At 35.7% G+C, this 72,089-nt stretch overlaps 3 protein-coding genes and 1 long non-coding RNA gene across 5 annotated transcripts; 2 read left to right on the forward strand and 2 right to left on the reverse strand.

Moving 5' to 3' along the window:
• The first annotated feature begins 10,115 nt into the window (after positions 1 to 10,115).
• Positions 10,116 to 11,870, forward strand: LOC113292690. Its single transcript, XR_003331822.1, has 3 exons — positions 10,116 to 10,767; positions 11,378 to 11,421; positions 11,531 to 11,870. It is a non-coding gene; the product is annotated as an uncharacterized LOC113292690 (long non-coding RNA).
• Positions 11,871 to 19,826: 7,956 nt separating this feature from the next.
• LOC113297388 (probable ADP-ribosylation factor GTPase-activating protein AGD8) lies at positions 19,827 to 23,206 on the forward strand. Its single transcript, XM_026545835.1, has 7 exons — positions 19,827 to 20,062; positions 20,208 to 20,326; positions 21,209 to 21,647; positions 21,750 to 22,007; positions 22,227 to 22,349; positions 22,612 to 22,713; positions 22,815 to 23,206. Exons 1-7 carry the CDS (start codon positions 19,994 to 19,996, stop codon positions 22,920 to 22,922), a joined length of 1,218 nt encoding a protein of 405 aa, XP_026401620.1. The 5' UTR covers positions 19,827 to 19,993; the 3' UTR covers positions 22,923 to 23,206.
• Positions 23,207 to 23,886: 680 nt separating this feature from the next.
• Positions 23,887 to 28,014, reverse strand: LOC113297389 (ubiquitin carboxyl-terminal hydrolase 21-like). 2 transcript variants are annotated; one of them, XM_026545837.1, is made up of 7 exons: positions 27,078 to 28,014; positions 26,882 to 26,992; positions 26,486 to 26,658; positions 25,609 to 25,947; positions 25,352 to 25,474; positions 24,566 to 25,163; positions 23,887 to 24,435 (listed from the first exon to the last, which is right to left on the reverse strand). In XM_026545837.1, exons 1-7 carry the CDS (start codon positions 27,700 to 27,702, stop codon positions 24,143 to 24,145), a joined length of 2,262 nt encoding a protein of 753 aa, XP_026401622.1. In that variant the 5' UTR covers positions 27,703 to 28,014; the 3' UTR covers positions 23,887 to 24,142. The 2 variants fall into 2 exon arrangements, with proteins under 2 accessions (XP_026401622.1, XP_026401621.1); XM_026545836.1 differs by having other exon boundaries at positions 25,352 to 25,477.
• Positions 28,015 to 28,492: 478 nt separating this feature from the next.
• LOC113297390 (molybdopterin biosynthesis protein CNX1-like) lies at positions 28,493 to 34,085 on the reverse strand. The gene is made up of 13 exons (XM_026545838.1): positions 33,831 to 34,085; positions 33,482 to 33,608; positions 33,244 to 33,374; positions 32,566 to 32,667; positions 32,400 to 32,483; positions 31,802 to 32,029; positions 31,370 to 31,560; positions 31,081 to 31,185; positions 30,558 to 30,866; positions 29,934 to 30,091; positions 29,712 to 29,818; positions 29,197 to 29,253; positions 28,493 to 28,894 (listed from the first exon to the last, which is right to left on the reverse strand). The coding sequence occupies exons 1-13, from the start codon at positions 34,029 to 34,031 to the stop codon at positions 28,679 to 28,681; spliced, it is 2,016 nt and encodes a 671-aa protein (XP_026401623.1). The 5' UTR covers positions 34,032 to 34,085; the 3' UTR covers positions 28,493 to 28,678.
• Between the last annotated feature and the right edge of the window lie 38,004 nt (positions 34,086 to 72,089).

Genomic DNA, 72,089 nt, shown 5'->3' on the forward strand with positions numbered 1-72,089 from the left:
CTGAGCATTCATTGCTTATCTTTTATCTCGGAATCGTGTGTTTGCAAAGCGTTTCGCTTTGATCAAGTTTATCTTCACCTAGTGACGAAAGTCATGAAAAGTTTCAATCACTTTGAGAATTGCTCTGACGTGAATCGGTCTGTGAATAACGGCTACATAGCGTCCTCTGAGAATGTCTCAATGATTGAAATGAGAGTTTAGATTACATAACCATGTATTCCTTGAACTGAATTTTCGAACTTTGTTGATCAAGAGAAATTAGGAGGATTGTGGAATTGGCTTGCCAAGTCCGTGAACTGTCGGAAGTTCTTGACCGAGAATTTCTGCTGGATTTTCCAAAACTCGTTTGTGTGCTAAGTCCGCGAACTCAGTATGCGAACTGGCGGAAGTTCTTTTTCCGAGAATTTCTGCTGAGTTTGGAAAACTCAACCGATTCGCTTAAGTCCGCGAACTTGTTTGTGAACTTAAGAGGTTATGATCTAAAGATGTGCTCTGAACATGAAACATTAAATTACTAAGGAATGCTTTATGCAAACCGTGGCTATAATTTCATGAGCCGATTCAATCGAATCGAATCATCTTTGTTTCAATTGTGTCTTGTGTAGTTACATAAGATCTCATAGCAATTGAACAACTCTTTAACTAGTTCATTTGAGTCAATTGAACTAGTTACGGTGAAGAAGAACAAGGTTGATATGAAATGCTCATATGGTTAACCATTTTGGGTTACTGTGTTGAACCAACATACACGTACACGTTTGGGCATGGTTTTCACAAACCCAGTAAACGTCTACCCAAGTGTGTGTGATAAGCTAAGTTTTCGATCTAGCGGTTGAGTAATATTAGCTTGAATCTAAATCAGGTTTTCATCTAACGGTGAATAAGGATTGCTTTGTACCTAAGGAAAAACCCTGATTTGAAGGTTATATAAAGGAGACATCTAGCATTGTGCAAAACTAATCCGCACACGCCTGTGTGCTACTAGTGCGCCCGCTAGAGTCGATCTCCATTAACCTTTGATTTTCTTCTCTAAAATCAGGTTAACGACTTAAAGACTTCATTGGGATTGTGAAGACAGACCGGTACTACTTTATCGTAGTTGTGTGATCTGATCTTGCATCTTCTATCGTACGAGTACAATCGATTGATTGGCTTGAGATCGTGAGAGTTCTCCGATAGGCAAGATAAAGAAGTCACAAACATCTTCGTCTCACTGTTTGTAATTCCTCGACAAACCGCCTGTGTAGTCAGGAAGGATTGTAGAGAGGTGATTGATTAATCTAGGTTGTTCTTCGGGAATATAAGACCGGATTATCAATTGGTTCATGTTCACCTTGATTATATATCTTAAGACGAAACAAAACCTAGGGTTTATCTGTGGGAGAAAAATTTATCCTTTGACAGACTTTTCTGTGTGAGACAGGTCTGTTTATTATCAAGTATGTGATTTTGGGTAACAGCAACTCTTGGTTGTGGGTTGGATCAGCTAAGGGAATCAAGTGTGTAGTATCTTGCTGGGATCAGAGGCGTAGGAGTACAACTGTACCTTGGATCGGTGGGAGACTGATTGGGGTTCAACTATAGTCCAGTCCGAAGTTAGTTTACAGTAGGCTAGTGTCTGTAGCGGATACAGTGTGTATTCAATCTGGACTAGGTCCCGGGGTTTTTCTGCATTTGCGGTTTCCTCGTTAACAAAATTTCTGGTGTCTGTGTTATTTCTTTTCCGCATTATATTTTATATAACTGAAATAATACAGGTTTTGCGTTCGTGATCATCACTTGGAAATCCAACCTTTGGTTGTTGATTGATATTGATTGATCCTTGGACATTGGTCTTTGTTACCGTCCAAGTATTCCTTGTATTTGATAAAGACTCGCTATTGTTTTTAGCTTGAGTAAAAATCAAATCAAGAGAGAGATATTAACTCCTTGAGATAATTTTATCTAGATTGAGTCTGACTGTCTAGTTGATTCTCTAGCAAAGTATTTCGGAGTTAGTCCATACAGATTGCTAAGCGAAATATTGGGTGGTGTTGTTAGACCCCCGCTTTTTCAAATACAATACGAGGTTTATTGCTTAACCATTAAACTTTGTAGATAAGACATCGCCATAATCATTTGAATGCTATTGTGATTATGTATGTGTATGAGGTGAGATTTCACCCTAGGGAACAATGTTTACATGTGTTCTAAGGAAGTGAGTTCATAAACTTATTTTGTGAACCGAAAAGGAAATTTCCAGGTGCTATTGGTTTTGTTATTCATTGCATATCTTATGAACAACCAATATGTGTGATAAAGTAGAACCACTCACAACTTGTTGTGTTTTTGGTAGAACTATTCACAAAGGCCTGACTTTTGTATTGGTATAACTTTTATTAGTAAAACCGATCTTAAATAATCACCTTGGTATGATCGGATTATGTCTTCCTTGGGGAAAGGGAACCGATCCTTGTAAGGGAAAGGGAACCGATCCTTGTAAGGGAAAGGGAACCGATCCTTGTAAGGGAAAGGGGAACCGATCCTAGTATGGGAAAGGGAACCGATCCTTGTAAGGTAAAGGGAATCGATCCTTGTAAGGGAAAGGGGAACCGATCCTAGTATGGGAAAGGGGGAACCGATCCTTGTAAGGGGTGCAGTACATCAAGGGGAACCGATCCTTGTATGGGGTGCAGCAAGGTTTACAGCAGAAAGGGGAACCGATCCTGTGAACATGTGCAACACATATAAGTTAGATATCATATATATGTATGGAACCGATCCTAGTACCTAGTCAACCGAATCTTTTGGGAAGCTAGTGTGACTATGCGTAGTACTCACATGGAGGTGGAACCGAAACTTGTTTTGGTAGAACTGTAAACCCATTATTGTGATTTAATGTTGGTTTGATCAATCACATAGTTCTTGAAAGTCAGATGAACCAATTCTAAACTTGTTTGGAAGTGTGGCAAATCGGTTTCAAGGTTGTAAGTGTGAAATAGAACTTACAAAGTTAAGATGTCGACAAACTTTGAACACGTGCTGAGAATATTTATTTCTATAATTGTTCAAAGATATTCCTTAACGGCTAAGGGAAGAGAATCCCAGGATCGAAACACAAATAAGTTAAGAATCTTTTAATTAAGGTTATTAATTTCATTTATATGGAAATTACAGAATTAGTAATGTGCATTTACTAATTATATTTTCCAAGAGATTTCGATTTTTATTTTTGGACAGAGCATTTCCAGGAATTATGAAAACCGAATCTGTGCATTTATGAATATCTTGAGAATATTTTCGGTTTTGGAAATTCCTTGGTGTCCAAACTTCCTTGTCTATAAATACACGAAGTTTGCCTTTCTAGCAAACTAATCCTTCGTAACAACAGACTTCCTCTTTTGTCTTTGTTACTGGTGTAGCCGCCTATCGGAGAGGAGAGTAATCTAATTAGGTGAAATCTCTTACGGCCGCTCGTTTTAAAGTCTTCTTTGGGATTGAGAAGCTCTAGCGCGACCTGTTGGTGGGAAACTAGATAATTGCGGTTTATCTTTGTTTTCGATTGATTTGATTGACTAACGGTGGTTGAAATCTGATTGCACCTAGTTTGTTTATTCTTGAGAATCTTCTCTTCTGATATAAGATTCACTCAAACTAGTTCAGAGTTTGGACAGGGATCTTTAGACTGTTGTTAGTTCTAAAGACAATCTTGTGATAATCCATTGTTAACAGACTCCGTTCTGTGCGTGATTGATCACAAGAGATTCAAGTGATTGTGTGCAGGTTTTTATTGAAGATTTAAGAAGATTTGAAGACAAAAAAGATATTGAAGATATGACTTGGGTTTTATAATCTTTTGTGTGCACAATACTTGTTTCGGTAAAAGAGGATCCAATTAATAATCAATTTATCCTTGTGGTAGATTGGATTGATTAATTGAGTAGATCGGCATCAACACGGTTCTTCGGATTAAAGGTGTTGTTGGCTTAATCTTAAACGATTACCTTAGGGTGATTGAACATAAGATAGATCTAGACCCAACGAAGGAGTTTATGTTAAGATAAACGGAAGAGCCTTTGTCCGACTCATATCACTTGGTTGAATAGAGTTGATACCAAACAGATTTCTTGTTCCTTTACTGTTTTGAATACGAACCAAAGGGATTGTTCCAAGTACGTGACTTATTCATAGGTCGGAGGCGTGGGAATACAGACGGAACTAAGTGAACTATAGGGTTAGTTACTTGGTCTCAACTATACGAAGTTAGGTGTAATTTTGTGTAGCGGCTTAATACTAAGAGTATTCAATTCTGGATTAGGTCTCAGGGTTTTCTGCATTTGTGGTTTCCTCGTTAACAAAATCTTGCTGTGTCATTTACTTTTATTTTCCGCATTATAATTGTCTTATTATAATTAAAGTAAATTACACAAACGTTAATTCCTATTTACTTGATAAGCAATCCTATTGTGTTTGGTTAAGTCCGAACCTTTGTATCAAGTAAACATACTTCGTTGTTGTATTGTCTCGATCTCGTATCCATAAACGATCACACGAAGTGTGAACCGATTAGTTGTATTGTCTCGACTCAGTCCATAGACAATCACTTTCGGAGAAAGGACTTATAGGTAGGAAAAATTTTAGCTTGAGGTATATTTGGGTACCCTCGCCTTTTCATACTGGAAATGGATTGCACGTTCAACAAAGCAGTAGCTAATCAAACCACCACTGCAAACAATGGGTAATTCGAGAAAGCAAGGTTTACAAGATGGAATGTAAATTTTTCACTGGACGAGCATAAATTTTTCATCAGTGTTTCCTCAATCCATCAAATTCCAATGAGACGAGCACCATGTCCTACTGAGGATTGAGAAAGAAATTCACTAATGACTACTGATGGACTTCCCCAAAGGTCTTTCATCTCTGTCAACTCCAAGGAATGTATCTCTCTCAAATCTGAATGCGCTGGGTGGCTGTCTAAGTCCTCGATAATAAAGTATGATCGAAATCTTGTCGTTTATTCTGTCAGATGTTGATCCAAAGTCTACTGATGTCCCATTTACTCCTGAATTGGAATTGACATCTTCAAAGTTTTGAAGCTCTCACGACATGAAGGCCTTGGGCATATTTCGACCTGTTTAGACTGCAGCTTCATTGGTTCTCGACGCCACTTGGGAAGTCAGTAATCTTTTCTCTATACCAAATCGTAACATCAGCAGATGTACTTTGTCAGCAGGAGAATCACTAGCCGGTACATAAGTCAAGAAAATATCACGCCATATACTCCTGATAATACCACTCTGCACCAAGGAGTTATGGATGCAGTCAAGACTGGTTTCACGTTATCACAGTCTCCTTTTCATTAATCATTACTGGCTCCGGAGTTATTAACGATGGGAGGAAGAACTGTTACTTAATCTCACTGTTACTAGCTTCAAACTTAACTACCATTTCACGTATGACATTGTGCGTCGCTGGAGATGTTGTCAACCTTTGGCGTGAATGTTGACGATACTTGGAAGGATCACTGATGTTTTCCCGATTTTTATTACTTCATGCTTCCCAGTTGTCCTCTCCCTTGAAGATTTATATATGCAGACTTGTCATGGGTCTCACTTTAAACTCTCGAAAGAAAAATAAGATACAAGCTTGAATGATCAAATATCATGCACCAGACGTGCATACATGTTGTTGTTGGTGAAGACTAATAGTACATGAACCCATCGATTGGATGATGCTCCAACTGCTCTCAGCCGTATCGTTGCTGCCAAGATCCGTTATTGGCATTGATCACATCAATCGCTATCTTATCTTATCAATCTCCAATATCACAGAAGAAGATTAATAAATGGAGACGAAATATTATTCTAAAGAGAACTCACCTCGGTAACATACACAGATGTTCGGTGTTGGGTGACCTACTGGGCTTCTCTATTACGTGACATTGCTAGCTGCTTGAAGAGGCTGTCCTGATGTGGTCATCCTTTTTCTGCTCTTAAAAATGAGAAGTACAACTATGTGAGAACAAGCATGCGTCGATAAACCATGTTACTTGTGAACAGACTCTCCTGGCGTGTTTGGTACTACCTCCATCTTGTGGATTGATGATTGACAGATGCTTCATCAGTACGATCGTCAAAAATAGTTCAGGACGACTGCTGCTTTCCGGGTAATATCTAACAACTCTGACTATAAATTTTATTTTCGTCAGTCACCATCTAATTCTTACCCCACGACAATGTCACTGTTACGTGATAAGCAAGGGACTTAATGTTGATGGTGATTTTTAGTTTAAGCTAAAACCGTAAAAGTATGTCTACCTGATCCGGCATCAGAAGTAGTATACCTTGATATGTCTGTATTCCGCGAGGAATTTGAAGAATATATCAAATATGATGAGTGCATATGCCTCTCTTCATATTGTATTGATACTCAAGCTCCTAGATGAATTGTTCACTAGTATAGAGCCTAATGAGTATTTAAGCTCCTAGCTGCATTATTCACTAATACCGGAGCATGCTGAGTATTTATTCGTTGATGGTGGTATTTAGTTCAGGACTAAAACCGTAAAACCCTGAATTTACGTACTCTTGTTCTCAAAGAAGTAAGAGATATTCAAAGCTGACGAGCGCTTACGTCACTCTGATTACAATATGTACCAAGCAATTCGATGTATTCCTATGCAAAATTTAGTTAGAATAATGTTGATTGCAGAATCACAAATATTCTGTAAATTTTGCCGAGCTCCTGACTGCATTATTCATTCATGCAGGGTGTGTTGAGCGTTTATCTTATGTTGTGTCCCCGACTGAACTCTTATATAACTGACATTAAATTTGTGTTCGTTCTTAGCTGAAAGCATGAGTTTTCTTAATGTTCAGATTAAGATATACATAAAAGGCACTGTCAGTCGTGCCACCGAGAAAGGTGCTACTTGTAAAAGTAGCCAAAAATTAGTAATTTTGTTCCAACGCGTAAAATTCACTAAAATTGATTAATTTTGTGGCAGCTCGCAAAAAATCAATTTCGACATAATTTTATGTCAGCTTACAAAATTAGGTTTTCGCCCTAAAACGGAGCCTACACAAATTCTCGATCCGTATCGGTGGAGATCAAACCTACGCAAACTAGGAAATTAAGCTATCATAGCTAGTAGGAGTTGAATCCTACCCAAAAACGGAAACAAAGAAGAAAAAGGAAAAATGCGGCAGAATTGGGAAGAAACAAAGGAGACATGACCGTGCAACTTGGCCGGTCGGTTTGCCCTAGCTGGAGCCCCTCCTCTCCGACCCGCCACGCCCCATGTTGGTGTCCGCCAGTCCCTATTTTCCACCAACCAATCAGATTGCTCCAAAGTTGTAACCAGCGCTTTTAAAAGTGGAAATAAGTTGGTCGACGTACTTACAATCCTTAAGAAATTACATCTTGGCCGTCCAAGACATCCACAAATTGATCGCGACCACACAACTTGGTAAGCTCCGTTAGCTAACCCTAGATCTTGCAAACATGACCGAACAAGTCCCACATACTCACGGGTGGGACCGTTTTTATTCCGATCAATCGGAACTCCCTTAGCATGTAGGCAACGCGCATGATTGCTATTCAAAGTAGGCTATTCGCCTGACCTAATTTATGTTAGCGGAAGCACATAACTCCCGCAAAACGATCTCGGTCGTCTAACTTCGTCAACCGAATCGACCGGCCTAGATGTAACTTTGGGCGACTAACAAGGTGCCGACATGCTCACCGACGGCCCACCTTTGGCTTCGACCAATCGTATTGCTCGCAACCTGCAAGCAACACCCCAAACCGATCACCCAAAGTGGGTTGGTCACACGGCTTTAAAAGCCCCGAGTCCGACCAATGACAGTATGTAACTGCCTCAAAGTGATCTCGGCCACCCAACTTCGCCAGCGGAATCGATCGGCCCAGATCCGATTTCGAGGAGCCAATGAGATGCCGTCGTGATCGCCGGCATCCCCTCTTCCATGAGGACCAATTGGCCTGTCCTCAGCCTACCCATACGACTCCTAGCGGTTACCCAAAGTTGGTTAGCCACGCTACTCATAAGAGTCTTAAATAAACTAACGGTAATCATCAACTACCACAAAATTATTTCAACCATCTAAGTTTGATAGATGATTTGACCGGCTTAGATCCAATCTTAGGCGACCAACGGGACGTCATGATTGTTGTCAGCTACTACTCTTCTTTATGAGCCGGTCGTACCATCTATAGTTGATATATTCGACTGCCAACCATTCGACCTGAGATGGTTGGTTGGCGCTCCTGACAGCGGCACTTCGTATATATCGATTTAATTTGAGATGCTTGCTTAAAAGCGACGCTTTACATGCATCGATTGTAAACGATATTTCTTAAATTTCGATTTAATAGATAATTTAATATTTAATTATTTATTTAACCTAAAAGCAACGTATACTATTTTTGAGTGTTAACTCATACCAAGTCTGGTTTACACGACTTTCCCTATCACACATGACCACCTACTGCCTAGCTTGTGCGTGATTGGTCGAAATTATCAGGTCTTGTCAGCAAGACCCACTCAGCAATTACTATGAAGGGCTTGTTTTATTCTTCATGTAACTTGCTCCATATTTCCACAAAAATACTCGAGACATCAAACATGTCACAAACTGGGGGATACTCATAGGGTATTGGTATGGCGGTTTACAGTGTGCGGCGTGCAACACGCCCATTATGAGAAAGTGTCAGGAAAGCTGGACGGTTGATAGCAGTAAAGGAGTAGTGGGTGTAAAGCTGACCGGTCTTCCCTTCATGACGGGGACATGGTTCTCACCACTTTTACACGATCCCCACTTCTCCACTACTTAACTACCTCCACTTCCTACGAGATCAGGGCGTTCAATTATGACTTGTATAAATATACTTTCAACCTATTTTAACCAACAACAGTGTCATCAACACAAGTATTCGGAAACACCCAGAACCTATAGCTTTCATTCTTCTAGCAGTTCTACGTTCTAATAGCAAGTTATAAACAACCACACCTTACAGAGACTATCACTCTGATCTCAACACCTTCTCCGCTTCCCTCCCTAAGATCAACCATTATCCCTTCCTTTGTGACTGAATTGAATCTGGAACTGCCATTTCTTGGTTTAGGACAGAGTCTTGCAAATTAATCTCTCAAATCTAAAGTACTCTTCTGCAGTACATTTTGTTTCGGGTTTGAATTCGTTTCACATCAACACACCCAGTTTACCATTTTCAGCAGAATCAGTTTTTACCCTACTACAGCATTACAACAACATGTACAGTAAAACTCGATAAATTAATAGTCGTATGACTATTAAATTCCATCAATTTAGCGAAGTATTAATTTATTAATAAGTTATTATTTTATCGAGACGTACCAAATTTAAATTTAAATTCTAAAACAAGTGCGTAGTATCCAATATCTAGAGATTTTATTTTCAACTCAAATTATTTTCTAATTATTCATATATGTGCATAAATATATACACATATATATACTTTAATGTTAAAATTAGAATAAGTTGAAGAAAACACACTAAAATTATTTTGAAACTTCTCAAAGGAAATAGAAAAAATTAGAGATGAATATACAAAAAACAAAGAACGTGAATTCCTATTTTAATATGCGCCATAATCTAGTGTTGTTACACCGATTATTAATTTATATATTAGTTGGGCCACATTGTAATTTTTAATTTGTTTATTATCTTATAAATTTAGTGGGGTTATTAATTTAGTACACTAACTGAAGTCGGACTGGCATATAATATTATCTTAACGAAGTTATTAATTTGTCGTGAGTTGATTTAACGAAGTTCTACTATAATTGGAAATATCATGCATTTTGAAAATTGGCATGACAAACAGATGCTTTCTATTTTTAGGTATAGAAGACGCGTATTAACAAGGATGGATCATATTAACACATATCAATATTTTTCAGAATTAAAAATGTCGAAGGGGATTGATGTTTTGTAAGGAAGAGTAAAATTGGAATTTGAGATATTTGTCCACTTATTTTTAGGGAAAAAAGTCGTTCGAAAATCTAAAATAGGACGAGCTTGACATGTTTTTAGCACAAACCGTTTTTTAAAAAAAAAAAAAGAAGAACAAAAAAAACAAACAAAATAACTATCCAGCACAAACCAAAACATGGTTACACAAGTTTATCACATCTATTTTCACCTATAGAGATAAATTTCCATCCGATTCTCCTTCCATTCTCTCTCTGTTCCCATCCCCACCTCTCTCTCTCTTTCTCATTCCTCTTCTCCTTCAAATGTAAATATCTCTCAACCCACCTTGATCAACCTCATTTTCTTTCACGAGTTTTGTTTTTCATAATTCTTTTGAATTAAATAATTAATTTGATTGTAGTTTGGTTTATACAAAGATCATGAGTAAGTGTTTGAGTAGCCAATTATCCAAAAGGGTCGATGGAGAACCTGATTGTGGATTAAAATTATGTTGCATTGGGGTCGACCGTAGCTGGTCTGGAAATCTTACACCGCCACCATATGAACAAATTGGGAATGGGTCGTCTGTGCCTACAAGTAAAGGCCGACGAGGTCATCGTCGAAGAATTCATAGTACAGGTATTCTTGCATTTGAAGGAAGAAATGGAGAATCAGGAGAACCTAGGTTGATGAGGAGCTGTGGTATGAGAAGGGATTGGAGCTTTGAGAATTTAAGACAGATTATGGAGGAAGCATAACCAAAATTTGGAGAAAGGGAGAGAGATTGACGATTGTTTGTGTGAGAGGCAAAAGGGTATTAATTTTTCTTTCTCATATTTTTAAATTTCTTTTTATGTTAAAATCTGAATATTTTATTGTTAATTTCTTGTTTATAATTTTTTATCAATTGAATTTCTTGATTTCATGTTTCATGGTGTTCTGTGAATTTATTGCACAAATATAGCGGTGCTAATTTATTTATCATCGTACTTTTTGTTTGTCTAAATGAAATGGCTATACAGTAGAACTTTTATATGAGGAATGCTCCATAAATCTCCATATAAGAATAAAAAATTTCTTGTTATGATTTGAGCCAGTTATATTTGAAAATAAACTTCATATGGAATAAGTCATATTTTGCTTCGGTCCCATTTTAAGGAAGTTACCTCCATATAAGAATAACTGATATTATATTATAAATAACACTATATTTCTTTTCATGCATTACGGTTTAAGATGAACAGATTCTTGTAATCATGATTCAAGATCCTTTTCCTTCTAAGTGGGTTTAATGCTTTGTTTTACACAACTCAACAAATTTTTTTGTATCTTGGCTGAGTTTGTGCGAATCATGTTATATATAAAGCTTCTTATATCCCTATTTGTAAAACTAACAAAATTTAATTAGTATTTTTATTACCCAGGTACATTATGATGATTCTTATGCGTATGTATGGATTTTTCTTAGGTATATATATAACAAATTATTTTCGATGTTTTCAAGGTAGACCTACATATAAGAATAACCTCCATATGCGAAAAAATTTCTATAATCCCTACGATATTCTTATGTGTAGGTTTTCAAATACTGGAATGATGGAAATATTCTTAGGTAATAAGGATTATGAGGCTTACATCAACATTCCAGGATTTATATATACTAGAAATAACCCATGCCATAACGGCACGGCATGAGGTTAACAGAAAGTTCTAATAAATATCTAGAGATAGCTCGTGCCGTAACGACACTGCTTTAATATGATATATGTCTGGTGTAATTTTTTTTTTCGGGCTTTAAATCGTGCTCCTTTGCAAGATAGTTTTTTATTTTGTTTTAAGCGAAAATAATGTTTATAAGTACATTGTAAAGTTATTCATATACATTATCCAAAAACGAACACAAAATCATCTAACTAATAGTGTGTGTGCATATCTCACTTATGAGTTATGAATAAAAATAAACAAATAAATCTTATTTCCCATTAGATTCATCATGCCACCACTAAATCCAATTAATGCATGTATGATATATTATGATTTCATTTAATGTTTCTTTGAATATCTTGAGTTAAGAGGTGATGAAATAATTAAAGATTAATAAATTTTGATTCATAATGAGAGGGGTTACAGAAACGACAACCGTCGGATGTCTTTCACTGGGATGAGAATAGGATGGTTGGATGCAACGTTTGTCTCTCAAAATGTTATCTGACCGACCAAGCTCAAAAATCCATTATATTTTGAATTATATGTATATTATCTTTTTTTCGAAAAAGAGTATAGACCTTATTCATATATTAAAAGGATTTTCCCTACCTATGTTGAGGTAGAGATTAGTGTTTGTTATAGTATTCGTAGCAAATTAAGAATTTAAATTGTTCAACCATATTCTTAGATTTTCATCATTCCAGTGCTTGTTAATAGTATTCTGGTTACAAAAAGATGAAATGTAAGTTGCCTCAATAACAATATACCTATTTTTTCTTTTAAGACAAAACCATTTACTGTAAAGTTTATACAAGTACTAGGTCGAACCCCAAAATCCTTAATAATATAGTATCTTTTTTTTCCGAGTTCTGGAGTACATTCCTATAAGTAGCCTTAGAATAGCTTCTGAATCAGTTTGAAAAATAATGTTGAATACACTCCATTGAGTTGTCCATCTGAAAGTAGCATCTGCTCCATTTTCTTCTAGATCTTCTCTTGTAGTACATTTTCTTCTAGATCTTCTCTTGTAGTGCAATCAACATAGGTTCTCTTTTCTTCACTTTCTCCAGCAAAAGTTTTTAAAATTAATTCAATTCCATAAGTCGTAATGGGATTTGACATAGAGACAGTTATGTAAATTCGTATTGCCATATAAGCTTTCTCAGTAGACGGGTCTATTGTGGTTATTTTTAGCTCTTCATCATTTGTAGGATTATAGTAGATATTTTGTATGATGTTATAATCAAGGGCATATACTTTTCTATAACTTTTTATGTATCTAACTATGTCACTTGTTGTTTTTGCACTATTTTGGTTTATTTTACGAAAGACTAGGTTACATATTGCTTTCCAGACATGCCAAGTTATTATTTTACAAAATACGGGCCATCCAATTGCACTTATATATCTATTTTGGTTATTAAACCAAGTATTCAACCAGTCATGGAAGTCCATCATTCCAGTTGTTACATTTTGAAGGTCAAAATTCAGATGCATCCACACCTAGTGAAAAAATACACTGCATAAATAAATGAGTTAAGGTTTCATTACCAGTACCATATAGCAGGCAAATAATATTTATGTCTGGCAGAATTGTTTTTACTCTCATACTATTTGGAAGAAAATTGGTAACATTGGTTTCTCGAATGGCGTATTGGAAAATCAGAGCTTGGCCGGAGGGTCATAACCCCACCATTTGAAGCAAAAAAATTCGGGTCCGCCACATGAAGTATCGACCAAATGAATCATAACATTTATATCTGATTTTACTCTAGAATGTCAATAAAATTCCTCTGCTATCCAAGGTATACTATAAAACCTTTGCAGCATCTTAATCAATGAAAAATGTCTTAACGTCTTTTGAGCAACTAGCATAAGTTTCCTCTCATGATTAAATAGCTTCTTATACCTAGGATCTTGACAAACATGACACTTCACCGATGATGCATAATCCTTCCAGTATAAAATGCAATTATTTATGCATGCATCACAGGTTAGATAATTCATCCCCAAATCTTGGATCATCTTAATTTTTCACATCAGGATACTGATATGGCAGTGGGTTTTCTTCAAGAAGAAATTCCTTGATAAATTATAAGAGTGCAGTGACACCATTGTCTGCAAATCCACATTGGGTCTTTATGTTAAGTTTTGTAGCAGCATACAACGGTGTTTTTCCTTTAGGACATGAAGGGTATAAAGGTTCTCTAGCGCGCTCATATAAAAGGTCTTTTTTTCTTGATGTTGCTGGTGTCGGCATCATTGTGAACCCACTGTATGGCCCAATATTCTCATCTATATTAGGATCAACATTCTCAGCAACATCTCCTATATTCTTAGCTTCATTTCATGCATTCTCGGCTATATTTCTTATATTCTCATCTACCTTGCCTACTTTCTGTACTGCTAACCTTTCACCATGAAAACGCTACGTTTCACAAGTTGAAAAAATACCATTTGAACAAATAATATTCAATTTCACTAAGTGGATTCAATCCTAACTGTTATAGTATTGCTCGGTTGAACCAGCCAAGCATTGGTATGTCAAGTTTGGTTGTCATATTTTTAGTTCCAAAACTTGAGTCGCTTGATTATGTTACTAGAGTCAACTTCTTCGGGTTAGACTAGGGAATATATAAATGTAGAGACAAACTCGTGTTACTCTGAAGAACTTGAAGACGTATCAACGTCAACGAACACGTCATCCTTGTGTTCGAGGTTAGTGATACAAGATTTGACTTATTTTCATTTTTATCTACGTTTCTTTAAAGTCGTTTATACTGAAACATAACATGCGAAGTCATATATATATATATATATATATATATATATATATATATATATATTTATGAATATGAATCTATAGTATTAGTGACTTAATCATTACGTTGATCAAAGTGGCAAATAAGAATATACAAGTTGTATTACAACTTTGATATATTGAAATACGAAGTATTTATCTTTTGAACTTCATATACGCGACGTAACATTATCTCTATAATTCTTTACTAGATTGTGTGATGAAATTCGAGTTGATTTGATGCCTAGAAAACTTTGTTTAACTACATGAGTTTAAGGAAACATAATTTCGAAACTTGTTTCGTAGTTAGAATGAATCAAAGGTATTTTTTGATCCGATTTCTATTGGGGATCTTTAGCAGGATCGATCCTCTACTTGTGGATCTCTAGCAGGACTGATCCCTACCTTGAGGATCACTTCCAGGACTGATCCCTAATAGCAATTATTTCCGGGTTTTATACACGCTTTAGAGGTTTACATGGAATTCGAAATATGAATTTCTATTTTGGAAAGTTCATATCTCGACATAATGAGTAATCTGAATATGTGATAAAATCTTATTTATGTTGTGTTCAAATATATTCCTTGATATTCAAGGTGAGATCCAAAACCTAAATATTTGAGAATTTTTTATTAGGTTTTCAAATTTATATGTCTTTGCTTTCCCGGTAAGTAAAGCATATTGTATAATATATTAGTAAAGTATACTTGTATTCTAGCTAATATTGAGTTGACATCCATGAGAGATTTAGCTATACTGGTTGGATATTAGTTGGAATTGGACAAAAACGAAACTTGGTATTTATTGCATATCTTTTGATATTTTAGGTTATGGAAATTCCTTGGTGTCCAAACTACCTTGGTCTATAAATAGTGAAGTTTGTTCTTCTTACAAACCTATCCTGGTACATGCACTTCATTTTGTATTCAGTATGACCGAATGTTAGTATTATTCGTAATACTATCTTGGAGAGGAAAGTAACCTAATTAAGCGAAATATCTTATTCCCTCTCTTTAAAGACTTTGGAGAGATCAAGAAGCATCTAGAAGTGTCATTGCTGGAAAATTAGAAACGTATTTTTATTTTTTTATTATTGATTTGATTTGATTGATCAATGATAGTTGAACCATAATAATCACTAGTTTGTTTATTTCGTGATTTTTCCCTTCTAATATAAGGTCACTCGAACAAGATCAAGGATCGAAAAATTCCATATCAATTCATAGATCTGAAGATAAGATTGTGATCTTGTGAACAGACTCTGTTTTGTACGTGATTGATCATAAGAGGATCAAGTTATTTGTGCAGGTACATTAAAGACCGAAGATTTGAAGACAAGAAGATTTCTGATTGTTTTCTGGTCTTTGAGATATACTTCGTGCACACTTGATTGGATGGGATCCAAGATATCTTGTTTATCTTGATAGAATCTTATAGATTATCGTAGAGATCGATGATATATCATTTGGTGGTTCTCCTCGTGATCTGAATCTGATATGTTGTAAACTAAGATTTGATTATCTTGATAATGTAGATCTTAGTTGATATAAACAGAAATAAAAGAGTTTATATTATTTAAAAGGAAGAGCCATTGTATATCTCAACAAACAGATCTGATTCAGTTCTTGAGATAAATTGAGAAGTTACCGAATACAGATTAATCCTTTATTGTTATGGAATACGATCCAAAGAAGTTGAGTGGTATAAGTCTTCACAGCGGGTGGAGCAACTTAAGATAGTTGACTCTTTTTAAGGATTCACGTGCATTGACTAGATTGGTAGTATAAACTGGATTGGTAGTATGAATGTTTGACTCTTTTTATCAAACATTCATGATCTGTAGGGATACTGGAGGAACTAGGTAACTTGGATTTAGTTTACTTGGTCTTAACTATACGAAGTTGGTAGTAGTCTTTATATATCGACTTAATTCTAAGAGTACTCAAAACTGGACTAGGTCCCGGGGTTTTTCTGCATTTGCGGTTTCCTCATTAACAAAATCTTGTGTCGTGTTATTTACTTTACTTTCGCATTATTTAGCATGTCTTTATAATTAAAGTAAATACACATGTACATTAATCCAACACTTGGGTTTTGATCCTAATAGTTAGGCTCGGTTTCAGATACATATTCTATATACCCAGTGTCGTCTTGTTGAAAAGTAATCTCCTTGACAGTATTTGTATGAATTAAATTCCACAAGTTGTGTCTTGAATAGGTTAATATCGAAAATATTGTGGTGTACTTGGTACCCTCGTCATTTCAATTGGTACCAGAGCAGGCAAACTCGGTTAACATACCACCAAGATTTAATGATACCAACCATCTGTGGTGGAAATATGCAACGAAATCCTTTCTTCAATCACGCGACTTTAATACTTGGATTTTAGTTGTTGATGGATACAATCCTCTAAAAGTGGAAAACTCGGAAACTGAGTTTAAAATCTTATCCACGTACTCTAGTGAAGAAAAGCTCTCACCAAGCAGAATTCAGATGGTTTGAATGTTATAATACACGCAGTAAACCGAAATCTTCAGCATCATATCTCCACGTGTCAAACTTCAAAGGATAGTTGGGATAATCTTAAGACTGTATTCGAGGTAACACATCATAAAATAAAGTTATACTTCGAACTTTCACTTATGATTGTGAAAACCTTCGTATGGATGACAGCGATACGTTTGAGGAATTTCACTTCAAACTTTCTGAGATTGTGAATGCATCTTTCTCATCGGGAAAAATTATTTTTAAAAAGGATATTGTACGCAAGATTCTAAAATCATTACTGTCTAGATATGAGTCTAATAAACATGTCATCACGAAAGCCAATGATCTTTTAACACTTTCTCGAATCTCCCTTATTGGAAAGTTAAAGATATTTAATCATGAAGTCCAGCTAAAACACAAGAATGTCATATTTGAAGCATCAAACAATACTAACCTATCTTAGGAAAAAGTTAGTAAAATTTAGGTTGAGGTACGTTGCGAAGAAGATGAATGACTTGTTGAAAATATGCTTGATTCAACAATAACACTTCTTGCATAATGTGTTAATGACCTTCTAATAAAGAGGATAGACAAGCAGGTCCTTAATAAATCATCATCTAGACAACCTTTTTCTTCAAACAAGAAAGAAGTTGTACCCAAAGATGATGAGCAAATTCATTGCTTCAAATTTCGTGGTTTTGGACACCTGGCTAGAAATTGTTCTAGCAAAAGAACCTATAAAGTAAACAAAGCATATCACATTACTCTTTATGATATACCTGAGGATAAAACCTATGAGGGATCATCAGGTTGTGATGCATTCATTGTCGAAGCTAGCAACAGTCACTCGGAGGAGTCCGACCAATTGTTGAAAGACTGTCTAGCCAATCTTGATGTTGTCAACAAAGAAAATCAAAAATTGAAAAGGGAACTTGATAACTTAAGAAAACCATTGTCTAATAAGACTTAAGAGGAAAAAAATAAACATGATAAACTCTCCAACACAATTGTTCTAAAGATAGAGAGATTGACATCTTAAAAGGCGACTTGCGACGTTTCTCAGGAAGTTCCAGCAAAGTTTCGACTATGCTTTTTAGACAAAAGTCTTTAGAGAATATGTGTGGGATTGGGTATTATGAAAACACTTGTACCCGAAACAATATGTTTGTCCTTACAAAATCTGCTCTGTCGTAAAAATAAAGATGAACCGATAGTTGTTGCATCTACTTAAAAAGATTCAGATTTCATGATATGTCATTATCTTGCTCTAATTGCATTTGATAACTCTATTGTTGGTTGGACGCCCAAATTGTGTGGAGTTGGGCTTCTTGTTCCGCTTTCATTGCTTCCTTTCTTGACCGTGTTTCCTTAACATACTCCAAAATATTTGCACCGTGTTGATAGATCTTCTCTTCTTCCATCTTAATCAAAGAACTTCCTTCATCACCTTCCCTGAAAATACCTTGCTCACGATCCTTCTTCATCCTAGCTTCCATTTTGGCTTTTTTAGTCCCTATAAGCCTCGTCTGATACTTGTAATCCCAACGAGTCTCTCTGTTAGGCAGTACTTCTATCCCATCTTCGACTGTACAAAGTTATGGTGGTTGTCAAACATCGCACTATTTTGTGCGGCAGTAAGTTGATAATAAAATCCAGGGACTTTGTCTCTCAACATTTCATAACAAGCATCATATTTGAATGGTAAACCTGTTTGATTTTGAAATTCTTCTCGAGCCTCTCATGACTGAAATATTATGTTAAAAAGAATAAGTTAATTACTATTATCACCAAAGAAAAAATCTTAATAAAATGGTAGAACTTACCAAATCTTCGTGTGAAGCACCGCTTTTAGTTTGCCGATATATGGCGTTAGGAATTGACATGAATTCTCTCACATCTTTTTTGATTGTTTTCATCTCTGTTTTTAAGGCACCGGGATCCCTTCCATTAGGATTGTCGTTTCTATCGACGAAAGTTTCATGAATAGGTTTCCAAAAAGAGTGGTTTTTTGTTGCGCACCAACAATTTCGTCACAACCACATAAATGTATGCATCACTAAGATCGTTTCCTTCTCTTTGAACAAAATTATTAATCATTTTGAATCAAACTAAAACATCAGAACTTGAGTAGTAGAAGATTAAGAAAAAATCAAAGAAGTATAGTAGAAGAGAGATAAGAAATCAATCAAAACTCAATTGATTGGGACAAGATTGAATTGAGAACTACAGTTCCCTTATAAAAAGGATTTTTCTCATATTTTTGAAAAAAATCCGTTGGGATCCGTGGGTGGATAAAATAGAGCCGTTGAGAATGATGGATGGTTATGATCGGGTGTGAAAGGAATGTAACAAAAAAAAAGGTCAAACAAAAAAATCTACGGAACGGCAACTCAGTTTTCGTGTAAAACACAAAGGACACTGAGTATCCGTTTCAATGGAAAACGGAACTCGGTTTCCATAAAATAAAAGAGCACACGCAAACTGAATTTCCATGTGATTTGCCTTCACTACAAGGCACATCATATGTAATCAACTTTAAAGTGTAACTAAGAGATATCGTTACATTTAAACGACACGGAAGACCATAATGATTGAAATTCGCTGCAATTTAACCGCTACACGTTAATTCCTATGTGTAATCGTCTACCAAAGTGCCATAGCGAAGTGAAATCGTCTACCAAAGTGCTTGGCCTAATACCAAGCTTGAAAGCCCAACAAGTTAACCGCTACACGTTAATTCCTATGTGTAATAGATGCTCGCATAAAATAGACGGCACGTAACTAATACTTGCCGGCAGCGTATGTCAGCACCAGGATACCTGACAAGCACACGCCAAAGGACCAACAACCAAGGTTATTTGCGTAAATCATTAACATTTGAAGAAGAAGAAGGTTGCAGAAGTCGAGAGATAATCGCGGTTTCATTAAACTAAAGTAATATTTATTTTTCCCACCCGAGTTGGAAGAAGAAGTTGAAGTTGTGGTTTTCAAAAACCCTTTCTCTCTTTCTAAAGCGAGACCCTAAGATTTCCAGAACTTCAATCATGGCGTCCGAGGGTTTTCATGATAAAACTGTTATTTTCAGAAAATTGAAAAGCAAATCAGATAACAAGGTTTGAATTTTTTTTTTAATATATGTTTTTTATTTCTGCTTGAAATGATCTAATTTTATTATAGTTATAGATCAGATCTAAGGAGGAATTTATGTTAAATTTGCGAAATAGTGTGATTTAGATGATGAGTTGTGTTTATTTACAGATGTGTTTTGATTGTAATGCAAAGAATCCAACATGGGCATCTGTTACGTATGGGATCTTTCTTTGCATTGACTGTTCTGCTGTTCATCGTAGTCTTGGTGTTCATATCAGCTTTGTTAGGTAAATCATCTTAATTGAATCCTACATATGGGGTGTGATTTTATTATTATTATTTTTAAAGAATTTGTATGTTGCATGTTTGGGAAAGGATTATTAGATATTAATCAATTAGATTTAATTGATTTCCTTTGAGCTAGAGACGTTTAGACCCAAATGTTGTTTCCTTTTCTGTCTCTGTAGTGGCTTTAATTCAAAATAGTGGCATTGATGGTTTAGCTTGTAGACTTGTATTAAACAATTTTCTGCAGACCCATGCATGCTCGTCCTATGCTTGGACTATAGCATTAAAGCTAGACTGTACACAGGAATTGAGACATCTTTCTAATGATGAGTTCTTATCACATAGTTAAAAAGAAATTAGATTTTCAGGCCTACCCATTGTTGCTATTCCATTTTTAATCAGGTAAATGATGGTATTATTGCTGGTGTCTTGCTAATAAGTTACTATTGTTGAATTTGCACCTCTACATAACCTCGCTTGAGTCAACAATATAATTTATTGACACAAAATATTAACAATAGGTGTATAAGATTTACCACCAAATTGAACATTGGTGTCCCCACTTCAATGGGCAGATCTTTATGCTAGTTATTGAAAATATTGTATTAATACTGGCATAGAGGATAAAGTCATATAAGAGGCGAGTTTCCATTGAAACAGACATAAGGACCGAGGAGAATAGCTGCTGAACTCCCGTCTTTTTGGCTTTTAACCATAAACCACCTTCCACAATTGAACTTGGCCAGCTTTTATTTTCGATCAAACTTTCAGATAATATGTATAGTCTCCTCTTCTACCATTTGATAATATCAATGTTCTACTGGGAACTTCTTTCTGTTTTGTAATGCTTGGAAGTAAGATGCTTCTTTTTTTTCGCCCAGATCCACAAATCTAGATTCATGGACCCCGGAGCAGTTGAAAATGATGATATTTGGTGGAAACAATCGCGCACAAGCTTTCTTCAAGCAACATGGATGGACTGATGGGGGCAAAATTGAGGCGAAGTACACATCAAGAGCTGCTGATTTATATAGGCAAAATCTTTCAAAGGAAGTTGCGAAAAGCTCTGCTGAAGAGGCTGGTCTACCCTCGTCACCTGTTGCTTCCCAGTCTCCAAAATTTTCAAATTTGCTTCCTGATGCAAAGGCTACAGAAATTTCAAAGGAAAGCTCATGTGAAAGGAAGGAAACTCCTGAGATCCCTGCCTCATCTAAAGCTCCTACTCATTCTGTAGTTGCAAGTTCTATTAAAAAGCCCTTAGGAGCTAAACGGACGGTGAATAAGTCATCCGGGCTTGGTGTTCGAAAACTTACCACAATGGTAGGGAAAATTTTCATGCATGGAGCATCAAGAAAACCTTTACGGAGTTATTTGGTTCGCACCTGCACTTTTTGTATCTAAATTCTGTGTTTGTTTATGCAGCCAAGTGAGAGTCTTTATGACCAGAAGCCAGAGGAACCAGCTCCTGTTCTTGCTTCCCCAGCTGGTACTACAACATCTGGCTCATCTTTCTCTTCCCGCTTTGAATATGTTGAAAACATCTCATCTCCGGGGATCAGTTCCGGAGGTAGACAAATGAGTGGGCATGTTTCCCCACCAAAATCATCTAGCTTCTTCGATGACTTTGTTATGGATAGTGCATTTCAGAAGAAAGCGACGTCTAGTTCTTCAAAAGTGCAGGTACATGGTACTGTCTGATGCATCGAATTTTAAAGTTATAAAAACTACTTCCATTCATACCTCTAATCATTGAAGTACAATATGTATACCTGCAATAACACTGCCGAAATTTGAGATGTGATGCCACTACAATATTGTAGTAGTTTTGCTTTTACCATGTATCTGTCATGCAAACATGGACTTCTGTTCTGTGAATCCCTTTGAACCTTTGTTTGCCAGGTTCAAGAAACAGATGAAGCAAGGAAAAAGTTCACAAATGCGAAATCCATTTCATCTGCTCAATATTTTGGTGATCAGCAGAAAGCCGAATCGGAAGCTCAAGTCTCCTTGCAGAAATTTTCGGTGTGTATATGTCCTGTCCTATAAGTTAGTAAACAGAGTAAAAATATGAAAAGGGCCTTGGAAACTGTGAAAATCTCACCCACCCTTTTAGAGCCTTAACTGATGATTAGAGCTTCTTAAAAGCAGAAAAGTTTGGTTTCGGTTCCTATTTAGCAACCGAGCAAAAATATATTAATCGCTAGAAGTTTATCAAATCAGATATCTTTTAGGATTTTTGACGGGTTAAACTTGAAACTAATACTTCACTTATTTGTTTTTATAGAGCTGTACAGCGATATCTAGTGCTGATCTCTTTGATCATGATATGGATGACCCACGACTAGACCTGACTGCGACCGAGCTCATCAACCGGCTCTCTTTTCAGGTACTTATTCTATCTCATTGCTGGGTGAATGCGACTCAAATGTGATTGTTCTTTTGGTTTTGACCTAGAATGCAAATATTGTGTTGGGTTGTTTTTGACAGGCATCACAGGATATATCATCACTCAAGAATATGGCAGGAGAAACAGGGAAGAAACTCAGTTCTTTTGCTTCGAATTTAATAACAGATCTTCAGGATCGTATCCTCTAGTGAAGTCAATTGCGTCTGTTGTTATTTTAATTTCTACCGATGCTGTGCATGGTAGAGCAACAAGGATTCAAGATCCGATGATCTTTTTTTTTCGTTTCTTTTTACTTTGATATCTACTTTCACTAGATGTCAGAAGATAAGGAGCATCGTGTTGACAAAATTCTTTCATAAGGTTAAAGAATAAGTTATAGGTTAACCAGAGCGCATTGTCAGTTAATTTGTTGTGGTTGGAGGACAATGTTAAGTTTTAACCTATCCATATAAAATTATAAATATAGATTGAATACTTTTCTTTAACAGCCTGCTGCTTTACCTTCGGTTGGAAGAGAATATGCATAATCCCCCCTTTCATTTATAGGAAACTTAGTATGCTGTATATCCTTCTCCGACCCTCTAATAGGAAGGTTATCTTCTTTGAAATGTCAATAAGTCACAGAATCTCTGTTATTACGGTTAGATTATAATACTAATAAACAGTTTACTCTCCACTCAATGAAGGATACTCTAGCATACTCCTCCAAGTTGTATATCTCTGAGTCTCTGTAGTCTGTCTACGTGCAGTGTGTATATTTATGTTTCTCTTTGACACCAAAAAAGAACTTATCCGGGCCTAAAAAACTGTTTACTCTTGATCGAATTAATATTCCATCCTTTCCAACATTTCGCATCACCATAATGTGTACATTAGTTAGCCATATACTGTAACTTAGCTCCAGGTATCCATGATTAATCAGTTGAGGTATGTCCTAGCTATGGCCCATGGGTGCCAATGCTATATAGTAGATAACTAGACATGTTATCAAATACCGCCAGAAAAAGCTGGGTGATCTTCTGTAATCTAATTATTCGTCCTTATTCAGAAAATGTACGTTATGAACTAATTACCCTCGGATATTATTGCAGTTAACATCTTGCGACTCCTATTTACAAACGAATAATAGAAATATCATAACAGGATTCGAGATTTTCAAATGAAATTTCATTGAAAAACGGAAAAAGAAGCTCAGCATTTAGAAAAACAAATAAACACCTTCATCACACGTACTGATATCCGACATCTACCGAGCAAAAAAGATGATTAATGCAAGCATTTACAGAAGCAATTCAGATCATATACATAGTAGAAAACATTGAAATATCAAAATACCATAGACGTCAATGGAACTTCCATATTATAAGCACTGTCAGTAGACAACTCTATGCAAGCAGTTCACCAGCAATTAATGTATAAGCCTCCTTCGAGTAGCTATTTCAGTACTGCCCACTTCACATGGAAGCCCTAATCTATTTTTCTTCCGCTTCGAACATGATCTATCGGCAATATCAGAATTAGCAGATAACAACTGCCTAAATCTTGCCCCACGTGATCCAGGCATGCCCTTCGTCAACCTCATGGCCTCGGACCTTTTCTTCGTTTCCTCTGCATCCTTCTTGGATATTGATTTTCTACAAGGTGCCTGAACCTTAGAAACCTTTTGATGATCACGGGAAATTGAGTAACTAATATCTGCATCTGCAACTCACAGAAAACGCATATTACGATTTTCTTATTTCTTCTTTATGGAAGGCCTCATTAAAAGATAAAACAGATATCATCTTTACAGTAAGGAAAATTGGCAATGAAAGTGTGGTGCATTTTTTACCTGAAAGTGGTTCATCTGAAAACACATCTAGGAGGTCAAGAGATCTGGGTGGTGGGGTTTTCAGAGGAACGTTATCAGGTTCGAAGCTGCCGTTACCTAGAGAAATTCTAGCAGAGATTGTTCCTTCATCTCCCTTCCTAGCCACATCACCAATGAGATCACTTGCTCCAGAAGATGGAACAGAGATTCTTGCAGGACTTGCTCCTGTTTCAGCATCCCCGAGAATAACATTAATTTTACCAGAAGCTGGAGCAGTGATTAATTCGCTATCATCACCCGAGGTATTGCTTGCTCCAGAAGATGGAATAGAGATTCCTTTGGTATTTGCTCTGGTTACGTTGATATCGGTGTCAACACAAGTCGGAACAGCTATCTCCTTATATTCCCTTCCTCCAATGTCAACTGAGAAACTACTTTCCCCAGGAGATGGATTCTGGATAGCCTCCAAATCATCTAACACAGAATTTGGGGAAGTACTGATGCTATTTTTGTTACACATCTCCGAGTAGAAGCTTGAAAAACATGGAGTGCTCTGTTTAGCATAGAACAAAATGTAGGCCTCCTGAGAAAGAACATCCTGCTCACGGACAATTACAACCTACAAAAATAAACCAGATAATGGATTCAGTTTTTCAATAAGATTAAATTGTATTTGATTACAAAGGGAAGAAAATCAAAGGCATTGACTCATAATAATTCGCCTAATTTCACATATGAAGTATACAGCAGGAGTGACATCCTACAAAAAGATTAAAAAAAAAAGTGTATCACTTTTGTTATTCTTACCCTAGAATCATCCATCAAAAACCAGGTTCCTGGAGATGAACGGATGTAGCAGAAATAATGGCCAGACGAGTAGGAAACCCCAGAGTGAACAATAACCGCATACAGTTCATAATTTAATTTACCCTGCTGGAAGCATAAAAGAAAGAACATCAAATGACGACGGCTCATGCAAACAATAAGTAAAAACAATTATTAAAAATATGATGAAAGAGAAAAAAAAAAGAAAAAAAAAAAGATAAGCTAATAAAAGAACTCACATCCAAATTCTCACTTCGGCCAGTGAACGGCTGCAAGTCAAGCTCTAGAGGGTACTTGATATCCTTATCTATCTTCTCTACATGATGTCCATCATTTTTAAATCTCTTTAGGTGAAATGTTGCCACGGACGGAGCTTGGTCTAATGTAAATTGTTTCTCTAAAACGACTTCTTTTTTGCAGTTATCACATATGAACTTAGAATCTGAATCTTCCATCTTTTCTATTTGGGTGAATGATTTTAACGCATCTACAAGGGTATCCACGTCTTTAATTTCTAAGCTCAGATCAATTATTGGTTCCAAAGTGATTGAACAATGATCACAATTACAACATTTAAGCTGAAATTTTAGACACAAAAACAAGCAAGAAATTAGTATATGACAATTTGGAAAGTATTCACAAGTAAAATATATACTGTAAACCAAGCAAGCACAACAACATGTAATATCAACAAAAGAAAGTTGGAGTTGTAATATCTCCATAAACTGAGACTCCCCTAAATAAACAAGTACATATAGGTGAAGAAACTACATAAGCTTATTAGAATTCTACTTTCCTTATCTTAAAAATGGAAACATTCCCAGTTTCCAAAATACTGTAAGACAGTGACACAATCAGAGAATGATTTGAGGTATGCATGGACAGGACATATCATTGATCACATGACTGGGGCATGCTGAATAGTACTCGCTCTTTTAACTACTATATTGCATTGAGATAAGAAAGATAAACAAGTTAATTGATAAACGCTGCCAGGCTCTATCTTAGATCTTAGTCACGCCCAATTTAGCAACACATGTCAGAGGATAACAGAAAAATTAAATGAGTACCATATGACATGCATATAAATATTGGAACAACTTTATCAAAATGTACCTGGCTTTTAAGGCGCCCACCAAAGATACTCTTTACAAAACTGCTCTTTTGTGGCAAGGCGCTGCTAACTTGCATATCCATCTCGCAACAGCTCGTATCAATTTTATCCAGCAAGCACTGAAGGAACTCATGGGCATCTTCCTGCTGATATCTATGGAATAAAGAAGATATATCTGGTTTCTAGGTCAAGGATTTACAAAGGAAGTACATAGTTCCCGCAAAGTGTATCAGCATACTTATAGGCCTACAAAAAAATTCTTTCTGATATTTGGATTTATCCAAGGGGGAGATAATACACTGTCATTGGCTACAAATAGCCAAAAATCAGCGGAACTTTCAGGTAAAAATTAATTGCAAACGGAACTAACAATTTTGCCAGTGATAGAAAAAGGATACTTCCTAAATTATTGACAAAGTTATTTGGCGAAATAGCTCTTCCACCAGATTGCAAAGAATTACAAATTTGCACATGTAGGGCACAAATCACACAGAAGTCTTCGGGATTACCTACACATTGAACATAAGAAAATTAAGCTAAAGAAAACACAAAAGGAAGCCCTAAATTTAAGTGAGGAAAATGTAGCGAACTTACGACGACACTTGGACGGGTGATCAAGTGTAACAAGATTCTGTAGAAGTGGTACTGTATGAGTAAAACACTGAAGAACTGAATTGAGAAAACAAGTATTCCCCAAATTCCATAATCCAGCACCGATTGGACTGAAGACTTCATTAGAAACCCTAGAATAATAAAATTGAAAAGGGTCATATTTTGAAACCTTAGACGAAGAAGTTAAGGGTTCTTCATAATTAGAATCTCTCTGGTAAGTATTTGAATGCTTCCTCTTATAAAAAGAAGTTATTGGTTGAGTAGAATAGCAACTTGTATCACAGTCTAAGGGTATGGGTTCATCATCAGAAGATGCAGATCCTCGTAGGATTTCTTCTTCTCCGGCTAGTTCTTCGTTTTCGTTTTCTTCTTCTTCCATTTCTTCCTGAACTTCAGCTTCAACAAGTTGTACTTCTCTTTGTTTGTTCTCTTCCAGAGCCATGTCGCAAAAGGAAACTCCATATAAAGGTGGAGAAGAAGACAAAGGAGATGTAGATTTCTGTTCCGGAACTGGAAGATCTTCAAAAATATCTAGGGGTTTTTCTTCTGGTGGAGATGAAACTAGATCTAGAAGAACTTGATCAGGGAGAACTTGATCACTTTCCATTGAAGATTGAGAAGAAGAGAAGAATCGAGATTTGTATAAATTGAAGATTGAGAAGAAGAAGAGAAGAATCGAGATTTGTATAAATTTAAAGAAAATAAGTTTGGGAAATTTCCATGGCAAAATAATTGGAGGGGAAATGAATAAAAAGAGGGAAATGAATATTTTAGGGTTTTTGAAAATGGAGGGAAAATTTGGTTTTGAGATTTTTCAGAAGGAGGGAATTTATTTTGAGGGAAAACTTTTCATGAATTTAGTTTCCAAACCCTAGATTTTGTCAGTTAACGATTTCATCTCTGTTTCTAATTTCTTTTTTTATTTATAGCAGTAGTGTTTTTACTGTCGAATTGTTATGTGATGTTATGGTTGGTAGGTAGGTACTAGGTAGTACTGGATACCAGCCTGGCCCATAGTAACTTTTAAAAAGGACCACAACCCTTCTTATCTTGATGAGCCGTGGCTAACGTAACAGTGGCAATCGTATCCGGAATTTTGTTTAAGAGTTCCATTTCATTTAGGGTAAAAGATTTTAAAAAACAATATTTAAAAATAAAAATAAAAAAAAACTACGAATGAAGAAACTGAGCTGCTAGGACTTTTCTACACTCTTCCTGGGCTGAAGTAGTAGAGTTTTCCCTCCATTTTCACTCGAGAGATTTTTCCTACACTCTAGTCTTGAGTGAGTTCTCATCCCATAGAGCTTGTTCTTAGGACTCCTGAAGTTTTTACCTAAGTGAAGTAGAATGGATAATCTCAATTCTACACATGAATTCAACATATAAGACGTTTCTCACAAAGACAAATTCCTTCCAGTGATATTCGAAAAGGAAAACATTAGTCAATTAGGCAATGCATGTTTGAGATTCTACTGACATGATACGGAAAGTAGGAATATTATTTTCTAGGGTCTTCTTTTGATTTTTTTTTTTTTCTTATCTATCTTTACAGAGAGACTTTGTTCCTTTTTTTCTTATCTATCTCAATGTGAACACGAACATTGAGGTTCTGAATTTCCTGAAGCCAAACGGTAGCTCTGTTCCCAAGTATCAGCGGTTTCTGCCTCTGCATGGGGTACATGTCGAGGATTTTTCTCTCTCTTGTCGCCCTTTATCTGCTTCATTGCGTGTTTTAGGGCAGGCATCAAAGCATCCATGCACTCAGCTACCGCATTTGGATTCCCTGGCATGTTGATAATCTGAGAACCAGGAAATTAGAAGACATCAAACTAATGAAGAACATCGGGCTCAAACATAAAACAACAAGTGAATGACTAACAGGAATACTTTTGTTTTTATTACGAGTATTTATCACAGAAATAATTTGGCAGAAATTAGCAGAGCACATCCTAGCTTTGAAGAATGGACAGCCCATAGTGTGAGACAAAGTTTACATAACATGTATGGCTATATTAATAATTAAGGGAAATATGTCATCTGGACTAGTGAAATTATGGGGGCCCACAAATGGAAAGAAACAAGAAAGGTCTTAGAAACTTACCAGAGTTGATCCTCTTATTCCAGCCGCAGAACGGGAAAGCATAGCAAATGGTGTCACCTGTTTCACATAACCAACGAGTGAAATTTTCATTGCAAGACACTGTTACACTACTAACATTGCAAAAAATTTAAGAAAATTGAGAGCTACATATAGTGGTTGTGGACATCAGTTATCCATGCTCCAAATACGGCATGTCTATGCAGCCAAAAGAAAATTACTTCTAATATACATTTTGCATACTTTATGCAGGCAAGGTAACAAGAACAGAAAACTCCAGTGAAACCTTTTAGGCTGGTGAGTCTCACTACTATGTTGGCAGATTCGGTTCAAGGTTTTGAAGTTATTGTTAACCACCACACGAGCTTAGACACTGAAATTTAATCCTGATGGTTTTCTTTATCTCTATAAGACCAGTAAAATTTTAATTTCCCCTTTTCAAGAAAATTAAAAGGGAATTGGTTTAGCTAAGTTGTTTCAAATGCACATAATTTTTTATGTGTACTTTATGGTGTTACCTTGAGACTTTCTTGCATCATAACGTGCAAAAGACCAGGCGTGTCTTTCTCTATCAGACTTTTTGTAGCCTCAGGAGTGACATCTCTTGGGGTGCAACCGGTGCCACCTAAAACAAGAAGTGACACGAAAATGATGAACCAAATAAGACAAAAGGAAACCATGAAAATAGATTATGTTTCCCATTTCGAAAGTCATTCATTGAACGGAAACACGATTCTCACCAAGGGTTAGGATAAGACTAACATTGTCAATGTCACTCCATTTCCGAAGGACATTCTGAATTTCGGTAACTTCATCTGGAACCACAGCTGTTGAAACTACCTTTGCTCCTCCTAACCTTTCTGACAGGGAGTTTATCACTGAAACGGCTCTCGGACCACTGCAGTACAAAGAAATTTTTGGACAAGACAGAATTTACGTGGAGTTGGACAAGACAACTTAAATTTGGAATATAGCATAACTAGGGCGCCCGTAAGTATACCGAGCTGAGATCAATGACTTGAAACCTGAAATAGTCTGGTCCAAGAAAAAACGTGAAGTTCTAAATGTTGTCGATATATAGGATGCTACTATCAGCTCTGACTTACTTTAGCATCAACAAAGGGACCACTTTGAAACAAACATTCAAAGAGATGTATCCAGATGCCTTGTCTTAAGCCACCATCACCCTTCTTTCTCAACTACTAATGTTATGTAACTTATGTTAAATTTTTCAAGAAAGAAAAAGAAATAGAAGATAGAGAAAGAAAAGAGAAAGGAATAAAAAAATGGTGTTGCCATAGAAGTGTAAAACTACTAATGTTGTACAAATATATAAAGAATGGAAACAAGATGAAGTGACATACCTTCGGTCGGGCCCCTTCCCTGATGCAACTGTATCACTCACTGTGAGAATAGCTACTCTAACCTCAGCACCTTCAGATTCAGCCATAGTTTGTACATTTGCTTTATTACTACCAAAAACAGGAAGCAGACCAACTGTTGTTGAAGTGCTATTAACAGGAAGACTGCTTATATCAGATATAACGATGGCCTCTACAGAGTTTCCAGCAGAAAGCACACCACTTCTTGCAGGCAACATCAGCAATGCATTAGCCGATTTCATACTTAGCAGCCGACTGCTCATCTGATGCCCAGTGCTCTCCGCAACAAAACTGAATCAACATACAAGTTTAATCAATTTACAAGGCCTCAAGAGAGACTAAGTGTGCTGGAATACATGTAATGTAGGTCAGCAAAAGTGCAAGACCACCCATCATCAAGTTATTGCTTATTATACAGACGATCCCAATTCCCATCATCTTTTTCACTTAACTGCCATACGCGTAAAAACCAGACACGCTTTCAAAAACAAGATTCTACTCTTACCCCGGATTCCCAGAACCATCATTTTTGGTCCACCTAATAACTGCACGATGAAATTCAGGTCGAGCTGGATCTGTCTTAATGGGATGAGAAAGGCAAGCATGTACCCTGTACAAAAAACAAAGAAGTAAAAACTAAGTGTGAGACCATCATCATAACGAAACAGAGAACAGGAAGCACTTACAAATTCCCACGCCTAACTCTCAAGGGATACAAAATTCACAAATTCCATTCAAGCATGAAACAGAGTCGTTAAAGGAAAATAAGCATGGTTTTCGAAGTTCATGCAAACCTCAAAAGATCAGGATTTTCCCATCCAGAACTATGGCGAATGGAGGGAACAGCAAAGAGATAAAAACAGACTAAACAGCTCACGGGATTTCCAGGTAAACCAAATACAAGAATTCTTTTGCCTGCCTTTTCCTCTACCGATTTGGCAATAATCTCGGCAAAGGTAATGGGCTTTCCGGGTTTCATGAGAACCTGAGGAATACAAAAAGTACTTTGGTAAAACAGATGATGAGTTCAAACATCTTATTTCTTGAGTACAGAACTTAGAACTTGCAGGATATATTGGTAATAACTAATAAAGATAGTGTGTCCAGGAATTATTATTGGGCAAACTTGCGTAATTAACAAAGAGTGGGTATTAGAGGGAGAAACCAAATTGAAAAGGATAAGATGGAATTAAAGCAAAAATGTATACAGAAGACCGTCAGTCTACCCTGTTAAAATGAACTGTCCCTCTCTTTTCCAGCAATGGTTTGACATAATCCCTGTCTCCCATAGAAACACCTCCGGAAGTTAAAAGAATATCAACCCCGGCAGAAATGGCTTTTTCCACAATTTTTTCTAGATGTTCCTCATCATCACGAGCAATACCTAGGTCAAGCACTTTGCAGTGCTGTTGTGCTGCAGCTGCCATTAGCATTGCGCGGTTGGAATCTCTGATCTGCAGAAAAAACAGCAGATAAATACACCTTTGTTGGATTTAAATGAACAGAATCAAAGGGACACCTTAGAGAAAATCCTAAAGAACATCCAATAAGAATACATAAACCTTCTGTATATGTAGAGTGAAGCAGCATTAGATACACCTCATTTTGGATGCCAAAAACAACATGATCAGATTATACATTTCAATTCTGACGTAAACTTTTAGCATTCTTCAAAATATTCTGAACATAGAGTAGGGATAAAATGGACAACGTAATGGCGTTCCATCACAAGGCCTAGTCTTCAGAGGAATCCATTTCATATTTCAAGACAATTAATAGAGCCAAACTTGCTCCAAATTGAATGTGGCTTATAAGCGTCACTACCTGTCCACGACATAAACTCCCAGTTGTCGGTTCTACAAGCTCATCCCCAGTGGAAAGAACTGCAATTGTTGGGCTAGGATATACCTACATGAAAATAGTTCAGTATAGGATATATTGAATTCTACTAATGTCTGAAGCAGTAGGAGGAATTAGGAAAAGCCCATACCTTCACCATCATGACTCCAACAGTTGCGAGTAAGCCAATTTCCGACGTCCCAATTAGTTCTCCAGATTTTAGTACTATAGCGCCCTTCTCAATATCACATCCCTGACCAGAGTACAGAGATAAGAATGTTAGGCTGGGGTAGTCTCTGATATGGACATAAAACAAATAGAACTAAGCTTAAACAAACCATCCATATGAGTTTGGAGACTATGAAACATGATATTTGTTAGCCTTACCAGTCCTTAATCTGACAGGGAAAACTCAGCCTGAAGGGATGATTTGTGAAATACGATCATATGTGAAAACTGAGAAATGACCACAAAACATTTATCTTTATACCACTAGCCGGTTCCAACCAACAAAGTAGTCATAGATCTTTAGAGAGTAAATTTTTTCAGTATATGTAACTGGTTGAATGGGCTGTATGTCTCTATCATCAGTTTACCAACACAAGAAGATTTTATAGATTATACCATATCAGAGTCTGAGGATGCGCATGAAGGCCCATATGTTACACAATTGTCTCTAGCTATATAGTACACACTAATCGAAATCTGTGCATCTATCCTTTACCTTCTCCTCTCCACCCGCGTTAAATTTGCAACAATTACCCCACAAGATGAAGATGCATAATTATGGAACAACCAACTTGACATTTTCCATTCAAATGTGGCTTACCACTGGTCGAATATCTTGGCCTTGCCGAGCTTGCACCAGTATCCTTACAAGTTTTGATTCACTTGGAGCATCTTTCACTTCTTCCGTATCTTCAACTTGTACAACAGCATCAGCCCCGTCTGGTACGGGTCCTGAATGGTAAACCAAATCAGAGTTTCCTTACATGAACATTTTTAGATGGAATACATACAAATATCGGAACAGAAGGGATCTAGGATATTTGGGGAAAGCAAATCACCTCCGGTTGTCACATACGCAACAGTTTTAGGGGTAACAGTAACACCAACTCCATCATTTCCAGCTCTTGATTCAGTTATTACAGGATACTCTCCAATCCCATCTGAAGCAACTACAGCATAACCATCCTGCAAAGGACATCGATGAATACGATGGGGTTAGTAGTGAGTAAAGAGGCCCCTTATATATCACGGGCGAGGACGAAATCCATAAAAATGGTTTTTAAAATTCTATGCAAATGTCTAATTTGCTCCAAATTTTTGGTAAGTTCTTTAAAGTCAAATCATCTTATAATTACGATTTAAGAGTAGAATGAATGCTAATAAGCTGTAAGTTGCAGAAAAGACTACCTTAATGGAAGCACGATAAGGGGGTAAAGGATCAGGAGCACGAATATCTTCAGCTAAGATTCTATTAAGCGATTCATGAATTGGAACAGTAATGGGATGAAGACGATCAGAGATTTTAATCACAATTTTAAGTGCTTCCTCCGTTGATAACATGGGATTGTTACTACTGTTACTGCAACAGTTTCCTTCAGTTTCCCCCATTTGTTTCCGAACTGGTTATCCTATACTCTCTATCTAAATCCCAGTTTCCTTTATACGGGTCTGTTTTGGGAGCTTCATTGAAATACCCCTAAAGTCTACGGTAAAAATACCCTGCGAAGAGTACATTTTTTTAAGCTTTAGTGAAATTTAACCTAGCGTTTTTAGGGGCCACTCAAAAAGAATTAGGGGCCACCTTTTTATTCTCATCCATTGAAGGAGGTTAAGGGATGTCTTAAAAATAAAAAGTTGTCTATATTGTCCTTCACCTTTATACTAAATCTAAACTTATATCCTTTATTTTCATAATCATATCATTCCACTTCTTCTTCTCTTTTCCACCCATTGAATTTTTTTTTCATCATTTTAATTTTGATTGAAAACAAAGATCATCGATCAAACAAATGTTATGATTGATTGTTTAAAATTAAAACCCAAAATTCATTAACCTTAAAGTTGAAACTTAGAACATCAAAAAAAAAGGAGTTCAACAAACAAAACGAATAGATGATAGTAGTTGTGATTCAAAGTTAGGATTTGATTACTTGAAATCAAAAATTTGATCCGAAAATTTTCTTGGATTTACAGTAGCAGAAACATAATCGGTAGATAACTATCTATTTTACCTACCGATTATGGTTGATGTTCTTGGATTTACACTAGCAGAAACATAATCGGTAGATAATAATCTACTTTACCTACCGATTATGGTTGATGTTCTTCGTTTCTTAAGAACATCAACCATATTATAACCGGTAGGTAAATTGATCGATATCTACCGATTATTCTTGATTCTAAAAATTAAATTTTCTCTGTACAAAAAGTTACGCACAATCGATAGATAATGAACACCATTAACTACCGATTGTGAAAGTAGAAAATTTTGAAACTTTTGTTAAGTTTTGAAAATTTGAATTTGAGGCCATGAACACAATCGGCAGATAATAAGCATCACTTATTAACACAATTCACTTTCGATTATGGTAGTACTAAAATTCGAAAATTTAGTATATTCGGAGGTTAAAGTAACACACTTTACTACCGATTATGGTAGTACCAAAGTTCGAAAATTTTAGGATTTTGGCAAAATCATATTTTGGGGCCAATATACATTCGGAAGTCAAATTTACTACCGATTATGGTAGTACTAATATTCGAAAATTGAATATATTCGGAGGTTAAAGTAACACACTTTACTACCGATTATGGTAGTACCAAAATTCGAAAATTTTAAGATTTTGCAAAATCACATTTTGGGGCCAATATACATTCGGAAATCAAATGTACTACCGATTATGGTAGTGCTAAAAGTTCGAAAATTGAGTATATTCGGAGGTTAAAGTAACACACTTTACTACCGATTATGGTAGTACCAAAGTTTGAAAATTTTAGGATTTTGGCAAAATCTCATTTTGGGGCCAATATACGTTCGGAAGTTAAATTTACTACCGATTATGGTAGTGCTAAAATTCGAAAATTTAGTATATTCGTAGGTTAAAGTAACACACTTTACTACCGATTATGGTAGTACCAAAGTTCGAAAATTTTAGGATTTTGGCAAAATCTCATTTTGGGGACAATATACATTCGGAAGTTAAATTTACTACCGATTATGGTAGTACTAAGATTCAAAAAATGAATATATTCGGAGGCTAAAGTAACACAATTTACTACCGATTATGGTTGTACCAAAGTTCGAAAATTTAAGGATTTTGGCAAAATATCATTTTGGGGCAAATATACATTCGGAAGTTAAAGTAACACACTTTACTACCGATTATGGTTGTACCAAAGTCGAAAATTAAAGGATTTTGAAAAAATATCATTTTGGGACCAATATACATTCGGAAGTTAAAGTAACACACTTTACTAACGATTATGGTTGTACCAAAGTTCGAAAAAGCAAAAAAAAAAAAAAATCCCTCAAATTTTTTTATCACCCGAATCCTGCTCAAACTACCGAATATCGAAGGGTAATTTTGTCATTACGAAATATGGGAGATAAGGGGTGAACACAATTTAGGATTGGGTGACCTTTTTTGTTTTATTGTTGGCCCCTAATTCCTTTTGAGTGTCCCCTAAAAACGCTAGGAAATTTAACCCCTCAGCCCTCTCGTGAAGTGTAAAACTGAAGGGATACAATCTTGTGAAACGGATTTTTTTTTCCTTTTTTTTTAAGATAAGAAGAGAGTTATCCCTGCATAGTTGCTGCCTCCCATATTTGAGGACTTAGATTTGTTGCTCCAGCTTTAGCTAAGTTTTGAAGATCTGGAAAGTTTTTGGACTTCACATCCCTACATATAACAACTTCAGAAGAGGATAAAAGGAGCAGCTAATCCATTCTGGAGTTGGTTTTCCAACTGGTTCGTCTTGCACTTTCTTGTAAAGTTTTGTTGATCTGTCTGTTGTTTCCTTGAAGATAGAAAACTTTGCATTCCAGTTTGCTAGCCCACTCTAGAGCATCACTGACATCTAGGCAATCTCCTTCTTCTTCATGGACTCGGCTCTCCTAGTTTTCCTACCAACGGTTTCTCCATTTGGTCCTGTAATCAAAACACGAATCCCTGTTAGGCCTGTTACATGATCAAAGTAAGTCATATAAGAAAAGGCGATATTTAGTATGCATCCAGGTGGCTGAGTGACAAACCTGCTAGCTGATAATCTAGTTATGCTTATATCTTGCAAAGTCATGGTCAAGTTCAAATGGTCAATAATGAGTTTTCTTGTCCTAGTAGAACATGGGTTAGTCTTTTGAAAGACTACTTCACATATTGTCTTCCATATGAACCGACATATGGTAGCACATAAATCTTTCCAAGGGACAAAAGGGGTTGGGGGATGATAGGTTAGAAACCAGCTAGAACACCATTCATTAAAAGAGACAAAGCCACGAGTAGAATTTTCCAAATTTAAAGAACAAAAAGACCAAACAACTTTAGTAAAGGAACATTGCATAAGGGAATGTTCTCTTGTCTCAGTACCATTCCTGCACATAGAACAAAGTGGGTCAATATGATTAATATGAACAGACAAAACACCACTAAAAGGCACAATATTATTCTTCACTTTCCAGATAAAGAATTTGATTTTCGGCAAGACATTTAGGTCCCAAACTTTCACCGCCAAACTATCTGTTACTTGTTCATGTTTGTTGTCAAGAAGGTCATATAGAGATTTACTACTGAGCTTTCCTTGAGGGTCATCAATCCATCTAAGGATGTCATCAGTATTTCTATCAGGGGTGATAGTTAAGATTTTCTATATGGTGTGCCAGTCAAACATTTGCTGAAGAACATGCATATCCCAGCCATTTTCCGAGATTAAGTGTTCAACTAAGGTATGGTTTCCAGAGTAGTCAGGGTTTAAGGTCAGGGGATGGTCAGCCATATCAGGTATTGAAAAGACGAGGGTACCCAAATATACCTCAATCTAAAACTTTTCCACCTAATAAGTCCTTTCTCCAAAAGTGATTGTCTATGGACTGAGTCGAGACAACGCAACGAATCGGTTCACACTTCGTGTGATCGTCTATGGATACGAGTTCGAGACAATACGACAACAAGATAACTTGTGTGATTGACTATGGATACAAGATCGAGACAATGCAACAACGAAGTATGATTACTTGATAATAGGTTCGGACTTAACCAAACACTATAGGATTGCTATCAAGTAATTAGGAATTAACGTTTGTGTATTTTACTTCTAATTATAATAAATCAATTATAATTGCGGAAATAGAAAAGTAAAAGACACAGCAAGAGTTTGTTAACGAGGAAACCGCAAATGCAGAAAAACCCCGGGACCTTGTCCAGAATTGAATACTCTAAGAATTAAGCCGTTATACAAAATCTAAACCAAATTCGTATAGTTGAGACCAAGCAACTAAACATATAGTTCACCTAGTTTCCTCAGTATCCCTGCGCCTCCAACTTGCAATAAGTCATGCACTTGGAACAATTCCTTTGTTTCGTATTCCAAACAGTAAAGGAACAACAAATCTGTTCGGTAACAACTCTTTTCAAACAACGTGATATGAGTTTGACAAAAGGTTCTTCCATTTAACCAATAAACTCCTTTGTCGGGTTCTTAGATCCATCTATTTTAACAACTACCAAAGTAATTGGTTAGACTATGCAATCAATACTATGAATCACAAAGAAATGTATTGATGTCGATCTACGCAACTAATCAATCCAATCTATCAAAAGATAAACCGATTATAGTTGGATCCCGGTAGATAATTGCAGTTTATTATCAATCGAAAGCTAATAATAAACTGCAATTATCTAGTTTCCCACCAACGGTACTCGTAGAGCTTCTCAATCCCAAAGAAGTCTTTAAAACGAGCGATCGTAAGAGATTTCGCCTAATTAGGGTACTTTCCTCTCCGAATAGATGGCTCCACCAGTAACAACACAACTAGGTAGTTTTGCTGGCTCTGAGGATTAGTTTGCTCGAAATGCAAACTTCAATATTTATAGACCAAGGAAGTTTGGACACCAAGGAATTTCCAAAACCGAATTCTCAAAAATATGCAATAAAGCCAAAATCGGTTTTCATATTCCTGGAAATGCTATGTCCAAATATTGACCGAAATCTCAGTAAAAAATCTCCAATTAGTAAATGCACATTACCAATTTTTATTTTCTAAAGATATGCATTTAATTGAAAGTATGTAAAATTAAAAACCTTAATTGAAAGATTCTCAATTTATTTCGATTCGGGATTCTCCTTTAGTTATTAAGGAATATTTTTGAACAATAATAGATAAGAATTACTACACATGTTCAAAGTATGTCGACATCTTTACTTTGTAAATCCTTTTTCATATTTACAATCTTGGAACCGATTTGCCACACTTCCAAACGAGTTTAGAATTGGTTCATCTGATTTCCAAGAACTATGTGATTGATCAAAAACATGCAATCACCATTCATGGGTTTAACGGTTCTACCTCCAAGTGGCTACTAGGATCGGTTACACTGGTTTCCATAAAATAGCTAACTAAGTACCACGATCGGTTACCACTATCTTATGGTATTACTTGTGATCGGTTGCACAAGTTATGGGATCGGTTACACAAATTACTAAAACCTGTTAACCTATTACAAGGATAGATTACACATCTTGTGATTAGTCCCACCAAGTACTATGATTGGTTACCCAATGTCTAGGATTGGTCACACCAATTACAAATATCGATCATACCATCTCAGGTGATTGCTTAAGATTGGTTTCACTAATAAAAGTCATTACAGATATGATGTAGATTTTAGATAACCAAAATTAATGATTAAATGAAACCCAGTTATATCCGCAAGCGCACAGGTCAATAGTAATATAGATACCAAATGCGGTTCGTTCCCACAGGGAGTGTGAAATACTCTACCAACTAATACCAAAAATTAAATAATCAACAAGATAATGTTTTAAGGATTTTTAGAAATTCGGAACAAAATGAAATGATAAATAATTTAAAGATAAACAAAACGAGTGTGGGTTATTAGGATTTTCGGTTTCCACCAATTAATTATGCAAACTCTACTAATCTTTAAAAGTATATTCCATGCTTTTTCAAATACTGTTTCTCCGCTATAGTTGTCTTCGCTTCATGAGTAGTGATTCTAAAGCATTACCTATCTATCCTTGCATACCACGTCTAGGGATTTAACCGAAGCACGCGGTATCAATTCAAAAGCATAAATAATTTAGAAAATCACATCAACAATAGAATACCAAGCCAAATGAAGAAAAACTACTAATCAATCAACTCATTATTAAGCATATAAATATAGAGTTTTCATAATAAAATTGGGTTCTACCTAGACCCTAACATAGCTTTAGCTAGCCATGGCTTTCACAAAAAAACCATAAAAAGATTAAAATCAAATAGCTAAGCAAAAATGGAGAAGAAAAACTCCAAAATCCTTCTCTTGTTTCTCTTCCAGCTCTGTGGCCGGGCGCCCCCTCTGGTATATTTTGAAACAACACATAAATATAGCTCACAAATGAATTCACGTTTTCTTCTTCTTCGCCACATCACCTCCCAATAGAAGTCTGTCACATGTCATGAAACTATAAATTCACCCAATGATGTTGTGTCGCGTGTCATAATATGACGAGACATTGTAAAGTATCACCGAATCTCCACTTTCCATAGTATATGAATTTCATTTAGAAAGCATGATATTTTCTTGCATGTGTTTGGTCCCACCTTAATTGTATTTGCAAAATGACGTCAGTTGGCTTCAAATATTCCTTTAGATTCTTTATATAAATATAGCAAGAGAACTTGTGTAAGGAAAAGATATATTAATCTTTTCTTTTTCTTCATTTGCATGTGGTGATGGAGGTGATATTATTCCATTCGTATGCTAACAATAATAAAGTCACTCTTGACCAATCTTAGGTGGCATTAGTGTGCTGACATCGACTCGCTTCACCATTAAGTCTCACATTTTGATGTTTATTCGCTGGATGATCGAATTCACTTGCACTTTCTGCAAAAGTACTAAAATAGTGTCATTAGTCAAAATATTGAGTCATAGCTAATATAAATATGGGTATAAAATGTAGCACTTTCGTGCTTATCAAGATACATAAGTCAAGCATTGTGAATAGTTTTACCAGGATACATAAACAAGTTATGAGCGGTTATACTAAACACACATATTGGTAATCTAAAGATTTGCAATGAATAACAATACCAATAAGCCTAGTGATTCCCCTTTTGATTCACAAAACAAGTTTATGAATTGTACTTCCTTTAAACGAATGTAAAAACATTGTTTCCTAAGACGAAATATTCACCCATACTCATACATAATCACAATAGCATTCATGCGATTATGTCGATGTCTTATATACGAAGTTCAAAAATAGGTGTTATACTTCGTATTTAATTCCTTAATACTACGTCTAACTAGAGTATAATCATTCACAGCTCCGCAGTTATGTTTTCAATATAGCACGACTTGAAATATACGTTAGGAATGAAACAGTTCAAGTCAAAATATTACTAACCTCAAGAGGAAGGATGATGTTGTCGATGTAGCTCTTTACTTCTTCGCATTCTTAAAGTCTTCGAGTAATACTTGTAAGTCTCATATCCTAATAACTTTCTAGCTAACCTATACGAAGTTGGCTCTAGTAAATAATCAAGCGACTCTTTAAATGAGTTTTGGTTCACTAAAATATGACAACCAAACTTGACATACCAACGCTTGGTGGGTTCAACCGAGCAATGCTCTAACAATCTCCCCCTTTGTCAATTTTAGTGACAAAACTCTTACATCATATGGATAAACAAATTACAAAAATTCATTATACATACGCTTGATTCCAAGTTTCAACAACACAATAACCTACGTATATTCAATCCATAAATGCCGTTGTTGACATTATAATAACAAAGATAATACTCCCCCTAAAGGTGCGATAGGTAGATTTTCAATCCGCACATCTTTGTTATTTCCTCTTGTAGTTCATATAACTACAAATCATCATATGATATGTTTCTCCCCCTTAGTCAATGCTTTACTCTTTCGTTGGATATAACGTTTTAGCACCATTGTCCTTTCCTTAGTGAATCACATCACTTGTTTACTCCATATATTTCTCCCCCTTTTTGTCACAAAATGACAAAGGTACGAGAAAATAAAGGACAAACCTAAAGGATCTTACAAATCTTAAAAGACTTGTATAACCTATAAGTGTTAAGCACGAAGGTTTCACATACCATTTTAGATAACCAATATCAAAACCGAAACTACAAGTAATTTGGTTTTAATATGTTATCAAGGAAACAATTTCCCGGAGCAATTTTCCCTAATAGTTTAACAAATTGACTAATCGCCTTAGTTCTTTTTGCTAAACCGATTGTATAAATACAATCGCTTGTTTGATAAGACCAAAATAAAGATCAGAATTAACTTTATTTTTCTCATCAGGCTCTAATTATTCAAACAATAACTTAGACCTTTCACTTTTAAACAAGACAAGTACTAGGTTAGTTAACTAGTATTTCTTGTTAAGGCATTCGATTAGACTTGAATAACCGAACCTTCACTTTGATAAGTCTAACTAAGATCATAATTAACTTAGTTTCTCTTATCCGGAATAGAAATGGACTAAACAAATGATCCTGAATTTTTGTTAAGCCATAAATAATTCATACAAACCAAATAAATCAATTTGCACAATTATTTTTCTTAACCGGAAGCAATTGAAACAAACATAAACATTAAAGTACCGCAATTGCACCGAAGTTTCGTTAAGCCTAAACAATTGATACCAAACAATAAAGAAAGATAACAATAGTTTTTCTCAACCGGAAACAATTGAATCACACATATACATCCATATACACATAATGGAATAAACATCAATTGTACCGAAATTTTGTTAAGCAAAAGCAATATATATGCAATAAAATCAGGCTTTTCTTAAACAGGAAAACGATTAACTAACAAATTCGTTACCTCAAATTTCGCATCCTCTTCTCCCCAGAAAGATATATCATTAAGCGCAAGTTCACGTTAGAACTCTCCCCCGTTGTGTTGTCATCCTCTCGCAAGAACAAAAGAACAACAACAAAGAGCAACCTTTACCAGAGAAATGTTGAATAGGTTTTAACTAATGCATAACAAAAGTTGAAAACCCCAAAACACATATGCTTTTATGCTTGACCAAAATCGATTCAACATATTGTGACTTTTTCACATATGAGCTTCAATCGGAACACCTTATGATCCTTTGATAAAGCCTACCAACATGGGTTAGAACTCAATCCCGCTAAATTAAAAAGCCACACAAACTATAAGGGTTCACACCATATGAGATCGGATATTAATGTTATGAAAACCGAAATCAAACATCACATAAACACATAGCAATTATATAAAGCATTCAAGCACAGGCTATGTAATCGAAAAACTATCACACGAAAAATTATAAAGTAATAATTTTATTCATAAATAATAGATAGTTTTATTCAAAAATAGATCTTAAACAATGATTGAAATAATCAAAAACTGATGTCTAAATTTATGGAAGAATTATTAATCTTCATTTGTAGTTTGCTCAAAAGATTCTTCTTCGGATTCTTGGTCTTTTTCGCCTTTTAAAAACTCATTATTGATCGCTAGGATTCCTTCAAGAGTTTCCGGATCATTTCGAAAGGCAAAAGCTAATTGTTTCAGAATACAGTTTAATTGTCTACCAAGACGTAAAATATGGAACAGAAGATCTCCATTGCTATATATTTGAGCAGTTGAAACAATCATTCCTTTTTCTTTTTGAGTTTTACTCATCTGCCTAATAATTTATTGAGAGACAGTTTTGGTATCTTTCTCATCTCCGAAATTATTCCCCATTGTGTGTTCGCACAGGTTGGTGATGAGACATGGATATCCAAGATTTCTCTGGGATGATGTGGTATTGATGGATTCGAAGATCTTTATTATTTGATTGATAATCATTCCACATATGTCAATTTGTTTTTCACCTTCAAGAAGGAAATACACAAACTCAGCAAATTCTTATCCCAAACTGACTTATCTCTTGTAATTGCAAATAGAGTTGTTAAAGCAAGTTTACTGAATACTCTTAGATGAAAAGGTATTTCCTTTGTTGGTAATCTACCATTTTCCCAGTCAATCGATCTTCCAGTGAGATGTGTTGAAATGGTATCGTGTTCAATTTCAACTTCGGTAATCATATGATTATATTCCACACTGTATTTGATGATATTAGAAATTGTTTTACGATCGACATAGTAGATACCTTGACCAACATATGTAACAAAACTAAGTTTTTTATGATCAACATTGTGAATGTTGGCATAGAAAATTCTTACTATATCGGGTGAATATTTTTCAAAATCAAAAAGCTTTCCCCAGTTCTGATCTTGAACAAACTTCATATAATCCTTATCTTGTACTTCTGGATCAAATCTTTTTTCAGTAGTAAACTCTATCCTCTTGAGAATTGTGTATTTCTCAAAACATGATTTATCAAGAAAATAGGTGAAATCATGTTCATCTTTTATTTTGTAAGGAAATCTGATCCTTTCAATATCATCGTATCTGACACGGTTATCAGAAGATTCATTATTTCTTGATTTTCTTTTTCTCATTCTTCCAAAAATTAGTGGAATATGAAATAACCTAGTTGCGGTTTTGAACAATCTCCCCCAGTATGTTTGTAAACACAACAAAAGATAATCTTTTATAGGGAGAAAAGATATCAAAAACCAGAAATAACTAGTTTTAGGAAAATCTTCCAAAATTGGAAACCTTGACTTGTGAGAAAACAAATCCGATTTTGTGTCTAGGTCTTTCTTTTGGAAAAAACGATTTTTCTTGGATTGGATCTTTATTACGAATTAACCCAATATTTATGTCCAAAAATTAATATCATTTGAAATTCACTCAAGAATTTTCTAATAGAGTATGCAAAGATACCTTTGAACATAACAAGATATTTGTTAAAAGTACCTTTGGAATTATCTATCCTGTAATATTTCAAAAGATCACTTGCTTCATTAAAATAGTTGTGAGGTGTATAAAGCAATCCACTGTTAATAGAATTATTAACTGAAAAAATTTTCTTTGTAAATATACAAAGTTTCCAAAATAGCATCCTAACCATCGATAGATTGACAGTTTTAGATCTGAAAATGTACATATATATACTTTAGTAGGACATCCAAAATATATTTAAAATTCCAGATTTTTCAAGAACACAATAGCCATGGTTCATATAATAAAAAATTATGAGAGGAATATTATGCATTTTTGAGATACAACCTGTCTCATAGAGCATTGTATCATTGTCACTAAACTTGATAGTATCCAAAGCAATGATATACAATCCTATGAAAGCCAAAGTATTATATAAGTCACTCAAGACATACATAGATATCATCCCAATTACTAATACATTTAGGAATAAGAGTATCATATACTTCATTCGTGTTTTCCACCACGAGTCTTTGAAGTAGTCAAATCCTGTCGTTACGTTAACTAAATCATACATAGATTCAATTCTCATAGGTTGGATCGCACCAAAAACAGATTGTTAGACCTTTTTCGTATTTTCCCGATCTGATACCAATTGACAAGACGAGGGTACCCAAATATACCTCAATCTAAAACTTTTCCACCTATAAGTCCTCTTACCGAAAGTGATTGTCTATGGACTGAGTCGAGACAATACAACGAATCGGTTCACACTTCGTGTGATCGTCTATGGTTACGAGATCGAGACAATACGACAACAAGATAACTTGTGTGATTGACTATGGACACAAGATCGAGACAACACAACAACGAAAGTGTGATTACTTGATATTAGGTTCGGATTTAACCAAACTCTATGGTCGTGTTTGGCCCCTTGGAAATGCCTATCCTAGGTTGGGTTATCAAGAAAATACATTTAAATTATGTTTGTCTTGTTCTAATTCTAGTCTAGGATATGAACAACTAAATCTTCCTTGATTTTGGGAAGTTAAAAAAGCAAGGTTATGCTATTCTCCAAAATAGCCAGGATACCAATATCCTTGCCTGGGTTAGACGGTTATAAAGGTAGTTATTTTAATTAATCAAAATATTTTCAATTTTTTTAACTTTATTGTTATGTTTTTATTTTTTTCTCCGACAATTTTATCCATAATACATAATTATTTTATAAAAATACATATTTAAAATATGGAGAGACAAACATAATACATGATAAACCCGTGATGGATATAACGGAAAAACAAACATCATCTTCATTAATACATCTTGAGATAATCCTGCTCAAGTTAGAGAAAAAAATTCCCTAGCTAAGCTTTATGTAGTCAAAGCTCCCAAACACGGCCTATAGGATTGCTATCAAGTAATTACGGAATTAAAGTTTGTGTAATTTACTTTAAATTATAATAAAACCAATTATAATTGCGGAAAATAAAAGTAAATGACACAGCAAGATTTTGTTAACGAGGAAACCGCAAATGCAGAAAAACCCCGGGACCTTGTCCAGAATTGAATACTCTCAGAATTAAGCCTCTATAAATAATCTAAACCAACTTCGTATAGTTGAGACCAAGCAACTAAACCTATAGTTCACCTAGTTTCTTCAGTATCCCTGCGCTTCCGACATTCAATGAGTGCACGCACTGGAACAATTCCTTTGGTTCGTATTCCAACCAGTAAAGGAACAACAAATCGGTTCGGTAACAACTCCTTTCACAATAGCATTCATACGATTATGTCGATGTCTTATATACGAAGTTCAAAAGATAGGCGTTATACTTCGTATTTTAATTCCTTAATAATACGTCTAACCAGAGTATAATCATTCATAGCTTCGCAGTTATGTTTTCAATATAGCACGACTTGAAAGATACGTTAGGAATGAATAGTTCAAGTCAAAATATTACCAACCTCAAGAGGAAGGATGATGTTGTCTATGTAGATCTTTACTTCTTCTCATTCTTCAAGTCTTCGAGTAATACTTGTAAGTCTCATATCCTAATAACTTTCTAGCTAACCTATACGAAGTTGGCTCTAGTAAATAATCAAGCAACTCTTTAAATGAGTTTGGTTCACTAAAATATGACAACCAAATTGACATACCAACGCTTGGTAGGTTCAAACGAGCAATGCTCTAACAATCTCCCCTTTGTCAATTTTAGTGACAAAACTCTTACATCATATGGGTAAACAAATTACAAGAATTCATTATACATACGCTTGATTCCAAGTTTCAACAGCACAATAACCTGCATATATTCAATCCATAAATGTCGTTGTTGACATTATAATAACAAATCTAATACTCCCCCTAAAGGTGAGATAGGTAGATTTTCAATCAGCACATCTTTGTTATTTCCTCTTGTAGTTCATATAACTACAAATCATCATATGATATGTTTCTGTCCCTTAGTCAATGCTTTACTCTTTCGTTAGATATAATGTTTTAGCACCATTGTCCTTTCCTTAGTGAATCACATCACTTGTTTACTCCATATATTTCTCCCCCTTTTTGTCACAAAATGACAAAGGTACGAGCAAATAAAGGACAAACCGAAAGGATCTTACAAATCTAAAAGACTTGTGAATAACCTATAATAGTTAAGCACGAAGGTTTCACATACCACTTTAGATAACCAATATTAAAACCGAAACTACAAGTTATTTAGTTTTAATATGTTATCAAGAAAACAATTACCCGAAGCAATTTTCCCTATAGTTTAAAAAATCGACTAAGAAACTTAATTTCCTTGTTAAACCGATTGCAAACATACATTCGCTTATTTCGATAAGATCAAAATAAATATCAGAATTAATTTTATTTTTGTCCACAGGCTCTAATTATTCATACAATAACTTAGACCTTTCTCTTTAGACAAGATAAACACTAGGTTAGTTAACTAGTTTTTCTTGTCAAGGCATTCGATTAGACTTGAATTACCGAATCCTCCAATTTGATAAGTCTAACTAAGATCAAACTTAACTTAGTTTCTCTTATCCGGAATCAATTTGGACTAAACAAATGATCCCATATTTCGTTAAGCCATAAACAATACATACAAACCAAAATAAATTGAATTACACAATCATTTTCTTAACCGGAAGCAATTGAAACAAACATAGACATTATAGCACCGCAATTGCACAGAATTTCGTTAAGCAGAAACACTTGACACCCAACAATAAAGAAGATGCCAAACAACAAGCCAAATAAATTGACACAGTTTTTCTTAACCGGAAACAATTGAATCATACACACACATACATCCATACACAATAATTGAACATATCAATTGTACCGAAATTTTGTTAAGCAAAAGCAAAATATATGCAATATAAACAGGTTTTTCTTAAACAGGAAAACGATTAACTAAAAAATTCATTACCTCAGATTTCGCAGCCTCTTCTCTCCATAAAGATATATCATTAAGCACAAGTTCAAGTAAGAACTCTCCCCAAGTATATTGTCATCCTCTCGCATGAACAAAAGAACAACAACAAAAGCAACCTTTACCAGAGAAAGGTTGAAATGGTTTTAACTAATGTGTGCCAATAGCAATAGCTGAAACCCGAAACACATATGTTTATTCTAAACACAACTCATGTAAACATAAATTGATTCAACATATTGTGACTTTTCACATATGAGTTTCAATCGGAACACCTTAGGATCCTTTGATAAAGCCTACCAACATGGGCTAGAACTTAATCCCGCTAAATCAAAAAGCCACACAAGCCATAAGGGCTACATCATATGAGATCGAATATTAAGGTTAATGGAAACCGAAATCAGACATCCCATAAACCGAATACACATAGCAAAAATATAAACATTCATTCACAAGCTACGTAATCGGTAACTATCACAAGAAAAATTATAAAGAAATAATTTTATTCATAAATAATGATAGTTTTATTCAAAAATAGACCTTATTGTCGCAGTGGAAAATATGGAGAAAGTAAAGAGGCAAAGAGGGTTTTCTATTGATCAGGATAATAGGGTTACATGTAACAATATCCTTTATATACAGGTAGAAGGGAAACTCTAGATATCTAGTTGCGCCGCACATCTATTGGCCGTGGGCCCTACAACACTCCCCCTTGTGCGGTCAAATAGAACTTCATATGCAGTGCTTCACATTTAGTGCTTCGAATGTAGTTCTTCATGTCGTCCTCTCCTTGATGACTTGTGTCGTAATCAACTGCCTCATTAAAACTTTGACAAGGAAAAACCCATTGGGAAAAAACCTTGGTACAACTCCTCACATGTATTACTCCATATGTTGTATCTGGTACTTTACATGTAGTTCATCACATGGAATACGGTCTTCAAGGACCGCCAAGTCCAAGTTAATTGCCTCCTTAAAACTTCGACAGGAAAAACCCATAGGGACAAAACCTGAACTAAATAAAAAGAGTAAAATATTAAAAAAAACATAGAACATACTTGGATGTGTATATGTTGCCTCATTAAAACCTTGACAAGGAAAACCCAGCGGGACAAAATCTTGACGAAGGGAAAAGAGTACAACGTGACAGATGCAAGTAAAGGTGATCCGTTGCAGACGATCACTTTGCTCCATTGAAGTTGACTAGTTGCTTCACAACTCTTAAGGCAGAAAATCCTCGTGGGAAAGACAATATCCTTAGATGGGAAATCATATTCCCGGTGTTTGTTGTTGTCTCATTAAAAACCTTGATGAGCAAAAAAACCCTATGGGAGAAAGTAACCTCGGTGAAGGAAAAGAGTTCAACACACCATTAGATGCTCCCCCTGATGCCAGACAATTTTCATTAGTCTAATGCAGTCAAAAGGAGTTTAACACACATTACTTTGGTGACTTGATTGTTTATAAGACCATGTTGTTGATTCTGGAAGTTACGTTGCTTAAGAGAATATCGCGTTTCATTTCTTTGATTCAGATATTTTCAGTAATATCAACGCGATCTCTATGTCTTCAACGTTCAACATACTTGATGTTTTTAGTGTTGTCTCGCTAAAACATTGTCGAGTAACAAAACCCTTTGGGAAAAACTATTCTCGATCGAAGGGAAAAAGAGTAAAACACAGCTTCAATTTCGAAGTAAAATATGTCGACATCATATCCTTGGATCCTCCCCCTGATGTTGGCATCTCCCCCTGATTACTTTGAGAGTTATTTTAGACAGTTTCTTTAGTCATATACTTTTTGAAACTAAATATCGGTAATGACTTAGAAAATAGTCTACCATATCTCCCCCTGATTACTTTTGTTTGTTCCTTCATAATCAACAACCTTTGGATTGCAGTTCTTTTAGCATTCCTTTTTATGTCTTTGCGGGGATAAAACAAAGTCATGTTAATGGTTACTTTTAAGTACATGAGTACATTCATTGTACCATTCCAATGACGTTGCGTTGGCGCTGAGCTATATCTAGCTAACAAGTTTCCTGAGGATGTAAAATTTGGTCGAGTACATTATGCTAAGTACAACAATGCGTCTATTGCACTTAAATAGGTGAATTTCATATCCCAACACATCTTCGTCATGTTTCTTTAGACGAAATGGTCATTTACTTATTTTGTACTTCAACTAATCATGGGAGTGCTATCAGGATGCATGTCTTTGTTAAATTTCCTGACAACTTTAGACATATGCAAACTGGTGGAATAATATACCACAAACTCAGTATTCGGTCGAGCTTTCCCCAGATTTTTCATCTCAAATTCGTATTTCAAATAGCTCTTAAGGTATCTTATTACATCAAGAGTACTCATCATGTATGTACCATCGACATAGATAGCTACAATTCCAAATAAAGAACTAATACGCAAGGAAAAATAGATTACTTGTTTATCCCCTCCAAATCAAATAGCCACTTAGACGGGTATACCACATCCGCCTGATTGGTTTAATCTATAAGTGAGCATTCTATCTAACTGTAAATGAACTCTGTGGTTTAGAGTCACTTGATTTTGGAAACAAAAGTCCATCAAGTACTTTTGTAAATATCTACTATCTCTTGATTCTTTCAGAGATACGTAACAACCACATATATATGCTGCATTTCAAGTTCTTTTGAAATTACCAAGCTAACTAAGTAGCGGAACGCTATAACTTTCATTACTAGAGGACAATTCCAGGTCTTTGTGAGAAACCTCGCGCCACAAGGCGAGTCTTTCTACTTTAAGACTTCATTCTTCTCACTGCGCTTGGTGACAAATAATCATGTATGTCTTATAGGCTTTACACTTGGTTGGTTAGCACTACCACACCAAATACATGTATATTTGTCAATGAACCAAGTTCTACTTGGATTGTGTAGGCCAAATGTGCTCTTTGTTGAAATTAAACAAAAACAAGCAAGGCTCAATCTTATCTTTCTCTATTTCCTTAAGCAAGTGTATATGAAATTAATCATCAATATTCTCGCATGATCTTTCCATTGACTCGTGCGCATTCTCATAATCCACTTGGGATGTCATTGTTCTCTGGAATCATTAAACTTCGGAGCGTCCTCCAGTTTGATTCATGGACATATTCAAAGACAATATTATGAGATGATTTCTGATGATATAAATAAGTTGTGCCTTACTCACCTACTTCCTTTCTAGGTGAGGTTTGATCGAACCAAGTGGTATCTCCAACTTTATTTATGGAGCCACGACCTCAACCACACTTCCACTAAGTGTAGTTGCAACACCTTGGTCTATGGTGTATATCCATTATTTGAGGATTCGTAACCTTGTAGGTAGGTATGCAGCTGGTATGTGTGATCTCATCACTTTAGCGACATCAATGTACATTCTGAAAATCGATTATTCTTTGCCACTTCACATTTACATTTGTGGAGTATAAGAATCAATATGAGACACAGTGAGAACACACCACGACAATTCCTGTCGTTCCCTTAGAAAATATTTTTTCTTATCTCCCCCAACGTCCGGAAGACTGTCTCATTAAAGTGATAACCTGTAAATATAATGCTAAGAGATCCCCTGTCAAAAGGTTTAAAAATGCGGATAATTATTGGACATTCTTGTCCAACAGAGTCACTTGATCATTTTGATGACCCATCATAGTACGATGTGGAGTCGTAGGGGCACATATTAGTGAAACCAAAAATGCGTAAGAACAAAAGAATGTCAGGATTATATCCAGTTACCAACTGGTACGCAAAGAATGGTTGACCAATTGTGGGTCTAAAATGAGTAAGTGAAGATGCGTGTAATATTGCATATTCCCCAAGCAGTTAAAGGTAGGTTTGTACGCATAACCATGCCTTAGGCACCATCTGTAACCTTTGATGATAGCCTTTGTGAGACCATAGGGTATAGGATGCTCTGCATTGATCCTATTAAATACGCAATAACCATCAAGTCCTTTTGATGTATACTAGCTAGCATTTACAAGGGGTGATGAGCCCTTACATGTATAATATGTGCTAGTTCCAAACGCAAAATTTCTTGAGAACTATAACTAGTCCAAAATTTTAAAACATTCACCACAGACATAAGTCACTTTAATGGTCCGCATTTTGCATAAATATTTTTTTAATTTTCACCTCGTTTTCCTTTCTAATATGTAATTTTTACCATTTGCATTTAGGATGGTCTCGATCCTGTTTTACCGAAGACTTTGTGAAATGAGTGATATGCTCTTACTTAAAAGCATAATGGGAAGGGGTGGGGTTGTGCATCTAGTACTTTAGAAAACACTCAGTGAGAGATATGTCGTCACTTTGCATTCTTTCAATCTTTTTTCCCATTTTCGTTCACTCAAAAAAAAAAGATATTTGTATGAGTTCTTTCAAAAAATCATCATGTCACAACCAAAGATGCTTTATGGTTATGCTCAAAGCCTATATGAGTCAGTTCCCAATATTTCATCGTCGGAGTCAATATGGATTCAATAATCCAAATATTATAGTGAATTACATTGCATTAGATTGACTCATTAGTTTCTCTAAAATATATTTCCTTCTAAATATATTAGAGACTATAAAAGATGCAATCAAATTACATGCTCATCATAGTGACGTTCCACATGATATCCATTTGCACGGGTTATAACAAGGTATGATTATCTCTCGGTACGTCTAGAGATTTTGCGACGTCTTTGTTCTATCTTGAAAACAAATTTTGAGCAATGTTGCGCCCGATGTTCGAATCCTTATAGTCACATTATAAGGAAATAGTTCAACAACTAATTTAAATTCTTTAAGAGTTTCGCGTAATAAGTGGTGTGACCTTATTACGTAACAAAAGAAAATCTATCTCATTTACTTTAGAGTGTTACCGTTCATGAAGATTATATACTTTTCATCATAATGTACGATTGATCCTTATAACTCAAGTACTTTTGAGTATATCTCAAGTGCTTTAGAGGATTTCAGTCTCGTAGAAATGATATCCTTTTCATTCCACAAGAGCATACACTGGATATAATTTTTCGCATAAATTTTTTTTTTCTTTATTTTAGCTAATATAATATTGGTCAAACTATCATGTAGACAATAGTTTTGGATCAAATCATGCAAAATATAAAATCTAACCATACGAATTCGATTGAATAAAGATAGACAATAGGAAAAATTGGCAAAGTTCTTGTTGCAATTAATGTTGACGTTTAGCTATGATATGACATTCTCCAAGAATATAGTGAGTTTGTTTTCCTTTAAACTCCTTATATCTCATATAGTTGACTACTAATATATGATACTTGCATTACAACACTTGTACCATTCTCAGTAAAATGCTTATACCAATATTTTCAACTCTCATTCATATGAGTATGAATTACATCTCTGTCCCATTATATGTAGATACATTTACTTTATATCATTACTACTGGATCCAGAATTACATCTCTGACTCATGAAAACTTTTGTGAGTTTCTTTCCACAAAAAGTGAGGTTTGCTTTAAATTAAAACATATCATTGTCGAAGTTATTGACTCATTATAGTCTAACAAGTGGATTACATCCCACTGAACATTCAAGTTGGGGGAAAATGAATGTTTCGACAAACTTCCTTCAAAGCATTACATCGTCTGAAGTTAATATGTCGTCTTGGAAATGTTGAAGGTATGACTTCCTCTTTGAAAGGTGTATCTTTACAAGTTGAAAATTTTTATGACGAAAGCATTGTACTTGTGCACACACTTCTCCATCATAGACTCTTTAATGGTGTTCAAGTACTTCTGAGTCAAAAAAGTTAAATTAGAGTCGAATTGGTTTAGTCAAAGTCTGGTCAATTATTTGGTCAAGATCCGGTCCATTGGGTTGACAAGGTCATGGTTAATGAATATAAACATATACGGTCCATTATATATGAAGTATTCAGGCTCATTGTTAATAAGTTTGAAACTATTAGCATGTGAGCCCAAAACATACGGTTAACCCTAAAAATTGAAAAACATTCTTCTTTCAAATGTTCTGATAGACAGACAAATGCATCATAGTCCGATCATGATGAAATTTTTACAGTTGCGTAAAAACTATGTTTTTCCAAACATAATAAAATTTCAATAAAATCCAACGACCAGATAAAAGTATATTCATGTTTCCGTATGACTGTTTCAATTAATGTTTCTGTAAACACAACTGGAAATATCACGTACTTTGGAGTATTTTCTGTGGTTGGATATTTATGAAATTTTTACAGTGCTTCAAGGAGAACAATATGTAACACATAACAAAAATACAGAATAATCTAACGGTTGGAATTCCTAAACAATACGTTTTTCTACGCTGTTATATATTAGGATTTTCCTGAACGTACACAGATTCATTAAAATCCAGTTTTGGAGATTGCATCATATTCCGATTTTATTTCAATTTTACAAGAGTAAGTAATAACTAATTGGGTTGAACATATTATAATTTCATGAAAATCTAACGGTGAAATATCTATGTTTGATAATCATATATTCGTGGAACCCTAAAAAATACCATGAAAACGAAATTCTTTTGTGGAACGAGAATACCTAGTAACACATCCATAATGAAAATTAATCTTGATAAGAACCACGCTAATATCTTTGTGAAGGAATCCATGATAAATATCGAGCGATAAAAATTAATAGAAAAAAATTGCACAAAGTGGTAGAGTCGTGCTTGATAACGTGTTGCAGTAGAAAATATGGAGAAAGTAAAGAGGCAAAGAGGGTTTTCTATTGATCAGGATAATAGGGTTACATGTAACAATATCCTTTATATATACAGGTAGAAGGGAAACCCTAGATATCTAGCTGCGCCGCACATCTATGGGTCGTGGGCCCTACAACACTTATACAATAATTGAAGCAAATCAAACATTGACGTATATTTTTCTGATTAAGTATTACAACATATAACGTAATCCCTAGTGGTGCTCTGATTGTTCACTGAGGTTTCTTCAGTGTTCAAACTCTTGAAGCATGTCTCGAGAAACTTTTCAGCAACCACTTCTTGTTTTTCAAGCTTTTCAACTTGAACCTTCGTGTCTGCAAGATCATCTTTTGTTTCCTCAATCCTATCCTTGAGCCAATCTTGATTTCGAACCGTTATTATGAGATTTGTTCTTAGTTCTTCAAAACCATGGATATAGTCTATCATACTATCATAAGGAATCCACTTGGTTTTTGTTGGATCTTAAAGGTTGTAAGCCAACATACCCGACTTATCTTGGGATCCAGCAGAACTATCAGAATCATAATCAGACATGATTTTTGATATGATCTTCTTCTTCCTTTCTATATTGATTCCTTGACAATTCTTAACCTTTTGAATTTCCTCATTATTTACCTTAGTAATACTACGAGTTATTGGAGGCATGTTCAGGGATTTAAATAAGAATTAATCAGGATTTCTCAATACAAGCAAGAGAGAGTTTCTCTTGAGAAGAGACAACTTTCGGACTGAAAATACAATGAAATTTCCGAAAATATATTAAGAATATATTTTGTTTCCAGTGTCCGAACTTCTCAAGCTGGAAGTTTTATTAAAATTCAAAAATTTCAAATAAAACCTAATCATGGAAGATCATAATAAACATGAACAAGAAATTTTTAAGACAAGATGGATTCGCAACTTATCCAAGAATTGTCACAATTTTTCTGATAAAAACATAATAACACGTGCTCTCGTTTTATGTGCTTCCTCATCCCTAAAAGTAAGCACAAATTTGGATGAGGGCACACATTTTCCATACAACTAGGTTGTATCAGATTAAGCCTTATCGAGCTTACAACGAGTATCAGAAACATAGTTCATGTTTCTCTTTGGAAGTTTCTGCCCAAAGTATTTTCTCCCAGGAAGGTGATCCTTCCTTGATCTAAAGATATGATCATGAGGAGAAACCGTACTGATGTGAGAATTTCCAGAGATGGATAAATCTCTCTTAATTCTGTCAATGAGATTTTCATAAGATTTTCTCATTCTAAGGATTTCCTTATTATGCACATCAGTTTGATTGTCTGAAACAATTATTGGAAATCTTCCCTGATTGTTTCATTTGGCAGAAATTATTTTCTTCCCTTTCTTCTGAAAATGTTCTTCATGTAAACAAAGACTGTTTCGACATGAGTGAGGAGGAACCTTTTTCCAGAAGTGATTATCAACTCTTTCTTCTGAAATTTTTGAGTTGATTTTATCAGTTTGGGGTATATTCTGTGTTTCTACCGAGGAATGATCTTTCAATTTTTCAAGACAAGAAACTTCTTTTAACATTTGTACCACAGTATTTTGAAGAAGTATAAGTTTCCTATCAAGTGACTGAAAGTTGTATTCCTTAAGATCTTTTTCACGGAATCGGTTCAAAGTTTCCTTTGGACAAGATTTCGTTTGATCATTAGTAGTTGTAGAAGATGGTTCTTCATTCTCTTCCGACTTGATGTGATTAGGCGAACTCCCATTGATAAGCACCTAAGTGCTACATTTTATACCCATATTTATATTAGGTAGGACTCGATACTTTGGCCAATAACACTTTTTAGTGCTTTTGTAGAAAGTACAAACGAATTCGATCATTGGAAGGATAAACTACTAAACAGAGATTAATGTGCATTTTACGATGAAAATAGTTGAATGTGGATGGTCTGCTGTTTTTATATATCAGCAGCACCTACTGGCGGCAGTAAAAGAGTCTGTAGCTTTGGGCTGCCTGGGCTATATGGTCTGCATGCACCCAGGCTTCTCACGGTTAAAAGAACAACAGTTGTTTCCTTTCTAAAGCTTCATTAATAGTTCTGTTCGTTGCCAAATGAGAGGGAGTATGTTTATCTCTTCAAGCAGCCGCGGTGAAACAAGGAGATGTTCGGAGTCGTGGAGTTTTGGTGCTGGTTCAAAGACAGATGAGAATCTCGCAGTTGCAGGTGATGTTTAGATGCGTTTTGTGTTGTGAAGTCGGTGATTGATCAGAGCAACAAGGAGAAGATGGTACTGGCTGGTCAAGGAATCTGGACAGAAAGATTCAGTTGAACTGATGCTAACTGTTTGGAGTCGGACAGAGATTGAAGATTGGTTGTTGTTGTGGTCGTAGCTGGTAGATGCAAAAAAGAAAATCATAAGTACAAAAAATGGTCGATTTGCATGGCCGTTTTGGTGGTGATTCAATTGTTATCGCAGTGACAGCTTCGCAGCGAGACAGGGAGCTTGGTGATACTACTGATGTTGCAGCTCGTGTTGAAGATGCAGTTGAGAAAGAATACGAGTTGTTGGTTGATCGAGATGTTAACGAGTTTGGAGCAGTGGTATATTTCCGGTGATGGTCTACATTAACAATGGAGTTTGGGTTTAACTGAATTACGGGTTTTGTCAGCGAGAGTAGATGTTGGGTGATGGGTTAACGATATCAATTGGTTTGGGTTTGCTGTGGAGCTCGATAAATCAGTAAGAGTGAGTTGGTTTTGCCGTTAAAGGGAAGTGATGCATAGATAGATGGAAAATAAGGAGTTTGGCTGTGCACGTTTCGAATTCAAGTCAGGCAAGGATGAGAACAGCAACAGCTCTTGGCAGTGAGTTCTAAATGGTGTATGTATGGACTGTTCTTGAAGGGTTCGCCGTTTAATCGAGTTTAAGAAGATTAGTGAAGTGATGCCGTGGCCGGATTTGGCAAGAAGGGTCTGTGTGTTTTGTCTCGATGGTGGTCTTGAACTGAAATTCAGGGAGGAGAGACGAGAGGTGTTGTGGCCTTCGCTGATGAATGCTCGATTGGATAAAGAAGAAGCAGTTGGTGTTGTAACATCTTGGATGACTGCATTTAAAGGCTTATACATAGGGGTGAGCATAAAAACCGGAACCGCGGATTTGACCCGTATCCGTCCGCAAAATTGTGGATTTCACCCAAACCGCAAAACGTATGGGCCGGACACGGATGGGATTCTCAAATCCGCACGTTTTAGCGGTTTGGGTGCGGTTGAATATTGAAAACCGCGGATTCACCCGCACCGCATCTAACTCTGCTCCATTAGCTATAAGCCACTAATCCCTGCTAATTGAATGTGATGTCACTAAGCCCATATCAAAAATGGATTGCTTATTTGCTTCTTTAGCTTGATGTCACTAAGCAAGCAGGCCCAACATGGGAACTGGATCGAACCAAAGAGCCGAGACTCCGCTGCTCAATGAGCAGAGATGTGATGATGAGTTGGGAATTTGAGTTTTCTTCTTTTCTTGATTGACAGTTTTTTTTTTTTACCAAATCCGCGGTTAATCCGCAACCGGCCCGTACAATCCGCGGATGATTGGGCCGGTCACGGTTTGATTTTTCAAATCCGCAACTTGGACGGTTTGGTTGCGGGTGACCCCTAATCCGCAACCGTCCGTCCGTTGCACACCCCTACTTATACAACGGAAATGGAGCTGGGTCCGGTTCTGGACATGGGTGCTGAAGTCGGACTGGGCCTTGGAGGTAATCTTCTAGGTCTCGATGGAAGTTCTCGCAGGACCGGGGATATAAAAATTTTGGTAGACAAACTGATAGAGGAGGAAGCCGGCTGCAGAGCCGAGAATAGGCAGAGAAACAAAGAGAGACGCGGCAACAGAGACGAATGGAGGATTACGGTTTGAAGTTTCGTTGTTTCAATTCCGATTTATTTTGTTTGTGATTCTCTTAATTTTTTTTAAGACTTTTGAGAAAGTCATGTCTTGCTAGATTTGTGTAACTACGGTTTATGTTGAAACCACTTTGGGTATTAGGCTATTTTGATTTGAATAATATGGAGTAAAGACCATTATGATTTGAATAGATTAATTCTTGAATTATGCTTATTGATTGATTGAAAATGAGTTGTTGCTTCACCGGTTTCGTATAACCTTTGTGCATAATTGTTAGGATCGAAAATATATTTGTCTACTTATTTGATATTTTATGCTTGGGTTAAATACTTTGATGGGGTATGCTTAGAATAGCCAGGTATTATTTGAGAACCTGTATTTAGTTTCGTATAAATTTCTCGCTAATGCAATTTGATGGTGCATGCTTTGGATTAGTCTTTTGATGTGCCATGCTTAGGGCGTCCCAGTGATATTTGCGACTCTAATATATATAATAGGTGATGTCAATGGAACGAACAATAAATAATTCATGAATTATGTTTCATTTCAGTATTTGAATAGAAATAGTGGTGGATACATTAAAACCTGGTCACCAACTCTCCCATTTCAGTCGTTTTGTTACTTTAGTTTATTTTTCTTATTCTTTCAAAAATCCAAAAACATTTTTATTTGTTAGTCCATTAGAGATATTGATTACGTATTTTCACCGCTCCCTGTGGATTCGACCCGTACTTGCTTCTGTCTACTAGTTAGACATCGTGCGATTGCGGTTATCACATATAGGGTTTCTCCCAAATCTTATCAATTTTTGGCGTCGCTGACGGGGAGCGGTTGTGGAATATTGTAATTAGTATTTTTGATTTTGTAAATAGTTAGGTGTTTATTTATATTTTTTTTTGTACAATATTTTTATTTTTTAGTATTTCTTTTTCCTTTTGACTTGTTTTGTGTTTCGGAATTTTATTTCAGGAGCCTTTTTGAGAATGATGAGTGATTTTCGCGAGACGTCGTCTATGACGCTTGAGGAATACGTGTATGGGTCACGGTATAAGGAACTTCTTGCTTATAATCGTCTCAGGGATGGAACTTGGAATCCACGTAATTTTGCTATAGGTGGTTATTCAGATGAGTATCAACCCCAATACCATCAGGGTGAAAATGAACTTGACACTAGAAGTGATTTTAGGAATTATGATACCGATATAATATCTGAATCTATTGTATCTTACCCTACTCATGATCATTTAACTGATTATTTGTCTATTCAAAAGGACGAGAGTTGTGTTAGAAACATCATTTATTCAGATAATGATGATTTAGAAGAACATATTTATACAGAAGATACTATTGTTGAGTCTAACGACTTTAAGACAGTAGTCGTTCATCATGAGATACCTTCTAGTCATTCGAATAGTGAGATTCTAGTTGCAGATAATGATGAGTCGATTCATGATATTGTTGTCCCGTTGAGCTCCTCTTTCACTGATCCATCTTGAAATTTTATGAATGCAGATGTGAATGTTGAACATATTAATATTGGTCAGATAACTTGTACCGATGATTTTGAGCCTTTATCTGTCTGTTTAGCAGACTTTGCTGATTCGGATGACCCGATGCTTATTGATATTGTCAATGCATTGCGACTTCCAATAGTTAATCAAGGTAACTCACCAATGGAAGTTATTTCCGCGGACTTAGAACCAGACTTAAGAGTTACTGATGAATCACTAGATGCATGTTTAAACCATTGTGCCGAGGTTGATGATTTTATGCCTTTTTACGTTGTCAATGCATTGATTCCTATGATTTCTAGGGAAGATATTGTGTCGACCGAACGTATTTCAGCTGATTTAGAACCTGATTTAGAGTGTGCTTCTCGAATAAAAACTCATATGGATTCTATGTCGGTTGTCCATGTGAGTGATTTACTTATCTCGACTAAGGATTGTTTTCTATTGGGAATGGACTTACACATCTTTTTGGAGATTTATAGTGTTTGCAGGTTCATATTCGTAGCTGAACTGATTTGTTGGATTGATCCCCAACTTTTCAGACTTTATATATATGCTTTGCAGGGATACAAAAATTATGCTTTATGGGAGTCAACCCATACGATTTTGCTTCATGGGAGTCAACCCATCAGATTTGTTTTCTTTCCTCTATCTTTTATTTGTTTGCTTAAACTTTCCATCTTAATTCTACGTTGGATGACTCAATTACATTGAGAACAATGTAATGTTTAAGTGTGGGGGAGTGGCTCTTTCGTTAGGAATTTTGATAAAAAAAACAAATTGAATGAATGACAAGCTGTTTAGCGGGTCTACATAAAAAAAAAAAGAAAAATGAAGATGATCAGCTGTGTAGCGGGTCTTAAAAATATATATATATTATATGACTTTTCGGGTTATGACCAGCTGTGTAGCGGGTCTTGTGTATGGTATTTGTCATGACCAGCTGTGTAGCGGGCCTTTTCTAGGGTATTTTCTATGAGCTGTTTGGCGGGTTGTGTACGCTATTTCAAATTTTCATTTTATGACCAGCTGTGTAGCGGGTCTAACTCTCTCTTATGATATGACCAGCTGTGTAGCGGGTCAATTCTTTGTTTTGCTCGAGGACTAGCAAAATATAAATGTGGGGGTGTTGATAAGCACCTAAGTGCTACATTTTATACCCATATTTATATTAGTTAGGACTCGATACTTTGGCTAATAACACTTTTTAGTGTTTTTGTAGAAAGTACAAACGAATTCGATCATTGGAAGGATAAATTGCTAAATAGAGATTAATGTGCATTTTACAATGAAAATAGCTGAATGTGGTTGGTATGGTATTTTTATATATCAGCAGCACCTAATGGCGGTTGGTATGGTATTTTTATATATCAGCAGCACCTAATGGCGGCAGTAAAAGAGTATGTAGCTTTGCGCTGCCTGGGCTATATGGTCTGCATGCACTCAGGCTTCTCACGGTTAAAAGAACAGCAGTTGTTTCCTTTCTAAAGCTTCATTAGCAATTCTGTTCGTTGTCAAATGAGAGGGAGTATCTTTATCTCTTCAAGCAGCCGCGGTGAAACAAGGAGATGTTTGGAGTCGTGGAGTTTTGGTGCTGGTTCAAAGACAGATGAGAATCTCGCAATTGCAGGTGATGTTTAGATGCGTTTTGTGTTGTGCAGTCGGTGATTGATCAGAGCAACAAGGAGAAGATGGTACTGGCTGGTCAAGGAATCTGGACAGAAAGATTCAGTTGAACTGATGCTAACTGTTTGGAGTCGGACAGAGATTGAAGATTAGTTGTTGCTGTGGTCGTAGCTGGTAGATGCAAAGAAGAGAATCAGAAGTACAGAAAATGGTCGATTTGCATGGCCGTTTTGGTGGTGATTCAATTGTTATCGCAGTGACAGCTTCGCAGCGAGACAGGGAGCTTGGTGATACTACTGATGGTGCAGCTCGTGTTGAAGATGCAGTTGAGAAAGAATACGAGTTGTTGGTTGATCGAGATGTTAACGAGTTTGGAGCAGTGGTATATTTCCGGTGATGGTCTACATTAACAATGGAGTTGGGGTTTAACTGAATTACGGGTTTTGTCAGCGAGAGCAGATGCTGGGTGATGGGTTAACGATATCAATTGATTTGGGTTTGCTGTGGAGCTAGATAAATCAGTAAGAGCGAGTTGGTTTTGCCGTTAAAGGGAAGTGATGCATAGATAGATGGAAAATAAGGAGTTTGGCTGTGCACGGTTCGAATTCAAGTCAGGCAAGGATGAGAACGGCAACAGCTCTTGGCAGTGAGTGCTAAATGGTGTCTGTATGGACTGTTCTTGAAGGGTTCGCCGTTTAATCGAGTTTAAGAAGATTAGTGAAGTGATGCCGTGGCCGGATTTGGCAAGAAGGGTCTGTGTGTTTTGTCTCGATGGTGATCTTGTACTGAAATTCAGGGAGGAGAGACGAGAGGTGTTGTGGCCCTCGCTGATGCATGCTCGATTGGATAAAGAAGAAGCAGTTGGTGTTGTAACATCTTGGCTGACTGCATTTAAAGGCTTATACAACGGAAATGGAGCTGGGTCCGGTTCTGGACATGGGTGCTGAAGTCGGACTGGGCCTTGGAGGTAATCTTCTAGGTCTCGATGGAAGTTCTCGCAGGACCGGGGATATAAAACTTTTGGTAGACAAACTGATAGAGGAGGAAGCCGGCTGCAGAGCCGAGAATAGGCAGAGAAACAAAGAGAGATGCGGCAACAGAGACGAAGGGAGGATTACGGTTTGAAGTTTCGTTGTTTCAATTCCGATTTATTTTGTTTGTGATTCTTAATTTTTTTTAAGACTTTTGAGAAAGTCATCTCTTGCTAGATTTGTGTAACTAGGGTTTATGTTGAAACCACTTTGGGTATTAGGCTATTTTGATTTGAATAATGTGGAGTAAAGACCATTATGATTTGAATAGATTAATTCTTGAATTATGCTTATTGATTGATTGAAAATGAGTTGTTGCTTCACCGGTTTCGTATAACCTTTGTGCATAATTGTTAGGATCGAAAATATATTTGTCTACTTATTTGATATTTTATGCTTGGGTTAAATACTTTGATGGGGTATGCTTAGAATAGCCAGGTATTATTTGAGAACCTGTATTTAGTTTCGTATAAATTTCTCGCTAATGCAATTTGATGGTGCATGCTTTGGCTTAGTCTTTTGATGTGCCATGCTTAGGGCGTCCCAGTGATATTTGCGACTCTAATATATATAATATGTGATGTCAATGGAACGAACAATAAATAATTCATGAATTATGTTTCATTTCAGTATTTGAATAGAAATAGTGGTGGATACATTAAAACCTGGTCACCAACTCTCCCATTTCAGTCGTTTTGTTACTTTAGTTTATTTTTCTTATTCTTTCAAAAATCCAAAAACATTTTTATTTGTTAGTCCATTAGAGATATTGATTACGTATTTTCACCGCTCCCTGTGGATTCGACCCGTACTTGCTTCTGTCTACTAGTTAGACACCGTGCGATTGCGGTTATCACATATAGGGTTTCTCCCAAATCTTATCAATTTTTGGCGTCGCTGCCGGGGAGCGGTTGTGGAATATTGTAATTAGTATTTTTGATTTTGTAAATAGTTAGGTGTTTATTTATGTTTTTTTTTGTACAATATTTTTATTTTTTAGGATTTCTTTTTCCTTTTGACTTGTTTTGTGCTTCGGAATTTTATTTCAGGAGCCTTTTTGAGAATGATGAGTGATTTTCGCGAGACGTCGTCTATGACGCTTGAGGAATACGTGTATGGGTCACGGTATAAGGAACTTCTTGCTTATAATCGTCTCAGGGATGGAACTTGGAATCCACGTAATTTTGCTATAGGTGGTTATTCAGATGAGTATCAACCCCAATACCATCAGGGTGAAAATGAACTTGACACTAGAAGTGATTTTAGGAATTATGATACCGATATAATATCTGAATCTATTGTATCTTACCCTACTCATGATCATTTAACTGATTATTTGTCTATTCAAAAGGACGAGAGTTGTGTTAGAAACATCATTTATTCAGATAATGATGATTTAGAAGAACATATTTATACAGAAGATACTATTGTTGAGTCTAACGACTTTAAGACAGTAGTCGTTCATCATGAGATACCTTCTAGTCATTCGAATAGTGAGATTCTAGTTGCAGATAATGATGAGTCGATTCATGATATTGTTGTCCCGTTGAGCTCCTCTTTCACTGATCCATCTTGTAATTTTATGAATGCAGATGTGAATGTTGAACATATTAATATTGGTCAGATAACTTGTACCGATGATTTTGAGCCTTTATCTGTCTGTTTAGCAGACTTTGCTGATTCGGATGACCCGATGCTTATTGATATTGTCAATGCATTGCGACTTCCAATAGTTAATCAAGGTAACTCACCAATGGAAGTTATTTCCGCGGACTTAGAACCAGACTTAAGAGTTACTGATGAATCACTAGATGCATGTTTAAACCATTGTGCCGAGTTGGATGATTTTATGTCTTTTTACGTTGTCAATGCATTGATTCCTATGATTTCTAGGGAAGATAATGTGTCGACCGAACGTATTTCAGCTGATTTAGAACCTGATTTAGAGTGTGCTTCTCGAATAGAAACTCATATGGATTCTATGTCGGTTGTCCATGTGAGTGATTTACTTATCTCGACTAAGGATTGTTTTCTATTGGGAATGGACTTACACATCTTTTTGGAGATTTATAGTGTTTGCAGGTTCATATTCGTAGCTGAACTGATTTGTTGGATTGATCCCCAACTTTTCAGACTTTATATATATGCTTTGCAGGGATACAAAAATTATGCTTTATGGGAGTCAACCCATACGATTTTGCTTCATGGGAGTCAACCCATCAGATTTGTTTTCTTTCCTCTATCTTTTATTTGTTTGCTTAAAACATGGTTACCAACTCTCCCATTTGAGTCTTTTTGTTACTTTAGTTTATTTTTTTTATTCTTTCAAAAATCCAAAAACATTTTTATTTGTTAGTCCATTAGAGGTATTGATTACGTATTTCCACCGCTCCCTGTGGTTTCGACCCGTACTTGCTTCTGTCTACTAGTTAGACACCGTGCTATTGCGGTTATCACATATAGGGTTTTCCCCAAATCTTATCACCCATCATCATGATCTGTTTCAGACGTGATCAAACAAGTCTTGTTATCAGATCTGTAAAAGTCGAGCAAGGACTCTTGTTTTCCTCATCAGAAGAAATTATAACAAAATCATTAGTCAGAGTCATAGGATGAATCCCTTGATCTTGAGTAAGAGATTTACCAAGAGCTTATACTTTGACAGTGAGATCCATATTCTCTTTGGCTAGAATATTTAGTTGAATGTATTTTTCTCTGATCTCTTGCTTAAGAAGATTATATTTTGTCTTTAATATCAACATTCTTGTAGACAGATATCTTATAGGCTTTATGAGTTTTACAAGCTTTTTATCAGCATCTTCTTTTCCATCAGAGATAGACTCAAATGTACTTTTAATTTTCGTAACTCCTGGATCATGAGTTAACGAAGGAGTAACATCTTCAACTTTTGAGTATTCGTACTCTTGCATAACGTTAACTGAATCAGACATAGATTTAATTCTTATAGGTTGGATCGCACCAAACACAGGTTGTTACATCTTTTCGTGTTTGCCTGCTCTGATACCAATTGAAAAGACTCGTGTACCCAAACACAGGTTTATCAACCTATAAGTCCTCTTAATGAAAGTGATCGTCTATGGACAAAGTCGAGACAATACAACAACTTCGGTATTCACACTTTGTGTGATCGTCTATGGATACGAGATCGAGACAATACGACTACCAAAGTTTGATTACTTGATAATAGGTTCGGACTTAACCAAACTCTATAGGTTCACTATCAAGTAAATCGGAGTTAACGTTTGTGTAATTTACTTTAATTATATAAATAAATATAATTGCGGAAAAGAAAAGTAAATAACACAACAAGATTTTGTTAACGAGGAAAACTGCGAATGCAGAAAAACCCTTGGACGAGGTCCAGAATTGAATAATCTCAGAATTAAGCCGCTATACAAAATCTAAACCAACTTCGTATAATTGAGACCAAGCAACTACACCTAGTTCACTTAGTTTCCTCAGTATCCCTGCGCTTGCGACTTTGATGAGTGCACGCACTGGAACAATTCATTTGGATCGTATTCCAAACAGTAAAGGAACAACAAATATGTTTGGTAACAACTCTTTTGATTCTTTCAAGATAAAGATATCTCAAGTCATATGCAAAGGCTCTTCCGTTAAATCTAATAAACTCCTTTGACTGGTTAGATCAATCTATCCAATAACTACCAAAGTAGTCAAGTTTAGATTCGTAATTAATCGATATAGATTCCAACAATCAATCAATCAATTTATAAAGTGATGCAGATCTCACGCAACTAATCAATCAAATAAATTCGATTCTAGTTGGATCCCAACCGATCAAGGTTTGTGCACACCCAAAGATATGAGAACCAAATAAGAAATCTTCTTTGTCTTCAAATCTTCTTTATTCTTCAATAAACACATATACAACACCACTTGAATCTCTTGTGATCAATCATACACAGAACGGAGTCTGTGAAAAATGGATTATCTCAAGATGTCTTTAGATCTACAAACAGTTCTAAAGATCTCATTGATACTTCGATCTAGTTTGAGTGAATCTCATATCAAAAGAGAAGATTCTCAAGAATAAACAAACTAGGTGCAATCAAAGTTTCAACAATTGTTAGTCAATCAAATCAATCAAAAACTAATAATAATGCAATTATCTAGTTTCCCACCAACGATACTCGTAGAGCTTCTTGATCCCACATAAGTCTTTAAACGAGCAGTCGTAAGAGATTTCTCCTAATTATGATACTTTCCTCTCCGGATAGACGGCTCCACCAGAAACAACATGAAATGAAGTTTTCCTGGTGAAAAAGCGGGGGTCTTAAAAACCACACCCAATATTTCGTTTAGGCAATCTGTATGGACTAACTCCAATATATTTTCAAGAGAATCAACTATACAGTCAGACTCAATCAAGGAAAATACATCCAAGAGTTATATCTCAATTTCTCAAATCAATCTGCAATCGAACAGATAGAAATCTGTGAGCCGGATTAATATGAGAAATAACTTGGATGGTACCAAAGACCAATATCTAAGCGTCAATCAATTTCAATCAACAACCAAAGGTTTGATTCACCAATTGATTGAACTACGCACAACCTGTGATATTTCAATTATATAAAAATATAATGCGAAAAAGAAATAACACAGACACCAAAAATTTTGTTAATGAGGAAACCAGAAATGCGGAAAAACCCCGAGACCTAGTCCAGATTTGAACACCACATCGTATTAAGCCGATTCAGACACTAGCATACTACAAGTTAACTTCGGACTGGAATGTAGTTGATCCCTAACCAATCCGACACTGATTAAGGTACATTCGCGTTCCTTACACCTCTTGAACCACGCTGGATTCTGCGCACTTGATACCTTAGATGATCTCACCCACAACTAAGAGTTGCTACGACCCAAAGTCGAAGACTTGATAAACAAATCTGTCTTACACAGAAAAGTCTATTGAATAGATAAATATGTCTCCCACAAAAATACCTACGAGTTTTTGTTCCGTATTTTGATAAATCAAGGTGAACAGGAACCAATTGATACACTAGACTTATATTCCCGAAGAACAGCCTAGTAATATCAATCACCTCACAATAATCTTAATCGTATGGTAGAGAAACAAGATATTGTGTAATCACAAACGATGAGACGAAGATGTTTGTACTCAATACGATATTAACTTGACTCTTTTTATCTTGCCTATCGGAGATTAAATCTCGAGAAAATCTTAGAGAAGATAGTACTCAATACGATAAAACAAAGCAAGATTAGAACATGCAACTACAGAGAAAATAATTGGATCTTTCTTCAGAATCCCAATGAAGTCTTTAAGTCGTTAGCCTATAATGGTTTTAGGAAAAACCTAGGTTAAAGGAGAGTCGACTCTAGTCGCAACTAGTATCACACAGTACGTGTGGGGATTAGGTTTCCTAGTTGCTAGAGTTGTCCCTTATATAGTCTTCAAATCAGGGTTTGCAATCAATGCTACCTTGGTAACAAAGCATTTAATGTTCACCGTTAGATGAAAACCTGATTAGAGTCGAGCTAATATCTTTCAACCGTTAGATCGAACTTAGCTTGTTATACACAAATGAAATGTGACTTCATTTAGATATGGGTAACCGTACCTAAACGTGTACACATGGTTGGCTCAACAATAGTTACCCGAAGTTAGCCATATGAACACTTTCATATCAACCTTGTTCATCTTAATCACAACTAGTTCAAATGACTCAAATGAAACTAGTTCTAGAGTTGTTCAATTTTTTATATTCTCATAGAAGTTTACAAGACACAATTGAAGCAAAATCGATTTTGACTCACTCGAATCAATTCATGAATATTATAGCCACGGTTTGCAAAAGATTGCATTCCTTATTATATAAATGTATTTGTTCATGAACAAACCGACTTTAGAACTTAACCCACTCAAGTATGCAAACGGGTACGCATACTTAAGTAGTCAGACTTGGTCCGGGTTCGCCAGTATGCGAACGGGTACACATACCGTCGTACATGACCAAACTCAGTTGAATTCTCGGACTTGAACTTTTAAGCCGGTAGGCATACGGGTATGCATACTAAGTTCCCGGAATTCAATTATCAAACCAGTATGCATACGGGTATGCATACTATGGTTCCCGGACTTGGATTAACTTGCTAGAATTAGCATACAAGTACGCATATTGTGTTATATCCAATCAATGGTTAATCGTTATAAACTCAATTTTAATCTTAGAAGACGAGAATAGTTGTCTCACACAAACTATTAGCTTCAAATAAGTTTTCGAGTGATTAATAGATCAATACAAAACATTCCGAGTCTACATCAAATGACCGTCTCACACAAATCATGTAAGATGTTACCAGGCGATTTTCACATGATCATCTTTTGACTTTCGTCAAGAATAAAGATGAACTTGGTTAAAGCGTAAGCTTATCAACACATATTTCGAGAAATATGTAAGTGAGTAAACTCAGCTCGAAATATCAAATGTGTATAATATAAAGTCTATATAGATATACTCCTTTTGTCTCAATAGGGAATATAATAGAAATTAACTTCTGAGTGATAGATGAGTTCAAGTATCCACATACCTTTTGTTGATGAAGTTCCACAAGCTCCCCTTAGTAGTTATTCTTCTTCAATCGATGAACGTCGTGAAGTCTAAAGCTCAACTACACATTCTATCCTAATCCGAGACATAGCTATAAGTAGACTAGAAATGAAGACTTATAGTCTTGACAACTAAACTTGACAAACAAGCTTGAGATAACAACGCTTGCGAGTTCGACCTAGCAGTGCTCTAACACCTGGCTCTTAGGATAGGTTGCTAGAATACAAACTTAGGTATTTATAGACCAAGGATGTTTGGACACCAAGGAGTTTCCAAAATCGAAAGTATTCTCAAGATATGCAACGAATAGCAAAATTCGATTTTCCTAATTCCAATAAATGCTTGTCCAAAATTTCCGAAATCTCTCAATAGAAAATCTGCAATTAGTAAATGCACATTGCTAATTTTTATTCTCTAGAGATATGCATTTAATTGTTGGTAATTAAAGCATATAAAACCAAAAACCTTAATTAAAAGATTCTCAATTTATTTCGGCACATGATCTCCTTGAGTACTAAGGAATATCTTTGAACAATAAATGATAAGAGTTAATGAACGTGTTCAAAGTATGTTGACATCTTTTCACTGTAAATCCTTATTCATACTTACATGGATTTACATTCTTGGAATCGGTTATACCACACTTCCAAACAAGTTTAGAATTGGTTCACCTGTATTCCAAGATCACTATGTGATTGATCAAATATCAAATCACATACATGGGTTCAATCGTATCTACCAATCACTAGGGTCAGTTATACCTTAATATGGAAACACTTGTGATCGGTCACAAAAGTTACCAGGACCAGTTACATCAGTTACCAGGATCGATTACATCAATTACCAGGACCGGTTACCATATACTCATGGTATTGCTTGTGATCGGTCACACCAGTTACCACGATCGGTTACACCAATTACCAGGACCGGTTACACCAATTACAAAGATCGATTACACAACACTTTGTGATCGGTCAAACCAATTACTAGGATCGGTCACACCAATTACAAATATCGATCATACCATCTCATGGTGATTACTTAGGATCAGTTACACCAATTAATAAAAACTAGTCATACCAAATCATAAGTCAGGCATTGTGATTAGTTATACCAAGATGCATAACAAAGTTACGATCGATTCTACCATCTCATACATATTGGTAAACAAAAGATTTGCAATGAATAGCCGTACCAATAAGCCTAGTGATTTCCCTTTCGATTCATAAAACAAGTTCATGAATGTACTTCCTTTAAACAAATGTAAAACATTGTTTCCTAGGATGAAATCTTCACATAACTCATTCACATAATCATAACAATATATACAAGATTATGACGATATCATATCTACGAAGTTAAAAAGATAAGCGTTATACTTCGTAGTCTGATTCCCTAATACTATGATCATATAAATATGACCATGTCACATCACTAGAGTAACATACAATATGTACAGTATATACAACTTCGCAGTTATGTTTTCAATATAGCACGACTTCAAACACAGTTCGCAAACAAGAGTTCAGGACCTGAATTAGCATTCACAGTTCGCATACTGTGTTATATCCAGACATTGGTATTAGTTCTAAAACTCTCATTTAACCATTGAAACGTCCTTAGAAGAAAACAATGGTAATCTTACACATACCACTAGCTTCAAGTAATTCTCACGTGAGTAATCGATCAATACGAAACTTCCCAAGTTAACACCAAATGATTGTCTCACACAAATTATGTAAGATGTTCAAGGTAATTTTCACATGATAATCTTTACTTAATATTTAGTTTCCAGCAAATAGATTTTCTACAACTAAACTCGTAAAGTAGATGATGAAGTTTAGCTAAAGCTAAAAAGCTTCCAACACGTATTTCGAGAAATATATAAACGAGATAAACTTGGATCGAAATTTCAAATGTGTATGATGTAAAAGTATATATAGCTATACGACTTAGTCTCTTTACAAGATAAAATATAATAAACTTTTGAGTGATAGATAAGTTTTAGTCTCCGCATACCTTTTGTTGATGAAGTTCCTCCAAGCTCTTCAGTAGATCTTCTTCTTCAATTGGTGAACGTCGTGAAGTCTAATGCTCAACTACACACTCTTATCCTAATTCGAGACATATCTATAAGTAGACTAGAAATCAAGTATATAGTTTTGATCAACTACACTTGACAAACAAGCTTGAGATAATAACGCTTGCGAGTTCGACCGAGCAGTGCTCTAACAGATATAAACCACCTGACCAATACCCCATGAAGAATCACCCCATGTGACGTATTTTGATGTTTCATTGGAATTTAGAAGAGTCATGGGCTACTTATTGCTTAGGCCAAACCATAGACGTTGATATGCCATATGTATTATACGCGTGTTTGATCATGTTTTGTAAAGTTGTTGTGAAAACTATAAGTCTTGATTTCTAGTCTACTTATAGCTAAGTCTCGGATTAGGATAGGAAGTGTAATTGATATTTAGATTTCATGGCGTTCATCAATTGAAGACGAAGAACTACTCAAGAGAACTTGTGGAACTTCATCACCAAAAGGTATGTGGAGACTTGAACTCATCTATCACTCAAAGTCTATCTACTTTATCTCCTATTTGAGACAAAAAGTCGTATTTCTATATAGACTTCAATTATACACATTTGGTATTTAAATCCAGATTATTGTGAAGGTGATTGATAATACTAGGTTGTTCTTCGGGAATATAAGTCCAAATTA

Source organism: Papaver somniferum, chromosome 7 (genome assembly GCF_003573695.1).
Source record: "Papaver somniferum cultivar HN1 chromosome 7, ASM357369v1, whole genome shotgun sequence".
Lineage (NCBI taxonomy): Eukaryota > Viridiplantae > Streptophyta > Magnoliopsida > Ranunculales > Papaveraceae > Papaver > Papaver somniferum.

What these genes read in the sequence shown, in the direction of transcription:
- LOC113297388 (XM_026545835.1), top strand. Translation starts at nt 19,994, where the DNA reads ATGGCGTCCGAGGGTTTTCATGATAAAACTGTTATTTTCAGAAAATTG. An exon ending in TTCGAAAACTTACCACAATG is followed by an intron (nt 21,648 to 21,749) that starts GTAGGGAAAATT and finishes TTGTTTATGCAG; the next exon opens with CCAAGTGAGAGTCTTTATGA. An exon ending in TCTCCTTGCAGAAATTTTCG is followed by an intron (nt 22,350 to 22,611) that starts GTGTGTATATGT and finishes TTGTTTTTATAG; the next exon opens with AGCTGTACAGCGATATCTAG.
- LOC113297389 (XM_026545836.1), bottom strand. Translation starts at nt 27,702, where the DNA reads ATGGAAAGTGATCAAGTTCTCCCTGATCAAGTTCTTCTAGATCTAGTT. An exon ending in CTTTGTCAATAATTTAGGAA is followed by an intron (nt 26,659 to 26,881) that starts GTATCCTTTTTC and finishes CCTAGAAACCAG; the next exon opens with ATATATCTTCTTTATTCCAT. An exon ending in GCCGAAGTGAGAATTTGGAT is followed by an intron (nt 25,478 to 25,608) that starts GTGAGTTCTTTT and finishes TTATGCTTCCAG; the next exon opens with CAGGGTAAATTAAATTATGA.
- LOC113297390 (XM_026545838.1), bottom strand. Translation starts at nt 34,031, where the DNA reads ATGGGGGAAACTGAAGGAAACTGTTGCAGTAACAGTAGTAACAATCCC. An exon ending in GGACAGTTCATTTTAACAGG is followed by an intron (nt 31,561 to 31,801) that starts GTAGACTGACGG and finishes TGTATTCCTCAG; the next exon opens with GTTCTCATGAAACCCGGAAA. An exon ending in GAAAATCCTGATCTTTTGAG is followed by an intron (nt 31,186 to 31,369) that starts GTTTGCATGAAC and finishes TTTTTTGTACAG; the next exon opens with GGTACATGCTTGCCTTTCTC.